Raw genomic sequence first — 69120 nt, 5'->3', positions numbered from 1 at the left:
GCAGAAGGAAGGCTCGGTAGGTACCGGCACCGCCGGGGCCGCGGCTGCGGCACCGCCCGCAGGCTGCCGGCGGGGCGGGCGGGAGGGCGCGGGCCGGGCGCGGAGCGGTGCGGAGCGCCCCGCGCATCCATCCATCCATCCATGGCAGCGCGGGCCCGCCGGCAGCGCCGCTCAGCCCGCGGGCTCGTGCCGCGGCTCTGCCGCCGCCGCCGCTGCTGCTGCTGCTTTACCGCGGGCCGCCTCGGATTGTTCCCGAGGTTTCCTTCACACAGAAAACAAGCGCAACAGGTTTTTCCTTCCCTTTTTCTTCCCTTCCCCCCTCTTTTCCTCCCTCTTACCTCCCCCTTTCCCTTCTCTTTTCCTCGCGTCTTTCCCTTTCTCTCCTCTCTTCCTTCGCTTTTCCTCCCCTTTCTCCTTCCTCTTCCTCCTCCTCCTTCCTTTTTATTTCCTCCCCTATTCTCCTTTCCTTCTCCTGCCTTTTCTTCCCTTTTCCTCTTCTTTCTCTCCTTTTTTCTTCCTCTCTTCCCCTCCCCGCTTTCCTCTCCCCATTTCTGCTTTTCACCAAAACCACAGCAGTATTTGCTGCCTGGCCTGATACGTGTTCCAAGGTTCTGGTGGTTTCATGCAACTCTCTTGTATGTGATTTTTGTTCTTCATTCCAGGCCCCCCCAAGGCAGTCCCTGCTCACAATGTATAGGACAAAAGTCAGTTTGAAAGACCGTCAGCAACTTTACAAACTGATAATTAGTCAGCTGCTCTATGATGGATACATCAACATTGCCAATGGCTTGATAAATGAGATCAAACCACAGTCTGTCTGTGCACCCTCTGAACAACTGCTGCACCTAATTAAGTTAGGTAAGCTGGAACCAAAAGCTGACATAAAAGTCTAGTTTCTAATTCCCCAGTGAATTAAGAGGTTGGTGTCACAGGGAAGACACCTTTGATGCAGAAGTGGTGTCTGGTAATAGCACAACACTTGTACATTTGGGCCTTTGCCTCTGTGGGGTTTTTTGAAGGACGTTCCTGTTTCATTAACAACAATCCAGATCCCTGAGTGTTGCCCAAATCTGTTTGAACTCCTCTAAGGACACTCAGTGTTCTGGGTGAGCATCAACCTTCTCAAAACATCCCAGTGAATGGAGCCACTGAGCCCACAGATCTGAGGGAAATCTCAGCCTCACAGTTCTGCTGACTTTAGAAATAAGTAATTTCTCTCTGGTTCTTCCTGACAGTGTTGGAAAGGGAACGAGTCCTTCCATTGGCAATCTTTGCTGGCTTTTATTTATCAGTTCCCAGGAAACAGCTTCACTATTCTTCCCCTGTAGTTCCCTCTGGAAGTGCTGTAGTGTAAGGAGAGCAGGGACAACCCCTGAGCTGCTGTTGGAACAAGCTGACCAAGTCTTGGAAGAGCTCTGGCCATGACACCATGTGTGTAGCTCAACTGGTTCTGCTGCCTGAACTGGCTGAGTTCTGAGGATAGAGATCTGTGAAGCTTTGTGTCTGTTTGAAATACAAATTTTAGAATTGAAATGAGCAGATGGAAGCAGAAAAAAAATCACTAGGCTGAAAACTCTTGTGTCTGTCCTGTTTCCACTTCCAGTTCTGAACTCTCTGGTCTGTAGTTGCATCCTGGAAATAAAGATACAAGTCTGTGAAGTGGGCTTGAGGACCAGCAGGTTTTTTTTTCCTCACAGTCCTGGGATAGTTTGGTTTCAGTGCAATAAAATAGAAAAAGAACCAATCAATTCTTTGGGTTCTTTGCCTTAAAACTCATGTAGTAGTGTTGGGGCTTGTTGCTCCCCTGTGAAAAGCTGACAGGGGGTCTGTCCCTGGTCAGTGAGTGATCCTCAGTGCATTTATCAGCACTTGCCAGCTCTCACTGGGGTGTCCCAGACCGTGCCCGCTCCAGTGCAGCCCAGCTCCGTGTGACCAAAGCTGCTCATCCCGCAGCTCTCCCCTGGGGCTCTGCGGAGCAGGGGAGCTGAGCCGGGCTCCGTGTGTCCCCAGGCATGGAGAACGACGACAGCGCCGTGCAGTACGCCATCGGCCGCTCCGACACCGTGGCACCGGGCACCGGCATCGACCTGGAGTTCGACGCCGACGTGCAGACCATGTCCCCCGAGGCGTCCGAGTACGAGACCTGCTATGTCACCTCCCACAAGGGGCCCTGCCGCGTGGCCACCTACAGCCGCGACGGGCAGCTGATCGCCACCGGCTCGGCCGACGCCTCCATCAAAATCCTGGACACCGAGAGGATGCTGGCCAAGAGTGCCATGCCCATCGAGGTGAGGGGTGTAAATCACTCTGGGAATTGTGTTTGTGCCGTGCCCATCGAGGTGAGGGGTGTAAATCACTCTGGGAATTGTGTTTGTGCTGTGCCCATCGAGGTGAGGGGTGTAAATCGCTCTGGGAATTGTGTTTGTGCCATGCCCATCGAGGTGAGGGGTGTAAATCGCTCTGGGAATTGTGTTTGTGCCGTGCCCATCGAGGTGAGGGGTGTAAATCGCTCTGGGAATTGTGTTTGTGCTGTGCCCATCGAGGTGAGGGGTGTAAATCACTCTGGGAATTGTGTTTGTGCTGTGCCCATCGAGGTGAGGGGTGTAAATCGCTCTGGGAATTGTGTTTGTGCTGTGCCCATCGAGTTAATGGGTTGTAATTACTCCGGGAATTGTGATAAAGGGGTTGTAATCACTCTTGGCAGTTGTGTTTGTGCCATGCCCATCGAGGTAAGGGGTCTTGTAAGCACTCTGGGAAGTGTTTATGGTAAGGGGTTGTAACCACTATGGGAATTAATCGTGGTAAAGGGTTGTAATCACTCTGGGAATTGTGGTAAGGGGTTGTAATCACTCTGGGAATTGTGTTTGTGCTGGTGGCCATTGAGATAAGGGATTGTAATCACTCTAGGAATTGTGTCCATGCCATTCCCATTGGGATAATGAATTACAGTCACTCTGGGAATCCTGTCCCTGCCATGCTCATTGAGATAAGGGATTGTAATCACTGGGAATTATGTCTGTGCCATGCCCATGGAGGTGATTGTAATCACTCTGGGAATCCTCTCTATGTCATGCTCATTGAGATAATGAGTTGTAATCACTTTGGGAATCCTGTCCATGCCATGCCTCTTGGAATAACTCAGGAATTGTAACCACTCTGGGAGTTCTCTCTCTGGGGCTGGTGGCTGCTTCAGTGGGTCACACTAAATACCTGTCTCAACATATTCCCTACTGCAGCAGCTGCTCCTAAAGTCCCTTGGAAGGAAGAAGAACCAGGTCAAGGACACTGGTGTCACCCCTGCAGCAGGGAGAGAGCTGAGCAAGAGGTGGCTTCTGCTGGGTGCTGATCATGGCTGTGTTGTCTGAACACAGATCATGTTAAATCCAATTGTGGTTTCTTCAGCCCCTCTTTTTTCAGTGGGATTTCAGAACTGTTTCACACATTGATTTGCTTTATCTTGGTCTCCAAGGCAGTTATCAGGTGGCAATGAAAAGGGGAATTATTTTGCACAGAGCACACACCAAACTGTCAGCAAACAGCTGCAGTTTTGGTGCAGCTTTTCTCAGTTCTTCCAGCAGTCAGTGTTTTGTTTTGGGCTATTTATGAAGGTGATGTTTTCTTACACCAGTTCTCTGCTACTGCAGTAGTTTGTCCTTGAGCCAAGTTGTTTCGACCTTCGTAAAGATACAGGGATCTTATTTGTTATATAAAGGGCTTCAAACAACCAAGGGAACAGATTGTGTGCCTGGTTGTGTCAGAAAGGAGCTGCTGTTCAGCCACTCTGGCAAGCCTAAAACCTACTTTTCCAGTCAAAAACCTGCTTCATTTTCTAACAGCAACATGTTGAATGTTTTTTGTAGGTCATGATGAATGAGACAGCACAGCAGAACATGGAGAACCACCCTGTGATCCGCACTCTGTACGACCACGTGGATGAAGTGACGTGTTTGGCTTTCCACCCAACAGAGCAGATCCTGGCATCTGGCTCAAGGGACTACACACTTAAATTGTTTGATTATTCAAAACCTTCTGCCAAAAGAGCCTTCAAATACATTCAGGTGAGATGCTGCTCAGAGCAGCCACAGCTCAGATGTTTGAGTGCTGAGGTGGTGTGAGGTGAGCTGTGTCTCAGGGGTTAGGTAAAACATTTGCAGATATTACAGACATTGTGTCTTAATTCTGTCCATCGTGGACATTTGTATTTGAATTTAGAGCCTGCCAGCTTTTCATTCATTAGAATTACCTTGGAGGTCAATTCTCTTATCTTTGTTTGAGGGGAGCATTTGGGATTAGGTGGTGGTGGGCTTGGGGGGGGTGTGATATCCCAAAATAAGGGAGCACTGCAGGCTGCTCTAGGACAAAAACTACAACACAGCCACGGGCAGCCTGTCCTTCCAATCCCACATTTCCCACTGACCCTTCCTCACCCCACCATGCACTTTCAATCCAACAGGAAGCAGAGATGTTACGCTCCATTTCCTTCCACCCTTCTGGGGATTTCATCCTGGTGGGGACCCAGCACCCAACCCTTCGTCTGTACGACATCAACACCTTCCAGTGCTTCGTGTCCTGCAACCCCCAGGACCAGCACACGGACGCCATCTGCTCCGTCAACTACAACGCCAGCGCCAACATGTACGTGACAGGCAGCAAGGATGGCTGCATCAAACTCTGGGATGGGGTCTCCAACCGCTGCATCACCACCTTTGAGAAGGCTCATGATGGAGCTGAAGTCTGCTCTGCTATTTTTTCTAAAAATTCCAAGTATATCTTGTCCAGTGGGAAAGACTCTGTGGCTAAGCTCTGGGAGATCTCCACTGGTCGGACGCTGGTGAAATACACAGGTATGTGGCAGGTGACCTTCCACACGCCTTTTCCAGGTGCTGAGCCATGGCAGGGCTGGAAATACTGCCAGAAAATAATCATTTCTAAAGGTAGTGGAGAAACTGCTGCTTTGGGGATAAATTGCCCAAGATTTTTGAAAACGTTTCCATTCCAGAAGAGAAGCTGTGATTCTGTGTGTTAGTGTAAACATATTTTAATCTGAGTAGATTTTGGAGAATTTTCTGAGATCATTACTCACTCCATTATTCTGACAAAAGTTATCACTGAATTGGGGAAAAGTAAGAAGAAGCACTGAAGCTACTTCAGGGCAGTTGATTTAACCATTAACTCTGTGGCTCTATAGCCATGGCAATACTCTGAAATGTACCTACAGCAGGTTTGTTCCCCTTTTTTGTGTATTTTTTTCCAAGAATGCAGTTGTGTGCAAGGTAGTCTTTGGAGTGTGCTGACAGTGCCATGCTTGGATCTCAGCAGGATTTAGGGAATAATGAAGGCTGTGGTAGCTTTGCATGTGGCAGCAGCTGTGTGACAGGTTTCAGTGTCAAGCACTGATGTTTAGGAGCACAAAAGGTGCTGGAAGTGGTGTGTGTCAGGTTTTGGGGTTTGCAGGTCCCTCTTTGCAGTGCAGCTCTCCTGCTCCTGGCCAGCAGGGAGCAGCACTTTCCCAGGAAACTGTACAGGATCCCGGGCAGGAGCTGTGCATGCACAGTGCCTTTAGGAAGCACTTCTTATCTGAAAGTGTGGCCAGGGGAGGTCCTACAAGGTGTGCTGTGTGATAATACACTGAGAAATCCTCGAGGATTTTCAGGCTCTGTGGGTTCTCCTCTCTGTTTTTTCTCCTTGCTCACAGCTGAAAGCCTCATGCAAAAATACTCTTGAAGGTAATTGGGTGTGGCACAGTTGGAGTAGGTATTCCTTCTGTCCCCTGAGGAATTTTAGAACATATATATATATGGACAGCAGGAGGAATTCCCCTGTGGAAAGGATGGTCAGGCCCTGGCAGGGAGGTTTGGAGTGCCCATATCTGGAGCTGTCCAGGCACTCAAAGCTCTGAGCTGGTGACAAGGTGGGGATGGGGCACAGCTGGGACTGGAATCTTTCTGGCCCTGTGATATAACTACAAAGCAGAATCCATGCTTGCATCACCTGTCGCTTGTGGAAAATACAACCGTAGAAAGTTGATACTTAGAGAAAATGGCTCTTGGGTGTTGCCAATGCCTCAGGTGCTGTTGTGCTGTTGCAGGGGCAGGTTTGAGCGGGCGCCAGGTGCACAGGACTCAGGCTGTGTTCAACCACACGGAGGATTACGTGCTGCTGCCCGACGAGCGCACCATCAGCCTGTGCTGCTGGGACTCGCGCACGGCCGAGCGCAGGAACCTGCTCTCGCTGGGCCACAACAGCATCGTGCGCTGCATCGTGCACTCGCCCACCAACCCCGGCTTCATGACCTGCAGCGACGACTACAGGGCCAGGTTCTGGTACAGGAGATCCACCACGGACTGAGAGGCTTCCAGCAGGGATCTCCAGCTCCTGCACTCCTGGCTGATCCCCTTTGGATTCTGGCAGACGTGGCAGGGAAAGAACCGACATTGAGACTTTTCGCCCCGCGCTGATTTTTTTTTATTAGTGCGCGCGGTTCAATTTTTGTAAGTCGTTTCTAATTGTACTGGAGGGAGGGAGTGGAGAATCAAATGATCTGGCAGGAGGGGCTAAGCTTGTTCCCGTGCCTGCCTGAATCACACAGCAGAGAATGGGACTGTGCCCTGCTCAGGGGGGGCAGGAGGAGCCGGTTCTGCTCCGTGTTGTGTCTGTGCAATCCCACTGAACTCTGCTAGAGAGCAGATCACACAAAGAGCAGCAGAACTCGGTGTAGATACTTCAATGAAGCCTTAAGCTGCCTTCAGCCACAATTCATTATTTGTAAAGCTCTGGTTTCTATCTTTCAGTCTGGGGTTTTGGTGAATTGGTTTTTGTGTTTCTTGTTCATTGGCCAAGCAGGCCTTGAGTTCTGAGTTGTGCCATAACAATTCACACAGCATTTCAAATGGTTTGGATGAATTCAAGGAATGGTTTTCTAGTTCTAGTGTTAAAACTCAGACTTCATCTCATCCTGTTTTGAATTTATCTCAACAAGTGGGACCTCAAAACGAATTCCTAATAGTTTTAAGGAATATCCACATTGCAACTAAAATGTGACAGTGCTGCTGCAGGTTAAAATGAGAATAATTTTGCCTTAGAGACCTTTAGAATCCTCTCAAAGAAGGAACTTGTGCATCTGAATTTTTGTATGTGTACCTCAGAAATGTCACTTTTTCATTTGACTGAGAAATGTTCATCTATGTCTGCTACACAGCACTTCAATTACATTCTTTTTTAATTAGTCACAAACCCAGTGCCCATTGTTAAGAAACTGTTCTTAAAACTTCTGTGAGTTGGAAAATTCACTACTTATTCTCCCAGAGATCTGCCTGAGCAGAGTCTTAAACTTGTTTTTTGAGGTCTCCTCATGCAGAGCTCTTGGGCATCACAGCTGGGAGATCCTTTGCCTTGTGAGAGGTTTTAAATGGGAGGTTCTTGCTGCTGGATTAACTCCCATTACACTGAGGAATTGTCAAGGGCTGGTGAGGTACAGGTTTTGTCTGTATTTAAATAAAGATTGCCTTTTTAAAAGTTTGATACATAAAGAAGGAATTGTATTTGTTTTCTGTATAACAAAGGAGAAATGGTCAAATATGGGAGACTGGTGCTTGAATTTGTTGTGTTCCACCTGAATCAGGTACAATTACAGACTCAAAATGTAGAATGTGGGATGGTTATTTTTTAAAAGAATGAAATTTCATTTTCTCTTGCAAAATGCTAAAACCATTTTTGAGGCTTAATCCTCTTTGCTCCTCCTCTGCCCCTGAGTTTGTGACTCTTCAGAAGCAGTGGTGGTAAGAGATAGTGGTGCTGGTGCCTTTTTTGTGGAGAACAAGGAGAAATAGAGCTGGGGGGGAAAGGGAAGTTCTGACACAGTCCCTGAGGGTGATGTGGGATGGGTGACAGCAGTGGCCTTTTTATTTTTGGAGTGCCACAATTTTTTAGTTCTGCTAAAGCACCTGTCCATAATTCATGCACTTGTTACTGATGTTTGGAATCTGCCTTTAGAGCCCTGGTTTTGTGATTTATGTGTGAAAGCACTGCTGTGGTTGTGTACAGTGGCTCTCACCTCAACCTTCCATAGTTCTGGGTTTGAACTTGCAGTGCAAGAGCAAAAAAGTTACTTTTTAACACAAAACCATCGTGCCACTGTCACCCTGCTGCCTTTCCATGTCCTGGACATCCTCCTCAGCCACAGGGTTGGTGGGTTTGTGTTGGAGAGAGAAGGGATGGGAAAAACAGAACTCATCTTACTGGGGGAGCAAATGCAGCCCCAGGGTGATTTAAATGTCCAAGGCTGGGCTGGAAGGGGCTGTTCTGGGAGGTGTCCCTGCCCATGGAATGTGGTGCTCAGCCCAAAGCAGCCCCTGACTGCAAACACCTTTTCCTGTGGAGCTCTGGAGGTGCCTTGGGCTGCTGTCAGTTGGAGGCTGCTTGGAAAGCCTGGCTGTGCAATCCTGCCCTGCTGGCACTGTGGCTGTGCTCTTATCGAGGCTGTGCAGCTCCTCCTTGTGCCAGAGCCCTGATCTCACTGCAAAAGAGGAAACAGCAGCACAGCTCAGGGCTCAGTCTCTGCTTAACTATGACAAGTTGGTGACAAACCAAGGCAAATCCCACTTGCACACATCATTTTCTCACTTCAAGTCACCAGAAAGGTTTTGTTTTTTTTTTTTTTTTTGGTTTTTTTTTTGGTTTTTATTCTGCCCTCCTTTTATCTTTTATCTGAGATACTACCTTAGGTGAGAACCTGGTTCTCAAGCTGCAAGTGCTGTTGGGGCAGAGCTGTCAGATGGACTCTGCTCAGGGGGAGTTCCCAGTGCCTGGGCACAGCCCAAGTGTCCCCACCCCGCTGTAATTCTCTGTATTGCTCCAGGTGGGGAATGGCAGCCATGGATGCAAGCCCAAGGAGCAACACAGCTGCACAGGTAGGTCTGGGTTTTTGGGTAGGGAAGGGTTTGATGTTGAATTCAGTGGGATTCTTGGTGGTGTAGCAGTGATGGGAACTCTCCAGTTCTGCCCCACCATGGCCAGAGAGGCATTGAGGGGCTGGAGGGGAAGGGGCTGGAACCCCAGGAGAGACTGAGGGGGCTGGGAATGGGATGGAGAATTCCTGAGGAGCTGGGAATGGGATGGAGAATCCCTGAGGAGCTGGGAAGGGGCTCAGCCTGGAGAAAAGGGGAATTTCTGGCTCTGCACAGCTCCCTGCCAGGAGGGGACACTGGGGGGATTTGGGATCTGGCAGCAGGAACAGGGACAGGAGGAGAGGGAACAGCCCCAGGGGAGGCTGAGGGTGGAACCAGCAGGAATTTCCCCATGGAAAGGGGCTCAGGGATTGGAAGTGCCCAGGGAGGTTTGGATCCCCATCCCTGGAGGTGGCACTCAGAGCTCTGGGTTGGGGACAGGGTGGGATGGGGTCTCAGAGCTCTCCCAGCCCCAGTGGTTCTCTGCCTCTCTGAAGTGCTTGGGTTTCTCACCTCCTTGTCCCCCGTGCTTTTCATGGTGACAAAAACACTGGGAGAAATTCTCATCTCCCAAGAACCTTCTTGGCGAGGATCCTGAATAAAGCAGGATTGAAAACCAACAAACACCCAGAAATAACCAGATTTGTGAAATTCCAAAGATGCAGTGTCAGGGTTCCAGCTCACTGCTATGCTGCAGTGACATTAGAGAGACTTTGGCAGAGACTTTCCTGACAGCCCTGCTCCCCTCTTGCATGACATAACTTCTTTATGTTACATGCAAACCAGAAAACATTTTGAAACACTCTCTGTTCCTATTTTGAAAGACTCGACCCAGTGTATAAAGTTTGTTACTTTTATTTCTGTATGCATATTCCATCTAGATTAGTTTTATACAGATCAGAGACCCTGCTGAAGCTTGCAAGGGTTGGAGAATGCTGAAATCTTGATTCAAAGTCAGAGTCTTGCTGTCCTGCTGTCTGCAAGTCCAATAAGTGTCATGGAATTAAGATTTTAATCATGGATTATGATTTTAGTATTTACTGTAGATAAACTGCCTCCTGGAAATTTCATAGAAAATGTAATGGGGGGAGGGGGGAAAAGCTTAATAGGAGCTCAGTGAGTAATTTTTTTACATTTAAAATTTTCCATCAAGGCTTGTAAAGAGTAGGGGGCTACTTTTCACCCTGAGTCATCAGTAACTGAGGCAGAACATTTTTCATCTCTATACAGAGGAATTTTCAATTTCTAGATGTATTTCCAGTTCTCTTGAGTGCATTGTCAATAAATCAATGCAATAGTAGCAAACTGAATTCCAGTTCTGCTGTGAGCATTTTAGACATGGCCAGAGCCTCCCAGTGAGTAACCAAAACCCAAATTTATTTCTGCAACATCATTTATGAACTGTTTATAAGACCCTCACCACCCTGGCAGCACTGTTTATTCTAATATTTGCATAATATAAAAACAGAGAGGTTTTTTTTTCTGTTCTCTGGTCTCCCTGGACCCTCAGCAGTGTTGCTGTGACAGCAATTGCTCTGCAATTATCCCTGTGCCCCAACTATTGCACCTGCACAGGGCAAACCCCCCTGGAGGTGATTTCAGTCTGGCTTCAGGCAGCAATTGTTGTTGTTTGGCTGTTGTTGCCATCCAGGGGCAGCACAGGAAGTGTTGCAGCCCTTGCTGCAATTTCAGAGCCCGTGGGACAGCCCTGGCTGAGCTGCTGCCAGAGGGGAAATGGGAGAGGCTTTGGATGTGCAGGAAGTGGATCTGGAGTTTCTCTCTCCCAAAATGCCCTTTACACATCTTGCCCACAAATAGGGGTGTGGGGAATGGCAGCGATTCTGCCCCTATGCCCTGCTCAGGTGAGACCTCACCTGCAGAACTGCCCAGCACAGGGAGGAGCTGGAGCTGCTGGAGAGGGTCCAGAGGAGGCTCCAGGGTGATCCCAGGGATGGAGCAGCTCTGCTGGGAGAGCTGGGATTGTTCACCTGGAGAGGAGCAGGTTTGGGGTGACCTTGGTGGCCTCAGCCCGGAGGAGCTGCAGGGAAGATGGAGAGAGAGGATTTATAAGGGATGGAGGGACAGGACACAGGGAATGGCTTCAAACTGCCAGAGAATGGGTTTAGATTGGATTGTAGGAAAAAATCCTTTTTTCCTAAAGGGTGCCCAGAGCAGCTGTGGCTGCTCCTGGATCCCTGGCAGTGCCCAAGGCCAGCCTGGACACTGGGACTGGAGCAGCTGGGACAGTGGGTGATGTCCCTGCCCAGCAGGAATCCCTCTGGGCTTCACTCATGGCAACATTTAACTGTACCTGAAAGTAGTTCTGTGGCCACAAGCTGTGGGTGTGTAACTGATATTTCTTCATCACTTCAAATGCTGGAGCATCTGAAAAACTCCAGGGTAGCAAATGAATGGCTCCTAATCACCTGCCTGAAGTGTCTGCTTCTGATATTAAAAAAAAAAAAAAAAAAAAAAAAAAGAAATAAAGCTACAAAAGGGCTGCTTTTGTGCCAGGAATTCTTTCTCCTCTGGACAGCAGCTCCCAGCCTAGGGTGCAAATTTTGTTGATGAAGCTTTTCAATTCAGCATTTAAGATATTAAAGTCTTTTCTAGCTACAGCATTGTGGCTTTGAGAGCCAGTGTCTAATTTAGTCTTAAAGCTACTGTGGAAAGAGGAAGGAAAGGCTCTTACCAGAGAAAAGCCAGCATGTACAAAGGCAAAAGCAAACCCCAAGATATCCTGAGTCCAAAGTGGTAAAACCTGTGCACCAGCTGATGTGGGCTCAGCAAAGAGCAACCATTAATAATTTTAAATAACATGATACCTTATTAATATTCAAGGATTTTTTAGAATAGTCCAAGAAACAAAACCCCTCAGCTGCAGTCACGTTCAGCTTTCTCTGCCTCTGCAGGGGGGGGTTGTTTTGCAGGGGGTTTATAACCACAAAAGAGTCCTCTTAGTTTTCAGAGAAAGGTGAAAAATCTATCAAACCTCACATCACTTTGAAGTTTAAAAAACTAAAAAAAAAAACAAAACCTAAAAACCAAAAAAACAAGCACAACAAATTTGCTGCTGCAAAAATGTTTCCAAATGCAATCCCCTTCCTGGCCTGGGTTTTCTGCTGAGAGCAGGGAGGGCAGTCCCTGCAGGGGAGTCTGTGTGTCCTGCACATCACCAGCTGCAGCCCAGTGGCTCCCTGGAGAGAATTCTGCTACGTAATCAGCTCCCCCCATCCCCAGAGCTGCTTTCCTGGGGCTCCCAGTGAGCAGGAGGAGGCAGAGGCTGAGCTTTCCCTGCCCAGCCTTGCAGCCAGAGCCTGCAGTGCTGCCTGACAGGGCTGGGGACATCCTCCTCCTCAGGTGATGGGCTAGCAGGGAAACAGGCAGCAAAAATGAAGGTTAATGTAAGTACTGGGCTCTTTTCTTTCTGCTGCAGTTCATTTAATGATTTTTCTGATTTTATTAGTAGTGGGTAGAGGGTGAAATCTGCATCTGGCAGGGTCTCGCTGCAACGTGTGTGTTCAGCTGATTTGCACATCACTAACAGAGCATGTGGTCCTGATTTTTAAAATATAATCCAAATGGATCCTGTCTCAAGAACAGCTGAGGAGGGTGAGGGTTTGTTCTGTGTACATTGAATAATAACAAGTTTATTTAAAAGTATCAGGAATGACCCAGACTGGTCACTTCCACATTCTCTTGGAAAAAACGAGGTTAAGAGTTGAGCTGTGTATTACCTCAAAAAAAGATGGTGCTTTGCATTGATTCCTAGAAAATGGGCAGTGGAAATGTCTCAAGAATTGAGGTCACAGTGTGATGAGGAAAATGCTAAGTAATTTCAGTCTTTGCACTGAGGGTAAGGACTGGCCACATCCTGCAGAGCAGTCTGCAAGGAGAACTGGAGCTCAGAAGAGGGAAGGAGTGCTCATTTTCAGGAAATGCTGTTTTCTCCTGCTCAGGGGAGGGGATCAGGGATGGATCAAAGCCATTTTGCTGTGGTTTGTCAGCAGCTCTGCCCCCAGCCCCAGGCTGGGCTTTGTGCTGAGCTTGGCTGTGCCCAGGGAGCAGCTCAGCAGCCCCAGCTGATCCCTGGCAGCTGGGCAGGGCTGTCCCCATGTGTCCTGTCTGTCACCATGTGTCCTGTTTGTCACCATGTGTCCTGGGCTAATGACAGGCCAGGAGCAGGGTCCAGCTGCTGCCTGGACAAGGGGATTCACACAGTGCTCAGGCCAGGTGGAAAACCAACTTTGCCTGGATAAATATCACAATGACTTACTCAGAAACCATCCATTTCTCAATTTATTCAATGCATTGAATTCATTTGCTCAGAAACATGATCTTTGCAGAGGGTGGCAGCCAGGTTTTGGTAAGTGCAGCCCCAGGAAGCCACAGCTCTGGGGTTTTGCTGGGAGTTGTGCTGCTGCTGATTCCTGTGAATCAGAAACCCCCACCCCACAGCAGGCAGGGACAGCACCCCAGAACCTCCAGCTGCAAGAATTCCTGAACATTTTCATTTTTCAATGATAAATGTGCCATTTGCTCCTGCTGGGATTCCCTGGGAATGTTCTGCCTGATCCACAGGCAGGGAGGGTGAGGACCCTGCTCTGTGCTCAGCAGGATTTTATGTATCTCTAAAGCCACATTTAGAAATAAATGCAGTCAGGTGTAATTAAGATGCTAAATGGTTGAAAAAAGTCAAAAAACCCTAAAGTGATTTGGTGCATAGGGGAGGAAAAAAAAGTTTTGAGGACCCAAAGCTCAGGAATATTCACATTCACACAGGGAGTGTTTGGAGCAGCAGGAAGTGGAAGTTTATTTTCTCTTGAACTTGGGCATGAGAGCACTCATGTAAAAATAAAAATAAGTGAGTGAGGGTGAAATCCTGGCTGCACTTGCTCCATTCTGGTGATTTTAACACTAGGATTTGATTGATTTTATCTGTGGAGAAAAGAGAGTTTGGGGAAATTTAGAGAACTCCAGTTTGTAATTCCCACCTCTGCAGCACTGCCTTGTGTGAAGCTGCAGGATTTGAAAGCTTGATTTTTTTAAGTGGTGGTTCTGTATTTGATCAAAAACTGATTTGACCAAAAACTGATTTGACCATTTAGAATTCAAAACCTGCTGATCAGGTCCTGCTTCCACCCCCACAAAATCAATTCAATCAATAAAAACAAGTCCTGATGTTCATTCCTCCTTGAAGCTCACAAAAAGCTCCTCTATGAGCTTTTCCAAAATGCACAAAACAAAACAAAAAAAAAATGCAGAAAGGCCTTCTGCAAGTCACAGGAAATGCTGCACATGCAGGTAGAAAATAATCTGAGCTTTTAAGGTAAATTCTGCTCTTTCTCTGTGGATATTGATGTGAACTCTCCACAATGAACTGGGAAAAAATTTAAGAGACTCAGCGTGGTCTGGGGTTGAAAAGAGAATTCTCAGGGAAGTCTGTTCCCAGCTAATGGATGATGGAGAATGTTTATTTCTGCAGCTTGGTTGGGAGGTGAAGAGATTAACTGGAAGCTGCTCTGTAAACATGTCAGAGGTGTCACTGATGCATGAGCAGAGCTGTTTAGCAAACATATCCCACTGCTGTATCTCTTCCTCCTCAAATATTTTAAGTCCCACTTTCCTGCAGTAAAAGAGCTCTCACATATATTAATGTGCAACATGAGAAATATTTCTCTCAGCCCACAAAAACTCCCAGGATTAACCTGTCTGTCTATTTACATGATGTCAATAGGGGTTGTTAAGAAGCAAATTGAAGATAATAAATGAAAAAGAGCTTTTTTGTCTGAAATGCTGTGAAATAGTGCAGTACTCATTCACATAAAATAATATAGGATAGCAAATTAAGGTTTCCAAATACAAACAGAATGGGATGGGGGTATAGAAAAATTAATTTGTGAAGCTTGTGTGCAAGATGCCCAAATTATCATGTGGATATTTCTAGCTATGTTTGTATATATTTTATAAGGTTTTTTTTTGTTTCATGGTCCTAGACAATGAAGATCAGGCTTGGGACAGAAGAGACATCAGGAGATTTTAGTAACAGTGGGATGTTCTTTCCTTAGCATAAATATCTATTGTGTACACAGAGCACAGATGTCAGGCTGAGGGTATAAAATTTTACATTATACAACTGTGCACTGATCAGCCTTACTGCTCCTAATTGCAATTTCCCCATTAATAAACATGAGGCAGCAGCTTTCACTCCTATGACTCCCAAGGGCTGCCAAGGCTTTATAGAGGGAGCAGGGCTGGGTAAGGACCTGCAAACAACAAAGATGTGAAAAGTCCAATTTGGGAGGGGAATCACTGTCTCCACATCTGAGTCTCTCTCCACTGAAGGAGCTGCACTTGCAGCTACAGCAGAACTTTGGAAGTGAAGCTGTGCCAGGCACCCTGCACTGTCAATCCCTTCAGGGGGAGACCCCCTTGCCTTGCCCTGGCCTGGCTGTGAGCTTGGGGGTCCCAGTGCCCTGGGGAGGAGCTGCAGGGGACACTTTTTCCTCTTTGCCAGCTCTGTGCTCTGTCACCAGCTCGTTCAAACCCACTCAGTGGGAGCAGAGCCTCAGCACTGCCTCTCAGGGAGATTTTAGGATGTTCTTTGTCTTAGGAAAGATTTTTAAATAGTTGGATGAAGCAGCAAGCAAAGAAAGGAAAATCACTTGGACCTCACCTGTGCTGCTTTGGTGCTTTTCACACGTTGATTATTTAAGGACACAACACACAAAGCAGCAGAGAGCTCCACAAGCCCTGGCTGGGGAGGACACACAGGACAGCCAGAGCTCTGCTGCTGACAGGGAAAATGCAGCTCCCAGAGCCCCCAGCACAGCCCCCTCCCCTGAGCATCCCGAGGGCTCTGGGTCCTGGGAATGCAGAGCTTGTTTACAGGCAGGGGCAGCTCAGGGATCCTCTGCTCAGGGGCTGCCACAGTGATGCCTCACACGTGCTGGGGAGAGCAGACAGGGCTGGTGCAGAGCCTGCACTGCAGATAACCCCAGCCCACAGCCCTGCACACAGAGGGGGGGCAAGCACTCCTGCAGCTGCTGTCTGTGCTGTGTGCACTTTGCTGAAATACTGAAATCCCCAAATCCCAAAATCCTGAAATATTGAAATCCTGAAATACTGAAATCTCCAAATCCCAAAATCCTGAAATCCTGAAATCTTGAAATCCTGAAATCCTGAATTCCTGGAATCCTGAAATTCTGAAATATTGAAATCCTGAATTCCTGACATCATAAAATCCTGAAATATTGAAACTCTGAAATCTTCATATCATGAAATCCCGAAATGCCAAAATACCAAAAGCAGACAGCAAAGATGTGCTCTCCAACTCCACAGTATCCAGTGTTTGTCCTGAAACTCAGAATTTAATTATGCCCTGCTTTAGCTGGAAAACCTTTGCGGTTGTTTTTTTGTTGTTGTTGTTTTTTGTTTTTCTATTTTAATCTCTTCTTTTCAAGAGCTCCACTGACCCTGCTCGTCCAAAGTCTGACAATTTCAGTTCAGCCATGTTCAGTCAGGGTTTTTCCCCATCACTTCTCTAGTCAAAGTCTTCTTTTTTCCATTCCAGCTCTCTGGATGGGATATGAGATGAACAGATCTGTTTTCTAGCTAGGTCAGATAGCCCAGAGTGCCCTATGATTTAATTGATTAATTAATCTCCTGCTTGGCTTGATTTGGGATGGTTCTAGAGGTTCCTGGGTTTATGTTGGTTACAGTGTGAGCTCCAGAAATTCAAAATCTGTGTTCTGCCTCAGCCTGACCTCTGGCCCTGGGATATTTGCCCATCTTTATTGGCCAAACCAAAGAAATGTGTGCTGTGCCTCGAGCAGGGACCCCTCTGATGGAAAGGTTTGTGTCTCTGCTTATAAAATTAGGCTCAGCAGCATCTTCAGTGTGCTGTTTCCACAGGAAAGGGGAAATGTCAATATTTAGATGCTTCTGAAAACCACAGTGTGAGACAAATGTTCCTCTGGGCTGTGTGGGTGCAGTAGGAAGGGCAGCCTTGCTGTGTGAGATCCTGAGCCCAGCCTTCCTGGCCCTTCACCCATTTCCTGCCTGGGGCTGGATAAGGCTCTTCATGCTGGAAAAGGGAGAGTTTTCCTCTGCCCAGCCTCCTCAGGGCTGAAGAAGAGGGTCTGTCCCTCACAAGTGTGTCTGTGCAGCATCCAAACCCCAGGGTGGAGCAGTGCTGATGAGGAACAGGAAAAGTTGGCTGCTCTCACTCTAAGTGTAGAGCCCAGCCCAACAGGGGATTCCTGGGGGTCTGACACCAACACTTGGCATTGTCCCAATCCAAAGTGGACTCCCACGTTCACAGCAAAAGCCAGGCTGGGCCAGGAGGCCAAAGGAGCTGCTGTCCACCCTGGCAGCTGCCCTTGTCCCACAGAGCAGCCATTGTTCATGGGCACCCCCAGCACCCAGCAGCGGGTTTGTGTCACCAGCTGCACTGACAAACTGGGGCTCTGCTGTGCAGCTTCAGGCCAGCTGCTCCTCCACAGCAAATGCTCTGGACAAAAATACAAGGCAGCACGTTTCCTATTTGGGTGCTATCTCTCTGGACATTGCTTGCACTTTCTGATAAGAAATTCATGCTGACACACAGCCGGTGTCACGCTGACTGGGAAGCAGACAGTCCCATTTTAAAGCTGAGAGCAAAATTTATATTGAACTGAGAAAAAGCTAAAAATGACATCCACAGCTTTCTCCATCCTTTGCACAAAGGCCTGGGGTGGCTAAAGGTACCTGCTGTCCCTGGCAGTGTCCAGGGACGGGCTGGACAGGGCTGGAATAGCCTGGGACAGTGGGAGGTGTCCCTGCCATGGCAGGGCTGGGATGAAATGAGCTTTAAGGTCCCTTCCCACCCACAGCATTCCATGATTCTCTGATCTTGTAAGGGGTAAATACAAGATGAAGAATTAATAATATTCCCATATTGTTCTGTTGCATACATTGCTCTTATCCAAGTATGTATTGTTGTAATTTTCATCAGGACCGCCACACATCTTTTGTCATGATTCTTGTTACGATTACATCATTTCTCATGATTCTTATTACGATTAAACAATGATTATCATTTCTCATTATTCTTGTTACAATTACATCGTTTCTCATGATTTTTATTACGATTAAACAATAATTACATTCAATTACCAAACAAACCACCACATTTAACAACCACATTATTTATCCCATGACGACTACACACGTGCAAATCTCAACGTTCATTCCCAGGGCCTAGTTCTCTTTCCTAGGCCTAGCAGACCCAACCATGCTCAGAATTGTGTACAATTCCCATCTTTTAGAACCATTTTAACCCTATACTAGCCCAGGGCTAACAAAGGGGCCAAAAGGGGCGGGTGAACCAAAGCGGGCTGGAGCGGGAGCAGCAGGCCGGGCCGTGAGGAGCGCGGCCTGGTGTGACCCTGAGGTGACAATGGCGCTGTGTCCCCAGCACAGCCTGGCCAAGGCGCTCTACGACAACAAGGCCGAGTGCTCGGAGGAGCTGGCGTTCCGCAGGGGCGACATCCTGACGGTGCTGGAGCAGCAGGTGCCGGGCAGCCGGGGCTGGTGGCGCTGCTCCCTGCACGGCCGCCGCGGCCTGGCGCCCGCCAACCGCCTGCAGCTCCTGCCAGCCGCCGCCATCCAGCAGGTGCCCCCCGCGGCCAGGGCCCCGCCGGCCGACACCTACGAGAGGATGGAGGGCTGGGTGCGCCCGGCGCTGCCCGTCCACCAGGTGCCGGCCATGGCGGCGCAGCTGCTCAGCGACAGGAGCCAGCGCTCCGTGCGCCAGGTGAGGACAAGGGCGGGGTGTCCTGGAGTGAGGCACACAGCGGGGCGTGCTGCTGCTTTGGAGTTCAGGTGTCTGAGGTTGTTTTGTTGTTTCTTATCTAAGGAATTCTTTGATTAACGGTGGTGCGTTCAGTTTGAGATCCAAGGCACACTGCCTTGTCCTTGGGGCAGGATTTATCTTTTATACTATAAATTATGTACCTAATATTTACAATTACTTTCCAATACATGACAATTTTATTACGCTGTCCAATTCTGTCCCAGACCAATCCAGTGATCCATCCTGGCACTAACATGGATGGCATGAAGAAGAAGAAGGAAAAGACACCACGCCCAAAATCCTCCATATTAGCTTCAACCCCACTAATAAAAACATTTCTAAAAATTCACTTTTCTATTTTCTAATAATCTAATTTATACTCTACTTATTTTTTGTGACTTGTAATTCTTCCTGCAATGATGGTAATTTTTCCCAGGGACTTAAATCCAGTCCCCAGGAGTCCTGGCCACCATGCCAAGGCTTCTGAGACCCCTGCCAGGGGGTCTGGGGGCATCCAGGGAAGCCAGGGGAACACCCTGGACTCCCACATAAAAACAGATGTGAGATCACATTTGAACTAACATCTTGATTTTTGTACCATTTTTGTGGAGCGTAATTTAGTTCCACGATTCAGATCTTTATACAAAGAAGGTTTTGGTAAATCTCCACTTGGTTGTGGATGTTCTCCAAGCCCAGAAGGTTTAAAATACCATATTTTAAAATGGAAAATACCAATTTGGTGTGTTAAAACAAGCACTGGGAGTGGGGAAATAAGAAAGCCTGAGATTTCCAGTGGAGTTTGCAGCAGAAGAATGATGGTGTTTAGGAAACTCCCATCAGTTTATAGCATCGTGTGAGAAATGCTGCTCTGGGCAACAGATGAGAGCCTCTATATTCTGCACTCCCTCACCTTTCTGACAGTTTAAACCAGCTGTAAAATAGGGCAGGAAGTAAAGAATACACCATTTGTTTGGGAGAATCTATAAATTGTTTACAAAGTTAAAATAACAAGACACAGAACTTCTCCTCTGATGGGCCACAGCACGCAGCCATCCAGAGTCCTCTGGGTCTTTGCATCCATCTGCACAGGAACATGATCCATCATTTTTTAAAAATCAAGACCAGAACCTTGTGCTTTCTTCAGGAAAAAATGAGTGGGAAATGTTTCCTAATGAAAGGCAAATAGAGCAGGTGGGGACAGAATTCAAGCACAAGGTTTTGTTCTGTGAGCTCTCCAGCCCTGGGTGGCTCTTTATTCTGTGTATAGAAAGCACATTAGAAATTCTAATTGGAAGAGGAAGAAAATCCAGCTATTTAGTATTTTCAGCTGATTTAATGATCGTTTGATTTATGGGGCTCATTCAGCCACCTTTCCTCCTGCTGTGTGGAAGGCCAGTCATGGAAACCTCACTGCTGCTTCCTGCTGGGTGGCAGGTGGGTGCTGGAAAACAACAAATTCAGGGCATCCCTGGTGACCAAAACCTCATTTTCAGCTCTGCAGCTGCAGTGCACAACCATAACTCAAACTGAGCACAGCTACAAGAGACTCCTGCACTTGCTGTCATCTGATTTCTCCTGACCCTAAAGCAGCCATTTGCAAACTGAATCAGAGATTGGCATCAGTTTTCCATGTTGTGCCAGCAAATCAGGTGGAAAATGTCATCTATTCATTATGTGGATGAATGGTCTGGCAGAAGAGCTCCTTGGCTCTCCCTGTCTCATTTCATGAATTTGTCCACCTAAGCCGTGTCTAGTCTAAGAATTCAAAAGAATGAAGAATGAGAAAGAAATGTCCCAGCCTCTGATGATCATCCAGAATTGAGAGTGGGGCTGCCTGTGGCACAGTGTCCCAGCTGTCCCCACACCAGCTGCACCCTGGTGGTCACAAGCTGTCCCAAGGCAGGGGAGCTCAGGGAGCACAGAATGATCCAGACCATCCCCAGAGATCTGTGGCACAGCTGGCAAAGCTCCTGGCATGCTCAGCTGTCCTCTGAGCAGCTGGGAAAAGCCACTGGGAGTCTTTGAGGGAGCTGACTGAAAGCAATGAAACAAAAAGAAATACCTCAGACCTGGGTGTTTTCACCCCACAGAGAAACCTCATTGCTTCTGCTTCACACACATTCTGGTTCTATTGCCACTGACAGGACCTCAAAATGAAACAGAATGTGATATCCAGTGAGTTTCCTTTTTGCTGGATTCTCAGGTTTATCCAGCTGGAAGCAGACCTGGGCTGAGGATGCTTTTCCTGACACCCCTCATCTTTTACCCTTTCACTCAGGGAAGCTGTGCCTGTTTCAAAGGGAGATGCTCATACTCAGCACAGGGTGCCCAGGATTCCCCATCCCTGGAAGAGTTCCAGGCCAGACTGGAGGGGGTTTGGAGCAACCTGAGATAGTGGAAGGTGTCCCTGCCCTTTGCAGGGCTTTAAAGACAGATGGTCTTTCAGACCCCTCCCAAACCAAACCATTTTGTGATTCTGTGATTCTCTGTCACAGAGCACTAAGGGGATTTGTCTCACTCCTCATTCCCTGTTTTCAGATGACAGCTGAACCAGGCAGAGTGGAGCTGCACTCTTCTTCCTCTACCATATTTCCCCAACATTTAGTTGCTGCAAGATTTGCACAATGGAAATCACTCCCTCCAGTTTAAAACCACTGACTGTAATATCTCACCCCACTGTTTCTGGAGGTCAATTGTTTGCAATGGCCCATTTTTCAATTAACTGGGAGCAGCCAGGCTAAAGGCAGGCTGGATGGACAAAATTTCCTATTTTGGTGGTTGATTTTAAAATAGAGAAGTTCTAAACCAGCATTCATATTTTGTGACATTAATTGTCCCACAGATCTGGTCACGGCTGACTGCAAAGATATAATTCCCATACTGGACTTCCCTGTCTATGGAGCTGGACAGGACATCAAGGTTTAATTCTTCCAAATGAGTCAGTCTTTCATAACTACAGAATAATGCTCAGCCTGCAATTTTAGCTGCTCTTAGACTAAATTGCTTGGCCCAATGACTGTGGGCTTGAAGAAGTCGAAATTTCCACACTTCCTTTTTTAAGTGGTTCTGCTTTTGGGCAGATAAAAGGTTTAAGTGATAACTGCAGCTGGATTTTCTCCAAATATTTTTTGGTTAGTAAGGCAGATTGTCTTTGATACCTATGGGCCAGTTCAGATCTTACCCAAAATATACCAAAAATGCTGGAAAAAGAGAATTATTTGGGAATAACCATCCTATTGCTTGGAAGGTCAGTTCCTGTGTCCCCTCCAGTGAAGAGCTGAAGCTTTTTATCACTTAAGAGTGATTACTCTAAGAGTGGATTATTCAGTTAAATTACTTTTCAAAGCTGTCCTGAGCTTCCTGCCAATCCAGTTTTATCCTTATTATTATTTTTTCTCCTCTCCAAGCACCTGTTTACCCTCCCAAGAGCCTGCCGGGCTTCAACCCCAAACATCAGGGGGGAGGTGTATGATGTCCCCTCCATGCAGCACTGCAGGTCCCTGCTCTCCCAGGTGAGTCCTGCCCCACTCCCACAGGTGAGTCCTGCCCCATTCCCACAGGTGAGTCTTGCCCCATTCCCCCAGGTGAGTCCTGCCCCATTCCCACAGGTGAGTCCTGCCCCATTCCCACAGGTGAGTCCTGTCCCATTCCCCCAGGTGAGTCCTGCCCCACTCCCACAGGTGAGTCCTGCCCCATTCCCACAGGTGAGTCCTGTCCCATTCCCACAGGTGAGTCCTGTCCCACTCCCCCAGGTGAGTCCTGTCCCATTCCCACAGGTGAGTCCTGTCCCATTCCCCCAGGTGAGTCCTGCCCCACTCCCACAGGTGAGTCCTGCCCCACTCCCACAGGTGAGTCCTGTCCCATTCCCACAGGTGAGTCCTGCCCCACTCCCCCAGGTGAGTCCTGCCCCACTCCCCCAGGTGAGTCCTGCCCCATTCCCACAGGTGAGTCCTGTCCCATTCCCACAGGTAAGTCCTGTCCCACTCCCCCAGGTGAGTCCTGCCCCACTCCCCCAGGTGAGTCCTGCCCCATTCCCCCAGGTGAGTCCTGTCCCATTCCCCCAGGTGAGTCCTGCCCCATTCCCACAGGTGAGTCCTGCCCCACTCCCCCAGGTAAGTCCTGTCCCTGCTCCCTCCCTGCAGCTGGCACCCTGAAGCACCTCAGAGTAAATCTGCAGGTCAATTCTACTGTCACCCTGTTTGCTTTTTGTAAAATTAGGAAGAAAATAACTTATTTTTAGCTCAAAATCTCAGTTCTCCCGAGTTTCTTAGAAATTTACAGCATGTGTCTAAATCTGGTGTTGTTTCTAATAAACACTTCCATTTTCTCCATCACTAAAGGATTTGCCAGTGGATTCTGAGGCACAGAAGTTGACACTACTGAATTCTCTGTACCAGTGTCAACCTCTCTGCCCCAGAATCCATGAGGAAATGTGGTGGTATCATTTGGTCAGGGTGATTTGGGGATGTTTAGACAATAGTCACATGTTCAGCAAGAAACTGTCACCCCCAGCACTCTCCTCCTGGGAAAAGCACACCCTGGATTTGGTCACACTGTGACGTGTCCTGTTGCACAATCCTGCCCTTGGTGCTGCCCCACTCCCCTGGGGTCAGTGAATGTCACATTTCCTCCAGCTCTGAGGGTGTCACCAGGGTGGGACAGCCACCAGCCCCAGCCCTGTGCTGTCACCTCCCACACAAAGGTGTGGGTGGCACTGGAGCAGCCCAGGGCTGCTGCCCCCTGCCACTGCCCAGTCCATTGTCACCCACAGATTCCCTGGAGTCACCCCCTTTGTGTGAGGGGGGATCCCTGCTCAGACCCAAAGCTATTTTTTATCAAAGTCTTTGATTCCACCCAAGGCTGCAGTGACTCTAAAAAGGATCCACATAAACCTTTTTATTTTCCCTTTGAGCAGAGTGGTGCCACTCCCCCCAGCACACGGAAGGGCTCCATGCTGGGCAGATGCACTGAGAGCTTCCAGGCAGAGCAGAAGCAGCTTTACAACATCCCATCCAAGCCAGAAAAGGCAGGAGCTGACAGCCAGGACTCCCCAGCAGGCAATGTAAGTAAGGCTTGGTGGGCACAGAATAATCTGTCACTCCTGGGATGACTGGCTTGGAGCAGGAACAGGTTTCCCATCTCTTCCCCACTGTTTCTTACACAATAAATGGTCCTGAATTTCCCTTTTCCAGCTTAGAGTCCAGCTGTACACATATTTATCTGTATCAAGCAAAATTTAAATTCACTGAAGGTGTTTGGGCAGAGTCAGTGGTGTCTGTTGGTGATTCATTGCTTGTCAGGGTGTGCATCTAAGTGGGGAAAAAAATCAAGTGTCTACAGATTTCACTGGCTGGGGACTCTGCTGTAGGATCTAATCACCTGCTCTAAATATTTTACCTTTTATACAGCAGCTTGTGCATGTTAGAAAATAAAAACCACAGGCAGCCTTTCTGTGGTGCCATTCCATCAACATCAGTGGAGTTGTACACATTTATGTGCTCTAAAAATTCAGTTCTGTTTCTCATTCTTGTTTAAAAAGATGGTTTATGTACCCTCTGTGCTCTGTTGCAGTTATATGATGTCCCTCCCAAAAGAGAACTCGATGACTCCAAAAATAAATCTCAGAAGAAGTGCTGGGGCCATTACAACACTTTGCCAAACCCTCGGAAATCCGAATGGATCTACGATATCCCAGTACCCCCTGAAAATTCCGGATTCAAAGCAAACCCTGCAGGCCAGAGTGTGGAGCAGCAGGTGCTGTATGACATTCCCCCAGCCAGGTTCAAGGCTGCAGCCACAAGCACTGAGGCCAAGGCTGGAAATGCTCAGCTGTACGACGTGCCACCAGCACAGCGGAAACCGGCGCTTCCAGAAACGCCCCTCTACGACATCCCATCCTCACGGGACGTGCTCCTCCTGCCACACAACAGCAGCTCCGAGCCCCCCAGCCTCCTGCCTGCCCAGGCTGGTGGTCACATCTCTGAGGAGAACGTTTATGACATTCCCAAAGGTTTGCCCAGTGCTGGGCACTCCAAGAAGGAGATGGAAGACAGTGATGGCTCTGGAGAGCAAGCACACGGTGCTTCTCCACAGCTCTCGATGGATGCCAGGTCAGACAACAACACTTTATGTGTCTCCAGTGTGGACAGCACAAGCAGCACTCTCTCCTCATCCTCCAGCTCTTCTGCTGAGTTGTTTTCTACGCTGTCACCATCACCAGAGCCTGTCCAAGAAATCAAACTGGAGCTGGAGGCAGCCATCGAGACCCTGACCCGGCTGCAGCACGGCGTGTCCAGCTCCATCGCCAGCTTAATGATCTTTGTCAGCAGCAAGTGGAGATTGCAGGAGCACCTGGAAAAGAGCCTGGAGGAGATCCACAGAGCAGTGGACCACATAAAGGTGTCCATGGGAGAGTTCCTGGCCTTTGCTCAAGCCCTGAAGGGAAATGCCTCCAACCTCACGGATAACAACCTGCAGGCCAGACTTAAAAAGCAGCTGGAAATCCTCGTGAACTCCTACCAAATATTGACAGAAACCAGGGAAGCTCTCAACAGCTGCAGCTGGTCCCTGGAGGCTTTGGTGCTGAAGAAGCCCCAGAACAACCCTGATGACCTGGATCGCTTCGTTATGGTGGCCAGGACAATTCCAGATGACATCAAGAGGTTTGTGTCCATCATCATCGCCAACGGGAAGCTGCTCTTCAGGAAGAATGAGAAGGAGCAAGAAAAGCAGCAACCAGAAATGAGCCTGGAATGCAAAATGGCAAAACAAATCCCAGTGCCAAGAAGATTAGAAATTGAGTCACTCCAGAGAAATGCTCCTGAGAAATCCAGCCAAAGCAGGGTCCCTGTGGAGAAACCAGAAGAAAATTCCAGTGAGGATTGTGATTATGTCCAGTTACAGGTCAGTGACAGGGGGGTTCACTCTCTATGTTCTTCACCCTGTATAGATATTAGATTATTATTTATCAGCTATTTTACCTTTGCACAAGTGCCACATTCAGTTTGCAGTACATCCCATTTTCCAGACTTTCTGTCGATCCAGGATTTTGTGACAGTGCTGGATGGCACATGTACAATGAGCAGTAATTCTAATCAATAGAGAAAATAAAACATTTTTATCATTCTTGCCAATTTAAATTCATTTGAGAAGCAGCAATTCCATACTTCCCTTTTCCTCAGTTCTCTTCCTGCCACTACATTGTGTCTGGCACGACAAGAGATGTTCCTTCCTACTTGAGGTATCATGGAAATCCTGTTTGCATAGAAATTAAACTCTGTGTATTATAACATTTGCATGTTAAAAAAAATCTGGATGATTGTTAGAATCTCCTTAGAATTACTGAAATATCTACTATCTCCCTTAGTTTCCCAAAGAAATGCTGATTATAATTAACATTTCTTCTGTTGAAATTTTTTTTTTATGTTGGTTTCAGTCTCAGATCTTGCAGGATTAGGTACTTCATTTTTAGGAGGAAAAAACCTACAGCTTCTTCTAATAAATTCTCCATTTCTATTTGTAACATGAAGGCTACAGAACAAGTAGTTGTTTCCCCATGAAATACGAGAAAACCACATTAATATTTAAATGCTTTATGTAGTTGTTTCAACTTTGCTTTCATTTTAATTCGTAACAGGCACAGAAAGTCATTTCAGGTAAAGAAATAGCAAAGAGTACAGAGTCAAACCCAAAGGTGTTTCTGACTTTGAAAACATTATTTATAAGGGCTTTCAGTCTCTGATTTCTGTGCTTGCTAAAACTCAGAGTAATTTGCATTCAGACACACGTCTCTATACATGGAGACCTATTTGCTTCTCAGAGATCATTTTCCCAGAATTACTGCTGAAAACCTGTGAAGAACACTTACTTCCCTCAAAGAAATTCAGTTGCAAGTCATACAGTTTATTTTATTGCCTTTCAGCATCATTTGGTATAAGGCTGTGAGAATCAGCATTTCAAAATATCTTGTCGTGCGCTGGAACAAAATTGACTCTTGTGCATTTTAATCATTCATAACCCTGATTAAGTCCATTAAAGACCAATGTTTTGTATTATTTGGAAGCTTCAAGGCCAGACTGTGTAAAGAATTGTTGTTTGGCTGCAGCATTTCGTGTGCTATCCATTATTAAAACTGTATTTAGGGGGGAAAAGGCAATCAGGAGAATTTCCAACACTTTATGGAAAGACAAATTACCGTAAAGGCTCCAGGGTGGGGCGATCTGAAGACCACAAGAATTTAGGGCAGAACAACCAAAGAAACAGCGTGGCACCAGGCTGAATCTACATTTTTATTTTAACCCTTTCCTCCAGGTTTTGCCATGTGCAAAAAAGACTGAAAATGCCATCAAGCAGGAGGCTGCCAGGAAAACCCCCCTGCCCGAGCACTGCCGGCTGTGCTTCGCCGCCCTGCTCAAAGCCATCGGCGTCTTCACCGCCAGCCTCAGCAGCCAGCAGCCCCCCGAGATCTTCATCTCCCACAGCAAACTCATCATCATGGTGGGGCAGAAGCTGGTGGATTCTCTGTGCCAGGAAACCCAGGAGAGGGAGGCCAGGAGCGACATCCTGCACAGCAGCAGCCGCTTCTGCAGCCTCCTCAAGAAGCTGGCGCTGGCCACCAAGAGCGCCGCGCTCAAATACCCCAACGCAGAGGCCAGCAGGGAGCTGAGGGAGCAGGCAGAGGAGCTGGCCAAGTACAGCCAGCACTTCAGAGCCTCCATGGACTGAGCAGACACCGGGTCACACTCGGAATCCACAGCAGGAGCTCCCTGGGTGAGCTGGTAGCAGGTGAAGAACTCCACACTCAGAATTCCACCAGGAACTCCCTGGGTGAACTGTTAGCAGGTGAACAACACCACACTCAGAATTCCCACCAGGAATTCCCTGAACAACCCCACACTCAGAATTCCCACCAGGAACTCCCTGAATATTGGTGCAGGTGAACAACCCACACTTAGAATTCCCACCAGGAGATCACTGGGTGAGCTGGTAGCACGTGAACAACCACACACTCAGAATTTCACCAGGAACTCCCTGGATGTTGGTGCAGGTGAACATCCCCCTTCTCAGAATTCCCACCAGGAATTCCCTGAACAACCCCACACTCAGAATTCCCACCAGGAGATCCCTGGGTGAACTGGTAGCACGTGAACAACACCACACTCAGAATTCCCACCAGGAATTCCCTGAACAACCCCATACTCAGAATTCCACCAGGAATTCCCTGGATATTGGTGCAGGGGAACCTCCCCCTCCTCAGAATTCCCACCATGAGCTCCCTGGATGAGCTGGTAGCAGGTGAACAACCCCACACTCAGAATTCCCACCAGGAATTCCCTGAACAACCCCACACTCAGAATTCCACCAGGAATTTCCCTGAACAACCCCACACTCAGAATTCCACCAGGAATTTCCCTGAACAACCCCACACTCAGAATTCCACCAGGAATTCCCTGAACAACCCCACACTCAGAATTCCACCAGGAATTCCCTGGCTGCTGGTAGCACCCAGCAGGTGAAGATCCCCCACAGCAGCTGATGCAGAAGAATTAAATCTTCACTTTCTCCACTGTTCACACCCTGCCTGGAAATGTCATCATCACAGCAGCTGGGTGGGAATGTTTGCTGTGTATGGGAGCAAAAGTTGTTGATTATTGGACTGATTTCTTATTTTTTTGTTCTCTATGTATGTCTGATAAATGTGTTTTCCATTTTAATTGTGTTTTCTATTTGCGTAAAGTCTCTCCTTATATGTGGCTACACAATGTTCTGTAACTTATGATATCCCAATATAATTTCCTGAGGATTTTACGCAAAATTTGTAATTACAGGGATGTGTTTTGTTAAAAACAAACAAACAAACAAACAAACAAACACCAAACACCTGCAAAGCTAATTTCTGGTTGTCACAGCTCTCAGAGCATTGCTCCAGCTAGGAAAAAAAACCCCAAAAATCATATCTTTCCTTTTATCTAGGTCCATGTTCTTTTCTTATTTTAAGCACTCTGCTTTATACAAACTCCAAAGCTTCTCTGATTAACACAATCATCAATTATCACACCCGTGACACTGCTGAAGGCGGGAGGCCCCGGGAGCGCCTCCTTGGGCAGTAAATCCTCCCAAAATTGGTGTTCTGAGGGATTTCCTCACAAAAACACGGGATAAACCTGCGGGGAAGGGGTGGGAAGGGCGCTGGAACCCCCCCGCGCTGAGTTGGTACATTCCCCGCGCCCCCGGTACCGGCGCGATGGGATCGCCCGCCCCGCCCCGCCCCGATACCGCGGCCACGCCCCCAGCCGCCCGTTGCTAAGCAACAGTGATGGCGGTTACTGATCGTTGCTAAGCACTGGCGTCATCGCTGTACGCCGGAAGTGGCGTGTGCAGCCGGAAGTGCGCGGAAGAAGAACCCGGAAGCGCCATGGGATGCGATGGCGGCACCATCCCCAAGCGGCACGAGCTGGTCAAGGGGCCCCGCAAAGTGGAGAAGGTGCGGAGGGGATCCCTGAGGGGGCTGCGGGGAGAGGGGGGACCCGAACATCCCCCGTGTTGCGTCCGGTTCTGGGTCCTCGTGGCCAGAGAGCCCTGGAGGGACTGGAGCGAGTCCAGGGCAGGGAACGGAGCTGGGAACGGGATGGAGAATTCCTGGGGGAAATGGGAATGGGATGGAGAATTCCTGAGGGAAATGGGAATGGGATGGAGAATCCCTGAGAGAAATGGGAATGAGATGGAGAATTCCTGAGAGAAATGGGAATGAGATGGAGAATTCCTGAGAGAAATGGGAATGGGATGGAGAATTCCTGGGGGAAATGGGAATGGGATGGAGAATTCCTGGGGGAAATGGGAATGGGATGGAGAATCCCTGAGGAGCTGGGAATGGGATGGAGAATTCCTGGGGGAAATGGGATGGAGAATTCCTGAGGAGCTGGGAATGGGATGGAGAATCCCTGAGGAGCTGGGAAGGGGCTCAGCCTGGAGAAAAGGGGATCAGGGGGAATTTCTGGCTCTGCACAGCTCCCTGCCAGGAGGGGACACTGGGGGGATTTGGGATCTGGGAGCAGGAACAGGGACAGGAGGAGAGGGAACAGCCCCAGGGGAGGCTGAGGGTGGAACCAGCAGGAATTTCCCCATGGAAAGGGGCTCAGGGATTGGAGAATTTGGAGAACTGATGATTAATTTTCCCAAAACCTTTTGCTGAAGTTATTTCATCAATTAACTTGCAAGTGCACAAAGCAAGTTCGGTAAGAAACCTGATGATTTGATGAATGCTTCAGGTATCACCTATTTTTATGCTTAAATATACAAATATTTTGAAATAATGAGTGCTTTTCTTTCCCTCCAGGTTGACAAAGTTGCAGAATTGGTGGCCAGGTGGTTCTACTGTGCCCTGAGCCAGGAGAAGCTGCGTCGACCCATCGTGGCCTGTGAGCTGGGCAGGTGGGAATGTCCCCAAAAACACCTCAGGCCTTCCAATAAATCATAAATCATAAATATAAAAGGTGATGGCAGCCCAATATAATCCCTGGAGTTTTTATCTTACAGGTTGTACAACAAAGATGCCATCATTGAATATTTGTTGGACAAATCCCCTGATAAAACCCCCATGGAATCTGCATCCCATATCAAGAGCATTAAGGTAAGCAGGTTGTGTTTGATGTGACAAGTTGAAACAAAATGTTAAATTCATTAATAAAATGTTAAATGAGTCATGCTGTAAAATCTCCATTTGCCTGTGCTCCCACTATGGATTAAAGTGATGAAATAACAAAACACCATGGAAAAAAAAAATTATGAAGGATTGTTATCAAAGCTCAAAAATCACAAGGGGAAAAGCTTCAGGTTTGTGTTTTTCTTTTGCAGAATGTGACAGAGCTGCAGCTGGTGGATAACCCAGCCTGGGCTGGGGACAAGGAGAGCATCAAGGGGGACAAGTATGATGACCTGCAGTGTGCACACTTCATCTGCCCCGTGGTGGGGCTGGAGATGAATGGCAGGCACAGGTGGGTTCAGAGCAGGAAATCTGGGTGGGAAATGCAGCTCTGTGCTCAGCCAGGGCTGCCTGGGGAATTGCTGGCTGTCTTTGCTTGGATTTTCAGAGTTAAGAGACTTCTGGGTGTCTTTTCATGGTATGTTCAAGAGGAAGGATAAGAGTTTACCTTTTCCTGAATAAGTGTGGATGTATAATGAGGGAGTAGAGGGCAGTGTTGGCAGGGAAAAGGTGACCAAATGTTTGGGGACTGAACACAGGAGATGGGATGTGACCTCCCTTTGAGTCACATCAAGCTGTTGGAATCATGGAGTGGTTAAATCTGCTCCAGTGCCACCCCTGCCATGGCAGGGACACCTCCCACTGTCCCAATGTCCAACCTGGCCTTGGCTGCTCTGGGAATTCCATCCCAGCCCCTCCCCACCCTACAGGGAGCAATTCCTGCCCAATATCCCACCCAGCCCTGCCCTCTGGCCCTTTGAAGCCATTCCCTGTGTCCTGTCTGTTGTCCAGACCCTCTCTCCATCTTCCCTGCAGGGTCACACTGAGCTCTCCCCAAAGCTTCTCCTCTCCAGGGGAACAACCCCAGCTCTCCCAACCTTCCCTCACATTCTGTCTCTGCCTCTGTTAGGATCAGACAGGAGATGGATTCTCTGTTCCATAATATCTGTATTTTATTGCTCTAGGACAGGGAATTTCCTCCCAGCCTGGTTTGGGCTGAGCAGCAAGTTCTTTGAGGAAGAATTCACATCTTCATGGTTGCAAAGAATTTCTTCCTCCAGAGAGGGATTAGCCAGAAGATACTCAAGATAAAAACCCACAATACCTATTGTGCTTTAGTGTACCCAATATTTTTCATTCAATTCTTACATTGTGCAAACTAATAATAAATTAATTACCTCCTTAACTATGCTGATAGTTTAATTAGATGCAAAAAACTTGTATAGAAGGTGGGCTGTGACCTGCAGCACTGCACAGATCCCTCTTATTTTTCTTAAAATTATTATGTGTTGTCTTTTCTTTGAAGGTTTTGCTTCCTGAGAAACTGTGGCTGTGTGTTCTCTGAACGTGCTCTCAAAGAAATCAAAGCAGAAGTTTGTCACAAGGTGAGTTTTCCCAGCTGTGGAAGCAGTTGGGCCATGAGTGTTTTTATCCAATTGCATTCACTGCTCTAAAAAGGGAGTTTTTAATCTGAATGTGCAAATTGAAGTGGAACTTGTAAAACTTCTGTTCTATGATGGCCTCAAGTATTTCTTCATGGCCTTTCTTAATTAAAAAATTATTCTAAATAATTACAAAAATGAGAGTTTTTTTGTTCTCACAGTTTTCTTTTTCAGTAACTACTCTAGAATTGCCATTTTTTTCACAATATTTGGTCCTAATTTCAGTTTTTAAAATGGTGATTGGTTTGATTTTGGGGGTCTTGTTTAACTGGTAATTTTTTCTTCCTGAGTGCACATGTATTTTATCAGTATCTGTTCTCTGATTGAACTGGTTTTAATATCAAGTTTTGTTTTGACTCCTGTATTTTTAAAGGACATTGGGTGTTGCTTTTTAATATTTTTGGGCAGGGCCAACTTTGTAGAATTCTCTTGTAGAAAATACTGACTTTGTTTCACATATCTGATCTCATTGTACAGGGTTTTTTTTCTAGCTAAGGACAACAATAAAATGAGCAAATACCCTAAATGATAAAATTAACAAAAATCAGCAAGATTTGTGGTGAGAATTGCCACACTTGGGCAGTTTTTAAATTTTTGTGACCATCATGATATTGGATAAAATATGGATTATATTTATATCAAACAAGACCTGGGAAGGGAAAACTTTTGTCTTGGTAAATTTGGTTCTTGTAAAGTTTAATCTCCTATTGCTCCTTTCAATGCTCATTTTGTCCTAATGGCTTTGTTTCCTCTTGGCAGATACTCATTTATTTTTCATGAGGGTTTATTTGCATCTAAATTTTTGTTGATGGATGGGTGTAACCAGAGCATAAAATGCAGGAATGAGATGTTTTGTCCATGGTTTGGCCAGTCTGATAATCTGTGGGAAGAGCAGAGAATTTTTTAGTGCTGGTTTAAGTTGGAGAACAGGCTTGGTAGATGAAGTGCTGGGAGCAAATTTTGTAGTTTCTACTTAGATTTAAAGAGATGGAAAAGAGCTTTTGTCTGAAATGGAGTAAATTAAAAGTGCAAATACACCTTATAAAACATTTTTGCACAGAAGTGGATTTGGTTTGAGCCATATTTTTGAGCTTTTGATCAGTAAAAAGGGAAAATTTAAACTCTGAACACTGTCACATGCTAAAATGTGACTTAGTCACATTTCAGTCAGCAGACAGAGAAAGAACTTTGTCTCCAGAATTCTGGAGCAGCAGCTCTGCAGATTGGGATTTCTGCTGCTTCCTATTCCATTTCTGATGGAATCTGTCAGCTTAAAACTTTCACTTTGAAGCAAGTTTTAATTCTCCAACAGCTTAAAATTAAAAGAACAAGCAAGACTGTGTCTGCTCCCTGTTTGTGCATCTGATGGAATGTTGGAGATTGAAGTCTGGTGATCTGTGGAGGTCTGTGCATTTTGGTGTGCCCAAATATTTTGGAGTTTTTGTTCCAACTGGCTTCAGGTTCTTGCCTGGGCAGTTTTGGTGTCTCCTTTTTGACAGAAATGATGTTTTAATTTGGAAGCTGACTGTCTAAGAAGTTCCTCTGGATGTACAATATGCTGGAAGTGCTGTGCAGGCAGGATAGAGGTTATGGAATTGGGGCTGGAAGTCCTTCTGGGAGTCACTTTGAAAGTTAAGGACAAGATTACATTTAAAATCTACTTTCTTGGATCACTTCAAAGTTTATTTTGGACTTGTTTTCAGAGTCAGCTAAACACAGACTTGAAATAGTGCCTTGACCACTAAGCTCTGTGCTATATCAAACACTTAACCCCATGTTTGATTTAGATATGAAGCTTTTTGAAACAGAATTTATGCCTGTGGCTGTCAGATCCAGAGCTGTGTCACCAGAGTCACTTTGGCACTTTCTGCTCTCAGGGCACCAAAATTAACAAATATTTGCTCAGGTCTGAAAGTTGTGATTGATCCACTCTTAACATAATAAGACAGGATTCATGAAGGCTTTTCATGTGTTTCAAGGAGGTGATATAATCATGGTAATCACAATAATGAGTTGAATACAATTTCTTATTACTTAATGATGATTTTCCTAAGATTTTGTTTCAAATATAAAATCCTTTAAGCATAGAAGGTCAGGTTGCAAAGATATTCCTAGGTTGACATGGATCAAGTCATCCCAAAATTGTATTTTCAGAGTCCTTTCTGTGCAGGTTTTTTGCCTGGTTTAATTTCCATGATATATAATAGTGCCTGGCTATTGAATTTTTCATTTTAATTCAATTTGGAAGTGATGCATAACAATTGTTCTGTGTGGTGAAAGCTGGAGACTGGATTTGCAGTGACTGCAATAAGGAACTGTTTGTTTTAAAAGACATCATGGAGTGGATAAATCCTGGCAGTGCTTACAGTGCACTGGACAGAAATTAATTATGAATATTGCTATGATTAATACATGCCAGAGACCCATTAGCTTCACTAATGGTTTTGAGAGAGACTCTCAACAAGCTCAGCATGAACATGTGCCCAGCTTTTATTTTCCTTTTCTTTTTTAGCTTTATTTCCCTCCCTTAAAAAAAAAAAAAAAAAAAAAAGTATCTGCAGCAATATTTAGCCACAGGATAAGTGCTGGATTATCCATGAAACTGAGCACACGCCTTTGGGTCCAGTTTGTAAATAAATAGGGACCAGATGGCTTTTCTTTAGGTTAAAGTTCATTTGCAAAAAATGATGTTTCCATTAAACTTGTGTGGGAAAATGAGGAGTGAAGTTTCAGCAACCTGGGAATAAGTTTGTAACAAGAAACTTTCATGTCCTGTTGTTGGATCATTTGATTTTTTTGGGAATGGGCTCAATCTGTCACCAGTTTTCTTGTAAAAACTCAGGGATGTTTTGGGTGCATTATTGAAGATTACATTGAAATTGATAATTTTATTTTTATTTATTTTTTATTTATAATTTGCAGTTTTTAATTAAATGGCTTGTCCAGGTGTTACAGCACTTGCTGCAGCCTGTTTGATTCTCTCAGTCAGGTACACTGGGATGGAAAAATGTTTGAAAAATGGCTTTTTGCTCAGTTTTCCTATAATCCCTGGCCTCCAACTTTCTCTGTCTCCTTGTCCTGAACTCCTGCAGAGACTCAAAACAGAGACTTGGAGACAAACATATATTGCAGGAACCTTCCTGTTATTAGGAGCAAAGCCTGGGAAGGGCAGCAGTGATGTTGCCATGCTACAAAATGAAATTAGGGATGCAGCTGGCCATGGGCAATAAAAACAAACCCACACCCCCCAGTGGCATGGACTGTGTCACAAACTGGGTGTCACTGATGTGCAAACTCTGAACTTTTAGCATCAACTTCATCATTCAAAGCATTTCATGAGACATTCAGTGCTCACGACTTTCCTTTGTTATTTCTCCATATTTTATCCTGGTTCAGTCACTGCTTCCATCCTATTATTTTCATGCCAGTTAGTCATGCTGACATACTGACTTTGGATGGGTGATGAGCTTCCCCTCTTGTCTTCAGCAGAGATTCAGACATTCTTTGAGAATTAACCCATTGCTGCCAGAATAAATAAATGACTCGGCGAGCGCAGCACCGCGCTTTCCCTCCCTGCACAGACCGACCCCTGGGGCTGTCAATACCCTTTTTCCCTGGCAGGATGCTGCAGATTGCTGGAGGAGAGGGCAGTGCTCATGCTCCCAGCTGCATGTTGAAGTGGCTGTGCTGCTGCAGGTGCCAGTGCTGCAGGACAGGCACCTGTGCCTGCTGCAGCAGCTTGAGGCGCAGCCGCCGCTCCAGGCACTGCAGCGCCAGCGGCTCCCTGCCCGCCTCGAACTTGTTGGCAAACAGATGGGGGGACTCAATGATCCACTGCAGATCCCCCAGGCCGTAAATGCAGATGTCTCTGACATAATGACCTGCAGAGATAAAGGGGAGAGGTGTGGCAGCACAGCTGGAGCATCAATGGAAACTTGGTTTGTTATTTTTTTTTAAAAAGCGCTTTTCAAGTTTTGATTTCTGCCTAGAAATCGAGCTGGGAGATAATCTTACAATATTATAAACACAAGGGTTTGTTATCTCCAGCTGCTTCCCTGCCACGTTGCTCTGCTTAATAAAATTTTATAGCTGGGCATCAGATGTTGTGATCTCCCTGCTCAATCACACCTGGGCTCAGCCTGAGATTTGAATTGTTTCTGCATGTTTCCCATGTGGTCAGCACTGTTCTTTGTTATTGATGTTCAAACTGAAGGATTTAACCCAGTGTTGATGGAAGTATCTGACAAACATCCTTGTAGGTAAAGCCCCTCCACTGAGAACTGATCAGTCAAATTAGTGTAATTGGTAATTAGGGGCTGAAAGAAGGGTTGTCAGCATATGGATACTATGCTCATCTCAAAATACATTAAATATGTAACTAATATATTAATATAACCTATATCTCAAAATCTCTTTAATTGGATGTCGTGCAGTAATTTATAGGGTGCCTTGTTTTATTTAATTCTTCCAAAATAAATTATATATGACCACTGAGGCACATTTCATAGCTGGTTTAAATAATATATAATAACCAATTAATGCTCATCAGCAAGTCAAATTTAAGTTCATGACCAAAATTCACTTTACCTTTGCAGCCTTTGTGTGAGAGTCCTTCTTGATCTTTCCATTTAATGGCTCTTAGGTCTCCTTGCCAGCCTGCATTGGGTGTAGCCCCTGGAGCATCTTTAAAAACAAAAGGCTCTGATGAGATTCTTTTCTACTTACTGCAGGGAAGATTTTCACTGCTGGACACTTTCTGACTGCACTTTAAGTATTTATTTGCAAATACTTATGTCATAAGAACAGATACCATTCTCAGTATTTTAATTCCTTGAGAGCAAAAGCTTTCATGCAGCAAAAATGCATTAATTTTATGCAGAATTTTTTTAACTCCTGCTCTGCACTGAAGCAGCTATTTCCTACAAGCTAAGTTTGTTTCTCAGCCATCAGATGTGACTTTTTTAGAAGGGCAGCAGCAAAGCTGAAGAAATGATTTCTGCAATTCAGGGCTGGAGCTCAAAGCCTCTCCCTGCCTGAGCCCTGCCCTGCTGTGTTTATTTATGGCACAAATTCCAAACTCTTACCAGGTAAACGATTGAGGGTGACCCAGTAATGCTCATCAGGGCTGTAGGTGTCCCTGGACCACTCCAGCAGAGCTTTGGCCCGGGCATCCCTCAGTGTGAACTCCACAAAACCCTTGGTGAGGATGTAATAGGCACTGCCAAAATAAATGGTCAGGTTGTGTGGAGGCTGAGCCTTCCTGCTCTTGGCTGGGTACACGTAGGGCACCCTGGAGTGGGTGAACTCCCTGTAGCTCACCTCTGTCCTGTGCTTCACATGGAGGGGCTGCACTATCCCAGGAGTGATGTTTTTACCATTCCACTTACTTTTGATGTATTGTATGATTTCTTTATTTGTTTTCAGGGGAAAATCTTGACCACACAGGTTAATAACATAATTCCATTGAACTTTGGAGTTGACCAGGTCTCTCATGCAATTAATATCAGCTTGTAATCTTGAAAACCCTGCATAAACAACATGTTCTCTTTTTGAGGAAATGAAAATATTTTCGAAGCAGTTAACGATGTTCTGTACAGCAGTTTTATAATCTCTGGGTGACTTCTCATCAATGTGGATGCAATAAATATTCTGAGGCATATAAATAGCTCTGAGCAGCCTCACAAACATTTCCAGCTCCTTGTGAATTGTAATAATGTAGGCCAAGGAGAAATTTCCTTCTTCCTCTGACAGTGGTCTGGTGATAAAATGCAGAGTTTCCAGGACTGTGGAGCAGCTGCAGGAAGTCTGAATGCAGCTGAGTGCTTTGGGCTGGTAGGATTTCTGACATAAGTTTCCAATTTTGAAGGCTGCAGGTTTCCCCACAAAAAGAGCTGAGCAAAGTTCATCGGGGTAAAAACCACACTCTGCTTTTTTGACATGGAATTTTTGGTCGTTTGACTCATCATAAAGTGGAACCTTTAGGTAGATGAAGGTGTAGATGAACATACAGACAGCAACACACATTAAAAATCTTGCTTTCTTTGCATGAAGTGGGTTCATCTTTCACTTCCAGATCCTGTCTTCTTATCATAGTCCAATTAAACATTCAGATAATCTGAAAGGAAAAGTGAAGTAGACAGAGAGAACCTTTCTGCTTATGTTATTTTTTTAAATAGATGCCATATAAATGTTGGGATTACTACCAGGAGGAACTATGTGTGCCCATACTGAGTGCACTCAGCCCCTGGGAATGCAGAGGCAGGAATTTTGCATTTCCAGGACAAAGTGATCTCAAAATGATGCAGAAGAACCCAAAAAGGCTTTGAATTCTCCCCTGTTTGCCCAGGGGGGCTCAGCCCCTCAGGTGGGAGTCCCTGTGCTCTGGGGTGATGGGTGAGCTCTGAGTGCTGAGGAACAGCTGCTGAGATTTCCTCAAGGCTGGGAAACTTGAAGTTCTGCCAGAGGATCAGAATTCAGTAAATTAAATCAACAGAAAATTTATTAAATAAACAGAAAGAAGAGACTAAAACACAATCCACAAAATTCACTGGGTTTTATCCTTATAAAGTCAGCTAATGTTTCTGACTCTGGGATTTTTTTTTTTTTTTTCCTCTAACATCTTTGTGCTTTGGAAAACTCAACAAGGGGACAACACTCATTTCTTATTTTTGGTATTTGTGCATACCCTGAGATAAAGACACAACTGCCAGCACTGGCATTCTGAAATAACCAATTTACAGCACTATTAGCACAGGAGATTTTCCACTGTGGTTTTTTTCCTTGCCTTTATCTTGGTGAACAGTCAGAATGAGAGTGCAGCAGTCCTGAATCCCACAGCAATTACATGAAGTCTTTATGCTTGAAGCAGTTGGTATCAAAATTCCTAGAGAAAAATACCAAGGAGAAGATCCATCAATGCCATTAAGCTGAATAGTTAAATTTTTAAATGTATTTTATTTTAAATGTAATTAATGGTCTCTTCTTTATTCAATGATTTTTAAACAAAATTTGCATTTCACCTTGAAATATTCTACGCATTGCAGCTGTCAAAATCATGAAGTATTTGGCTTTACACAGAAACAGAGAAAAATAAGATTTTTATAAAGAGATTTTCATTAGAGGAATGCTGCTGTGGTTAGAAGGCTCGAGGCTTTCATTAGAAAGAAGTTATAATACTTCTTTTTAATAAAAAGTCAGTATCTCCCTTCAAAGCTTGAAAATAAAGAGGGCATTGTAGTTAAAGCAGCAACGAGACATAAAATTCAAAAAGCATTAAGAACACAAATTGGAGGGCAGGGATCCTCCATATTCCCACATTTTTAAGATGCTGTTAAGCTGCTGGGAAAGAATGTATTTATCTTTTGGTCCTTACTGGTATGCACTGGAGTTCATGCTGGAATGGTGCCTCGTTTCCACTGAGCATTCCAGAAAGGAGAGCTGTGTCTTAGGTGCAGGGCTCCTCCATTTTCCTGGGATGTTCTTTCAGCAGCTCAAAGAAAAACATGAGGAGATCAGCTCCCAGGAGAATATATATTTTTTTTTTTGCCTTGGAGCTCCTCAGGGATCCATTTACTGGGTAAACAGCCTGGATGGGAGTGTTCCATCCATCTGAACAGAAACTGCAGTGAAGCAAGTCCGTGTCAGCCTTTGGATGCTGTGCAGAAAGCAGAGCAGGGATGCCACTGCAAGGTGAAAAATAGGATTTTTGCATTAAAAATGAAATCCATCCTAGGCCAGAGCCCAGAGGGGGTTTTGTGAGGACCATAATGTGCATACCCAGGGGTTGGAATTGGGGAAAACTAATTTTTATGGAGCTGCACTCACACAGACTCTTCATTCTGAGGGAATAACTGGCAGGAGGAGCATTGGGATTCCTCTGAATTAGTGAATGTCACAAGATCTCTGGGATGTCACAGGGAATGTTCATTCTGAATAGAAGAATTACACTAAAAACAGCAGGCAGCTGTAAAAATATTTAGGATTTTATAGCTGATTAAACATAAAACATCTTAACACTCAGATCATGGGTTCAGTCCCTGTACAGATCATTTACTTGGGAGTTGAACTCAGTGATCATTGTGGGTCCCTTCAGAATATTCTCTGAATCCATCCAGAATGAGGATGCCTGGCAGCTTGCTTTTTTATCCTAAATACACTTTAGACATGTTGCAAATTGTAGTTCTAAGGAACCAAACTTTAAGCTGCTTGTTTCCTATACCTGAATTTTTATTACCCTTCCAGTAATAGCTTCTGGGGCTGTTTCAGGCTGTTAAGTGTTTGCAGTGGATTTTTTCCTACTGGACTGTGTGACATCTAGAAACTGTATTTTTATGGCAGCATAAAAGCACACAAACAGCCCATAATCAGCTAAGGGCAGCAATTCCTCTCCAGTGTTAACATGTTTATGGGGAACAGCTGAAGGATGGAGCCTGGCCTGCAAGAACAGAATTTCACATCTTTCACCTCCAGAGGATTTCATGGAACAAAAGCAAAAAGTGACTTTTTGATAGTGTTTGACCAGGTTTAGAGCTGGAATTTCAGCTGTCAGTGCCACTGGATATGAAATGTGTTTTTAGCAGGATCCTCTCAGCCCTTTGTGCTGGCAAGGATTATTTTCCCAAATTTCCTCCTGCCCTTGAGGAGCAAGGATCCCATTGGGAATGTCCACAGTCCATAATAACCCTGTCTGGGACCATCATGTCCTTGAGTCTTATTATGTAAGAGTGCCATGACAGGTATTTTTTGTTAGCAGAATGTCTCTGAAACTCAGCATTTCTTACATTATGCACAGGTTTTCTAAATCTGGAGGATGAAGTTGCATGAATTTTTAAAACTCCTGCAAGTAGTGTGTGACATTCTTGGGGGAAAAAAAAAATGTGGGGATTTTCAAGCAGCTCTGTGGATGTTTTTAAGGATATTACATGACAGAAAATTGTGTTAAGACTAAAATATTCCATTTCAATCAAGAAAGTAAACTAGAGAAAAGGGGGATGATGATGATGATGCCTGAAAAAACTGGTTGAGACCCCATTAGCACATTCTGGGCTTTGCTTTTTGTAGTAACAACTCGTTCTGCTTTTTGCTGCTTTTCCCTGCCACTGCATTTAGGACTGCATCACTGCACCCCTGAACATTCTGTTTTCTCTGGGCTCTTTCTCTTTGCCTAATATTAAAGTTTAAGTAAAATTTGCTTTGTATAACCTCATAATTTAGTGGTACAAACGGCTTGGGAATGCTTCATCTTCTAATAAAATGCTGAAAAAAATTAAATACTTATTTCTACTTTTTTATAGCTGATATATTTTTTTTAAAGGTATTCATGTGGGCATTAATGTACACATTTTATAAACAGGGAAAGACTAATTAAATGCTTAAAAAATGTTTAAATAAGCTCTTTTAAGTGATTTTTTTTCATTGCTTTGTTTTTATTTAAATGGGAATACGGAGTCATTGAGTAAAGACATTTTTCCATCAAACCCAGTTATTTAAATAATTCTTACTTAAAAACACTGCGTTGGAGCTTTCTGATACACATGCAGGAAATTTATGAAGTTTTGGCGTTCATCTTTCCTATTTTTCCTGTGATTTTTTCCCTTGTGTATTTGACCTCATAACAATTTAAAACAAATACAGCCAAAGGTATTTAAGTTTAAAAAGTTGCATAAATCCTGCGATTTAATAGTAACGACCTCCATCATTCTGTGCGTCTCACAAGGGTAAAGAGGGGAAAAACAATATTAACCTTACAGCAGATTTGAGTGTTTGCTAAGCAAAATTAAAAATTAAAAATCGGTGTTTTACCTAAAGAAAAAGGGAATGTTTACCTGGTGCAAATGGAGATAAAGGCGGGCTGTCATTGTCCTTCAGCAGCGGCGCGTCCCCGTCCCGGGTGAACCATTGCGGGCGCAGAATTCCCGCAGAATTCCCGCAGAATTCCCGCTCCTTCAGCCCGCAAAGGGCTGGGAAAACCCGCAGGAATATTGCGGAGGAGATGGGGATTGCTGTGCCCTCAACCCTGCTCTGTGCTGGGGACAACCTGCCTCCTCCTCCTCCTCCTCCTCCTCCTCCCCCTGCCCTTAACTATTCGCCTGCCGAAACTTTCCAGTTGGAGAATTCCAGCAGGGAATTATTGCTGCTGCCGGGTATTTCCAGTGGCTGGAGGCTGAAAGGAGAATAAATGCAAGATCTCCGTGAAACACAGTGCTTGGCATAAGCACTTTAGCAAAAGTTAAAAATCAAGGTGTAAAATAGCGACAGAATTACATGTGAGCACCTCTTAAAAATGTAACCAGTTCTGTAAAACATGGGTCAAGCCCTGAGTGGGTCAAGGAGATATTGAAGGAAGGGTTTGAATGGAATTTCTGCAAAATAAGGTCTAGCCCTGGTGGGGTTGGGAGATAAGAGACTTAGGAGTGACTGATGTGTCTGAACATTTCTGTAAGCAAAAGTCCAGCCCTGATAGGCCAGGAAAAAAAGAGGAACTGATACAAAAAACAGATTGTGTGGTAATGGATGGGAAACAGGAGGACATCATAATAAAGCACAGCTATATATTCCATAAATAGAATATAATCTATATATTCTTGTCTATACATATTCTATATTCTATTCTATAAATAGAATGTAAGTCGTGTAGCAGAAAAGTCAGATGTGTGTGATGAATTTGTGTGGTGGAACAGTGTGCCGTGTTTGTAACCCTGATATAAAGAAAATTATGTAAGACCCCAGCTCTTTAAACTGTAACTTTCAGATAAGCAAACAAACAAGGGCAGATGCCAGAATTGTAAAATTATGCAAGTCTTACAAAATGAGCCACAGGCAGAAATGCAGAGGGAGGTTTTAACCCCTGCATGTTCTCTGCTGCCATAAAGGTATTTTGCTTTGCAGTACCTGCTGTGCAGCAGATTGCTTTGAATCTTCCTGCACACACACTGTGTTTGCTGTTACAGCCTCTCAAAGGTTATTTGGGGATTTCATAAGTGGAAAGTTGAATTTAAACTGGGATTGGGAGGAAACATTCTGATGAAATACCACGTTGGTCAAAAATAAACAGAGAAAACCTTGAAACTGAGGCACAGCTGCAGGTAGGACAGGTACAAAGTTATCACTGATTTTAAGAGAAACTCTGTAAATTGAGGCTTTTTTTTTTTTTTTTAGGCTGTTTTTGGAATAGATGCTGCAGGTCCTGAGTGAAAGTTCATGTTCTGTGAATCACTAGGTGGGGAATTTCCACTGCTCCCAAGTTGTCCTTTACTCTCTGACCCTTTGCATGTCTGGGTTGGGTGACAATGTGAAAAAAACATGTTCAGCTCCTGAACTTTTAATGGCTAAACCTCTGGGAAATTCTCTCTCTTAAAACTAGTTTTACTTAACTGTGCCAAGCAAAAATGATCTTTAATACATGAGCTTGTGTGGCTGGGAGATGAAAAGTGAGATGGTCCATGGATGTTCAATCCTCTTCCTAAATGTCCTTTTTTAGAGAGGGACACTCAGATTGTGGCCACCCATGTCCCATATCCTGGTGGGAATTGTGCAGGAGAACTGCATGAATTCACTGTTAAAATTTGGGAAAGAGCCATTAGGTTTCTCTGAAGACATGAAACTGTAACAGTCTTTAAGTTTCTCTTAAAACATTAAATTGTAACACTGGTGTAAACATTTAGATATGAAAACATGTTTGCCTGTTGTTTATTTGTGTTACATTAAGACTGGAATAGTCCTGCACAGAAGAAACAGTGTGTCAATGTAGTTTAGAGGAAAAAATAATGTACAACTCTTGTCTTCGGCAGCTGAAACTGTATAAACTCTAGAATTTAGGATGTTATCTGAAATTAAGAATTCATTACTGCTTTAAAAATCCTGTATTTTATACTTTAAGATGGACAAGAACTATTTCATTTAGGAATATTCTTTATTCAAGGTGCTTTATTCAAGCAAGTACCTTCAACTATATTTAAAGGCCCAAGATAAAAAAGTACAGCAGAGGAGACCCTGTGATATCATAAAATAAACATCTGCCCCAAGACCTTAATTGATCTGAAGGAACAAACATCTGAATTTGCAAAAATGAAACTTCTTTCTGCTTTTTGTCTCATTAAGATGTTTTGAAGGGTATGGTCTCTGACATAATCCAATGTTGTCATGGCAAAAAAATTTCTGTTTCAGGGAATGGAAAGAACACTTGTCTTCATTTCCTTGTTTCTTGTAAATACTTTTCAGTTTTGAACAATTCCACCTCTGTTTTCCAGATGGGAACCTGGATTTGCTTGCTCCTTTAAAATGCAACATTGAATGAAATTAGAATCTACTGACAAAATATGTTTGAGAAATGCTGTATTAGGAAACACCCTAGAAAAGAAATTGTGGGGCTTCTAGAAATGAATTTGTGGGGCTTGTTTAGATTAAAGAATCAAACTGCCAGCTCCAGCCTCAGAATGAAGACTGAAATTCTTGATTTTGGAGCCTTCTCACTCCCAAGTGTGAGATCACAGCAGGCTGGGATTTCTCATGGAGTAGAAATGGAAAATGTGGGTTACTCCCCCATTTCTTGTGTGTGACTTTTCCCCTCCTGCCCTGTGCCTCTCTAACCCCAGCTTCTCCTCTCAGGCTCCCTCCACTCAGGTTCAGGTTCATTTCTGAAGCTGTGCTCAGCACTTGAGCAAAGTCCTGCCCATATGTCCTTTCATTTGTTTAATTCCTACTGCAAATACAGGAATAACCTTTCCAAACCTTTGTTTAGAAAAAGGAGAGTAATGGCAGAGGCAGGATTATAAATTAATCTTGCAGATTAATAGAAAGCTTCTGCATTTAAAAAAATAACCCCCCCCCCCCCCCCCAAAAAAAAAAACCCCAAAACCAACCAAACAACCAGAAAAAACTCCAAACAAACAAACAAACAAGCAAATTGACATCTTAGACAAGAAAACATCATGGTCAATGTGCTGGTACATCAAATGATTACAAATGTGCACAGGGAAACATCTGTGCCTTCAAGCATGAAACAAATGTGGAAGTACAGAGAGCACATTACAGCCATTATCCAGATTAATTTCTGAAAGTAGTTGGAAACTTGGGAGTGTTTGATAAATCAGATAAGGGAATGGTCTCTGTGATACAATCCAGTGAGGCAGCAAGGCAAGGGTAATGAATTATTCTGATTTTATGAGCCCTTTTTCTCCCTGCAGTAAAATAAAAAAACAAAAATTAAAATAAAAATAATAATAAATAAAGCACCTTTTCCTATCTACCAGCTGAAGGTTAAAATTTGCTGTCTGTTCCACATGTAGAGGAAAAACACCTTTATTGCTTTCCCTGCTCAGTGTGAGGAAACTGCTCCTATCTGTTGTTTCTTATCTCAATAAATTGAAAGACAAATTCTAGAGCAGAATGGCATCAAGGTCTTAATCAAATGCATTCATAATTCAAAATCAGAAAATATTTTTAGGTTATAGGTGTGGGGTTCAGAAAATTGAGTAGATTCTAATTTGGGGATAGTTTTAAATACATTTGTGCCAATAAAACAAGGAACCCATGAACAAAAAATACACAAATTAAAAAAAAAAATAATTAATTCAAAGTGTTGTTTGTAGGAGACAGAAAAATAAATATGCAATTTTGTCCTTTCTTTTCTTACATGAAGTGTGGTGTTCCCTTTCAAGAGGAAGATGTGATTGTCCTTAATGGCAGTAAGGAAGATGTGGAAATTCTGAAGAAGAGGATGGAGGAAAGAAGACTTAAAAGTAAATTAGAAAAGGTGAGATGTTTATGTATTATTTGTTATAAAGTTTGAAGGATCTGACAGTGAATCTGCTCTTAGATTTGCTTAGATTTTTATAAAAATGGAGGAATTTACTCTGTGAGTTGTGTTATATTTAACTTTGAAAAGCAATGGGGTTTTTTCTGTGTATTTGGCCAATAACATCTTGAAGTTGTACATCCTAAACTTTCTCCTGACCAGTATCAAGTGCCTCACACACTCAAAATGGGTAAACTGAACTCTTGCAGCAATATTTGAGAGTTTTCTTGAATATAATTCATTCTAGTAATGAGCTACATCATCCCTGTATTTCTTGTGGCAGTTCCTGAAGATAGCATCAATTTTTTGATCTTACAAAATGTCTTTTATTGGCCTCTGTCAGAACCAGGATATTGGGATCTGTGCATTCCTGGGCTGGTGCTGGAAGTGTGGAAATTCCAGTTTTGTGGTTCTCACATTCCTCAGCACTTCCTGCACCCCTAATTCCCTCCATGCTGCATTTTTCTCTCTGGCCAGGTAAAAGGCAGTGCAAATCAAATCCTGGCAGCTGTTCTGTGCTGCTGAGCTGCCCAGTGACATTTCTGCATGTGGGAATTTTGTCAGCACTGCTGTTCTTCCCTGAACCCCCTGGACATGCCAAAATAACAAAAACCTTCAGTGCTGACTCAGGCTTAGCTGGGTCTCAGAAACACAAACCTGATGCTTTCAGAGACTTGAGATGGAGGTTTCATCCCATGATTTTGCCATGCAAATCTTTGCCTGGTTTGTTTTTAAAACAAATGTTTGTTTGCTTGCCAGGGAGCATATGATTGCTTCTCATCACAGGGGCTTTATTTATCTGTGCCAGTGCAGCAGCACTGGGCCTGGGCAATACATCAAAAGGATGGTTTTCCATAAAAATCCTGATGTTTCCTGTTTTTCATAGCTCTGCATCTCATGTCTGATAGCTTCTGACATAAGGGTGATAATCTCATGGTATCTGTTCAGAGTTTTTTTCCTTTTTTTCCCCTCAGTACTTGGTAGTTAAAAGTTCTAGGAAAAATAAATAAATTTTTAATTTGTTGCTAGACTGCTGCAGATCTCAGCAGATGAGTGAGTGGTTGGTTGCACTGGGTTTTTTTTTAGAAACAGAGCCCTGACAAAGCACCTGCAGCTTTGGGTCAAATCATTTGGAATAATCTGGAAGGTGATGCTGCCCAGCAAAGTGTGCAGAGCTGCTGTGGCTCCTGGGGTGACAAAAGGACACAGTGCCCTGGTCCTGGGGCTGTGTGCCCTGGGGGAACATGCAAATGGCATTTGTTTGGTTAGTGAGCAGCACAGGGCAGGATTTGCAAATCTCTCAGCCTCAAGTGGTGACCTTGGTGCCCCAGCTGGAACCAAGCTCTGCTGTCTGAGCCTGGCAGCTGCTGCACAATTCCCACTTTCCTGGCACTGCTATCCACATTTCCTCCTCACTTCCTTCCTTCTGGATCTGCTCAGTGGATCTGCTGTGCTTGGGGCAGGAAACACAAACTCCTTTCCTTTATCCCCATGGGACAAAACATCAGGAAAAGCAGCTGGGACCAGAATAAAAAATGATTGAAGCTCATCTGTCCGTGTGCCCATACTGAAATCTATATTCTGCATAGTGAATTTGTGCATCCACAGAGTTACAGACATCTGGGAAGTGACTTTCCTTTGGCAATCCACCTGCAAGGAAGGTGGAAATTCCCTGTTCTGAGGTGTTGCAGGTGCCTGAAGGCAGGTTGGACAGGACCTGGAAGGTTTGCAGTGGGATGGGGCCCTTGGGAACCTCTGAGCTGCTTCCCACCCAAAGCATTCCATGGATCTGGTACAGCCTGGTCCTCTGCCACCCCCTCCTGGGCTCAGCTTTGCAGCAATTCTTGCTGTGCCTTGTTTTCCCTGGAGTTTTCATCCTCTGCTTCACAGCAGGGCTTCTCCTGAGCTTTAGAACAGAATTAAATATATTTATTTTCTTTTTTGTCCAGCTGTCTTAAAACATGTTCACAATTCAGAATGTATCCAGTGACAATAATGCTAATGGCTGCTCTAATACATCTTTCTTTTTATGTAATCAAAGCCAGTAATGGAATTCTTCTTGTTTTTTTTTTTTTTTATCTTCTGTTTTTTAATCTGCTGCAGAGATACCTTTAAAATTTAGATTAACTATTTGCATCCTTTCTTCCCAAACAATCCTGCAGCAGAGGGTCCAGTTATTGACAGGTACCCAGGAGAGATTTTTTAATGGACTAAACAAGATGTAGTGGATACAAGACTCCAGATTCTTCTGACATTTTTATTGAAAAAGATCTTTATTGATTACAATTAATTGTAAATTACTTATTAATGCTGTGCAATTTACTGTTGTATTGTGTGAGTTCAGTTGATGATAATAACACACCCACCTTTCAAACTGTGCACACCAAAATATTAAATCCAGACAAATCCAGTTTTGTCCTGCACAGTTTTATTTAATGTAACTGCAGGGTTCTCAAGATCATTATTTTCTACATATAGAAATAATACAGAAAATGTGGAAGGAAGCGTTCTGCTAGGTAATAAATAAAAATATACTGAGTTCAATTGTGTGTCTATCAAATAATTGGGAGTTTAATCTCCTTTCAGTCCATTTCAGATTTCTGCTTTTCTGTTTTGTTTCAGAAATCAAAGAAAAGCAAGGCAGCAGCAGCAGCTTCTCAGCAGGATCCCTCTGCAGGTAACACAGCTCCAGATCCTGGGTCACCTCTGAGTCTTGAAGCTGTCAGAATTTCATTTTTCTGTATTTATTTATTTCTTTACCTATTTATTTATTTATTTAGATTCCCCAGGTCCTTCAAAAGCTAAAAATGGGAAGGATTCTGTCAATTCCAGCTCTGGGGAAAACAGGCAGATTATCTTCACCAAAAGTTCAGGTTGGTGCTTCATCCTAATGTGAAAAATGGGACTAGATTTGCTTGTTCATATCATTCTAATATTGCTTTCAGTTGGGAACCTGATTTAATGAGATTAGGGATTTTTATTTATACAGTCATGGATTTTCCTGGCCATGAGATAGTGGAGGAGAATTTGCAGTTTCCTGATGTAGAGTTGATCAAAAACTATGTTATGGCACTTTATTTGGATGAATTTTGTTAAAAATCCCTGATTATTTAACTTTTCATCCTGTGTTTTACCTGCTAATTTGCTTGGGAACACTGAAACAGAACTTTAGAATGGTACCTTCTCTTTATTTAATATTTTTTCTGCTATTTAATGTCCCCATGCTGATATTTTCAAACAGAATGGGAACATTTTTAAGGTCACTCTGAGGTTTCTGTGGGAACAATTAAATCTTGTACATTAAAAAAATCAGAATAATTTGAAGAATCTGAGAATGATGACCTGTAGATGAACTGGGAGAAGCTGAAATTCCATCAGCAATGCCTGACCTGCCCTCTGCTGTCTGCTTCTATAAAGGAAAAACTTTGAAATATATTTCATCCCACATTATGAGAATTGCTCCTGGATGTTGAACAACCTCATAATTCTAATAATATTAATGATTTTTTTTATTTTCTGAGGGTGTAAAAGAAAAAAAAAAGTGCATTTTGGAACTGTTTCTGCTAGGCACACACAATTCTGTGAGGATTTGGGACAGAATACACAATTCTTGGGAGTCCCTGTGCCTGAGTTTCACTCAGGATTTTGAGTTTGTGTTCATTTCTCTGCACCAGAGAAATTGGCTTTTTCACCATCCTGCAACATGGGAGATGAAATAGCAAAAAAAGAAAAAAAAAAAATATATATATATATTTATGTAGCAGTAGATATAATCACTGATACAAATGGTATCAGAAACAAAGATGGGCATTTCCCCACTGCACAAATAAAATTATTGTTGTTGGTCATGACTTTGGAAAGAATAAAGGGAACAGAATTCCCTGGGGAAAGGTGTGGCACAAATTCAGCTTTTGGCCTTTGAGAGCTGATTCCCAGACAATGTGCAGCCTGCTGGGGGCTCTGCTGTTGCTAAAGAGCTCAGAGCCATTTTTCACTTGCAGGAATAAATGTTGTCAGTGCTGAATTGCAGTGTAAGATTTACAGAATTCCTCTCTCAAGATTTCCAAATGTATTTTGAGTGTGATTTCTAAAAGCTGTTGAGTCCAGTTATGGGAGATATTTATGAGAGAGCTGAAAAAAAGAATATATTTCAATTTCCAAGCCCTGTTTTTCATCTTTATTTAAATACCTTTATCCATTGTGAGCTGTCATGCTTCATTCTGTTCCTTTTTTCCCCTCAGAGAATGGAAATCCATCAGTCCCAGGAAAAGCCAATAAAGTTTCTTCCAGCAGCACCAAGAGATCCATTGCAGACAGCGAGGACAAGTCTGAGGCTTACAAATCTATTTTTACAACTCACAGCTCAGCAAAACGTTCCAAGGAGGAGTGTTCCAACTGGGTTACTCACACAGCTTACTATTTCTGAAACTCTTTATTTCTGAAACTATTCATTCTCAAATGGTGGGATTTTTTTGCATAAAAATTCTCTTTTTCTCCTCCCAGTTGAATGTTGTCCTCAGTCAGATCCTCAGGAGGAGGAGGAGGGAGGGAGAAGTTCCTGATTTGTTGATTTGTGCCACCACTGTAATTACTTTTCAGTCTATTGCTACAGAATTCAAACCTTCTGTGACTTTCTGACAGCAAAAAAAGAAATAATGCCTTTTTTTTACCCAAGCTAACTGGGCTCTCAGTAGAGCCATATATTTCTAAAAGGTTCTGCAGGTATTTCCAAACAATTTACCTTCTGACAGAGTAGATGAGAGCACAGTCATGAAAATGTTTGTGCAGCATTCTTGTCCATATTGTAGCCTGTTTTTAACAGCAGAATATTCCCTTTTTAATGTTTGAATCCCATAATACCCACATGGAATGACCAGAGGGAAGGCTGGAAGTTTTTTCCCTTTCCTCTCTCCCTCTTTTAAAATTGAAATCTGCTTTTCTAATCTTGGCTACAAAAGATTAGAAAAACTAACCAGAATAGAAATGCAGAAAGCAGGAGGCTTCTGAAACCACTTTATGGTGTTACCTTGTTACCTTTGTGTGTGAAAATGATTAATTATCCTTGTAATTTCTTTGTAAAAGAAGTGTCCCCATTTATAATTGGCAGTAGTTACCTGGAGATTCAAATGCTGTGTTGATATTTGCATAGGTGGTCACTGTGATTCAAACAGCTTGAATGAAACTGCTGGGATTTTATTATTATTTTGATAGGTATAATTAAAAATTGGCTTGCTGTAGAATTTATATGGTGGTAAGAATTTCTGTTCTGCAGAGGTGTGAGCACATCAAACAGTTTGAGGTTTGCTGGAGCTTCCAGGAAACATCCAGGCACATTTTGTATGCATGGCAAGGGATCAGCTTTGTTCTCCTTCTTCTGTACTCTTTTCATTATGATCCTTTATTATTTGTTGCTTACAGATAATGAAATTTCTGCACTAAAGGTGTCCCATAGTAGGGCTTTTAATCCTGTTTTACAATACATATTAAAATCCTGTTGGTGTTTTATAGGACTGCACTTTTCTTCTACCTACAGCAGTTATAAATCCTAAAGGGAATTAATTTAATGCTTTTGATGTAGTTTTTACTTTGCTAGAAAATACATATAGAAACACAATATTCATTTTTACTTCTCTTTGTTAGTGATAAATCAGGCAGAGTCCAAGCTGTTGATCCCAGGTTTTCCTGCCCTCTGGGCCATGATAGTGACTCTTTGTTATTTCTGATCTGCTCACCTATTGAAACAAATTCCTGGCTAATAAATTGATTAATGCATAGATTCTTCCTATAGCTCTGGGTTCATCAGCTCATGCTCTGATTCCAATTCCCACCTGGTAAAACTTAAAACATTTCTGGTTTATGGAAGTGTTTTCAGTGGGGCTTTTCCTTCCTTTGCAGAACTCCAGCTGGGAAGGAAAGTGAAATATTGTTGGCATGTGAAATATGGCTGGAATATGAAATATTTCTGGCCTGTGATGCAGTTCTTGCCCCAGCTGGTGGCAAACAGGACCCAAAGTGCCACTTGTGCTGTTGGCAGCCCAGGATGGGCAGCAGGCACTGGAATGTTGACTTGGCAATTTTTAATGGATTCAGAGGAATAGTTTGCTGGAGGATGTTTGCTTTGTTGTGGTTTTGCTTTTTGTTGGAGAGGGCAATTTAATTTTCTTTTAATGTAGGTGAATTTGAATGCTGGTGAAAGTTGAAAACTGCAGAAGCTGAAATCTGTATTTTTTGAGATGCCACATGAGTCTCTTGCAGCACTGCAGCCATGGGGCTGTTCTGGGGAATTCATGGGACAGTTTCATGCTGTTCAGGCCTCAGCCTCTCTTCTGAAAAGCTCAAAAAAGGATCCACTTAGTGCCAGGTGTATAATTGGGGGTGGTTTTGGGGTGGAACCTGAGGACTGGACTGCAATGCAGCAAATCCTTCACACACTGGTGGTGCAGCTGGCCCAGGTGTGCACAAGTGGAAGGGGCTGGCAGTTCTCTGGAATGTTCTGTGTCCTGAGTCACCCATGGGATGGGTTCAGTCCTTTCCTCATTGGTGCCTCTGAATCCCAAAACCTGAGGGAGTTCCCACACCCATCATCAGTGCTCAGAGCTGCAGCTGCATTTGTCCTCCAGCTGCCACACCATGAGATCATCACATGCCACTCAAATTGGCCAGAAATGCTGAAAGTTCCCTTCAAAACATGCTGCTTGTTAGATTAAAATATTTCTTACTGATGTCCTATTCTTAGCTAAACTGAGCAGAGTTGTCTGTGAGTGTCCTGCCTTGCTGGGAGCCCAGACCTCAGTTGCAGTCAGGAGATTTTGCTTCAGATTCAGACCCTGCCAAATAGTTTCTGGGTTGCATTTAAAAATAAAAAGGCTGTTTAGACATTACAATCCACAGAGGGTCTGAAATCAGCGTGTCCTAAGCTGAATACAAATCACAGACAAAAAGGGTTTTGTTGGGAGGGTCACAAATGGAACTGATTACTGCTAGACAGTGTGGATTTCCTTCTGGAGGATGGAGCTGCTAGAATTCCTTCCTGACAGCTAGAAATTATAATTGAGTTGGGTTTTTTTTTTTTTTCTGTGCTTCAAACTTAACCAAGCTTCAAAATGAGTAAGAGGGATGGAATCCAAATCCATCTGCCTACAAACCAGGGTTTGAATCTCAATATCCAGCCAAGTGCCCAGATCCTGGGGAGGTGCTGCCAGAGTCAGAGCTGTGGCTTTGTCAGGCACTGAACTTCATGTGGATTCAAGTATCTCTTACAGGTCAGTGACAGAATTCAATTTACAGACTGACCACAGATCTCATTTGGGCAAGAACTGGTTTCATTGTGGCTTTGAGTAAAATGAAATTCTCTTTTGGAAATGTTTCCCTGCCAGCTCTTTGTGACACATCCAGCAGAGCCCAACCTTTGTGTGGTATCTGTGAGAGGTTTTCTCTGAAGTCAGGAGCTCTTTGCTGAAGAACAGCCCCTTCCCCTTGCAGTGTTCATTTCTGACTGCACTGCTACTTTTTCCATCCAGTTTTTCCCTTGTTTCCTCTCATTTACCTCCTTTCTCTGCTGCCTTCAGAAGTTTCCTCGATGATGGAGAAGGGCAGGGAACAGGGAGGGTGATGCTCTGGTTTTTCAGCCCCTTTTGCTCTTTTGATCTGTATTTATCCTGCAGCCAAGATGGGGTAAATTCTCTCCTTCTTCCAGGTCATGTCCTAAATGTGACAAGAGCTGGAGCCAGGATAGGCTTGGAGTTCCATCAGCAGGAATTTCCCCTGGGAAAGGGTGGAACTGCCCAGGGAGGTTTGGATCCCATCCCTGGAGGTGTCCAAGGCACTCAGTGCTCTGGGGACAAGGATCAGTCTGGGGATCAATCACAGCTTGGACTTGATGATCCTGGAGCTTTTTTCCAACCTTAATAATTCCATAATTCTAGGAAATCCTGCCCTGACTCTAAATTCTATGTTGTTATCCTGAAATAGAAACAATTTGACAGTGTGAGTTTTCCTAACAGTCATGGATATCACATTTTTGTTCTATGAGTTTCCTCTTTTTTTTTTCTTTTTTTTTTCTATTTTTTAATTAAAAGCAATTTTTTTTAATTAAAACCAATTCCAAGGAATGCCTTGGTCTCAGTGATAAGTGAGGTTTGCCCTGCCTTTCTGTGCTGGCCAGGATGGGTGTAGCTTTCTGCAACTTGCCTACAAAGCTAAAGAAATGCAAAGCAGCTTATTGCTCAATTCTGCTGACTTTAGCAACTAGGGAGGACAAATTAAAAAAAGAAAAAGGAGAATATCTAGTCTCAACCTGGGCATTTAATGGGTCCCAAAATGTGCTGAACTCTTTAGTCTAAATGGGCTCTTTAGTGTGGTGTCAAATAAGTTAAAAAGCGAGGGAGCTTTACAAAGCTGCCTTCATTGTTTAAACTTGTTTCACTCATGTTAAGGCTAATGTACATTTATTCAGACTGACAAAGTGCTGAATTTACACAACAGGGATAGTAATAATTAGGTCAGATACTTTTCAAATGGCAGAGGGGGGTGGGAATACTTGACTCTTTCATGCTTATGAATGGCAATGATTATTAGCGCTGGCCAGGCCAACCACAATAGCTGCAAATGCTCCTCTCACCCCTGGGATTGCCCTGCACGGCCGCTGCCACCTCCCAGCTCCGGCCAGGACGTGCAGCTCTGAGAAATTCCATTCCTAGTGCAGGACATGGATTTGCACTCAGCCCTGGGCTCCCCGTCCCTGCTGCGCTTCACTGCGATCAATAAATCATATCGACAGCATTGAAAACTCGGCCATTAAAACTGCATTGTCCGCTCAGCTGGATGGAGTTCAGCTCTGATCTTTCGCTTTAGACTACCCAGTTCTTAAATATTTATGGTGTTGCCCTTAACCATTCACACCCCGGTCCCGGGGGAGGTGAGGTGTCCGCACCTCGCACCTTTCTCAGGTATTTGTTGCTGGTGGCTCCTAGGACAAAACCCCGGATTAGTCAGTCCGTGGAGCTCATCCAGCACAGCAGGATTTGTTTCTCCAAGAGCTTTTTTTTCCCCCTTGTCTTTCCTAATATTTGAACAAGCGCTGTTGTTGAATTCAGCGCCGCCCAATCTCGCATTTGAATTGCTGTCAGCAGCGGCCGGGCTGGGCTGCTCGCATCTCTTAAACTGCAGCCATTTACTCCCCCATTGAGATTTAAGCTACTCCAAACTCATTTGGTTTGCATGTTCCCACTCCTTAAGGAATCATTAAACCCTTCCCAGCGCCTGCTCCCACTGGATGCAGCGGGGAGGCTCCAGCCGGCGCTCCAGTGGGCAAAATCCGCAAAAAAAAAGAGCTGGAATTTTACTGAATAGGCGAAGTTTGTGTGTCCCACACGCCTTTTCTCCCAGCTCTCTGTAAATGAGCGAGGTGCGCTCCTGGGGATGCAGCCCGGGAATGCGGGATCCGCAGCGGAGCATCCCCAAAATGCGGAAAAATGCCGAGATCCCGAAGGGAGTGGCTGGGCCGGGACACGGGGCTGGACCGAGTGAACTTCTTAAAGACTTTTGGGTTTTATTTTGTTCTATTTAAGGAATTTGGAGCCGAGCGCCCGCGGGCTGAGGCCGGGCTGCGCTTCCAGCGCGCGGCCACGAGGGGGCGGCAGCGGCTCGGGCACGGCAGCGGCGGGAGCGCCGCGCGCTGGGGACAGAGAGGGGACAGGGGGACAGAGAGGGGACAGAGAGGGGACAGGGGGACAGAGAGGGGACAGGGGGACAGAGAGGGGACACGGGAACAGGGGGCCAGAGAGGGGACAGAGAGGGGACAGGGGGACAGAGACAGAGAGGGGACAGAGAGGGGACAGGGGGACAGAGAGGGGACAGGGGGACAGAGAGAGAGAGGACAGGGGGACAGGGGGACAGGGAGGGGACAGAGAGACAGAGAGGGGACAGGGGGACAGAGAGGGGACAGGGGGACAGGGCGATAGAGAGAGGACAGGGAGGGGACAGAGAGGGGGCAGGGGGACAGAGACAGAGAGGGGACAGGGGGACAGAGGGGACAGGGGGACAGAGGGGACAGGGGGGCAGAGAGGGGACAGGGGGACAGAGATGGGACAGGGGGACAGAGAGGGGACAGAGGGGACAGGGGGACAGAGGGGACAGGGGGACAGAGAGGGGACAGGGGGACAGAGATGGGACAGGGGGACAGAGAGGGGACAGGGGGACAGAGATGGGACAGGGGGACAGAGAGGGGACAGGGGGACAGAGACACAGAGGGACAGAGAGGGGTCAGAGGGACAGAGAGACAGAGAGGGGATATGAGAGGGGATGGGGGACAGGGAACAGGAGAGGGGACAGAGAGGGTAGGAGGAGACAGGAGAGGGACAGAGGGGATTGAGGGGACAGAAGAGGAACAACGGGACAGGAGAGGGGACAGGGAGGACAAGAAAGGGGATAGGAGGGGACAGAGGGAATGGGGGAACAGAGGGGATGGGGGACAGGATGGGACGAGGGAGACCCTCCCCAAGCCCGACCCTCCCCAAGGAGCCCCCGGCCCCGCCGGGCTGCCCAAACCCCGCCTGCCCCAGCCCGGCAAATCCCGAGTGTCCCGAGCCGGGCTGGGCTCTCCCTCCCTTTTTCCACCCCCGGGACCGCCCGGGGATGCCGCAGCATCCGCGGCTCCAGCGCTGCCACGGAGCCTTGCTCTGAGAAATCTGGGAGTTCAGGAGAAATCCATGGTGCCTGCCGTCCTTTCCCGGTTTTATTCATGCATACGGTGTTTGTGTGCGCTCAGCATCGGGGGTTTATCATCACTGTGAGTGTTATCAGTGATTAAGAGATGGGGGAGAGGCAGCGCCCGGCTTTTCGTGGGACAACAGCAGGATTGACCTGACTGCCTCGTACACTGATTTCTCAAAGCGAGCTGGTCAGAAAATGAAAGGTTTGTTACACAGAAATTTCCAGGTTTTCAGAGCTTGTTTCCATCCCAAATCAGAATGAAAGCACACACTACTCCCCCAAGAACTGTTCTGTAAGATGCTGATTTGGGACAGTTGTTCCAGCCATGTTCAAATATTTTCTTAATAAAACCAAGCTACTCAGAGAATTAGCATTGCATATATCCTAAATTTGAAATGAAATAAAATATTTTGCTCTGTCATCTCCTAAAAACAGTGCAAATAACTGCGTGTTTAGGATTTCAAATAATTTGAAACATTTTCTCCTCGCAGTGTTTAGTACTTCACATTTCATTTGGAGAGATCCCAGAGCCAAGATGGAATTTCAGAAACAAAAGAGGGAAAGAAAAACTTGTCTTCTCTTTTAGGGTCCTGCAGTACTGGAAATGCAAAAGCTGCAGAGTAAATATTTAACGAGTGCATGAGAATCCAAAAAAAGTGTAAAGCAAATGCCATGCAGCAGTCTCCTTGCCTTGTTCAACTAGAGCAGCATTAAGACATTAAAAAATAGATTTACAGATTTCATAATGCGATTGCAACATTCACACAGGTTGGGATTTTTAATTTAACTTTGAACTGGATCATGCAGATTGCAGGGAGACCAGAACGGACTTTATTCTAATGGGAGAATTTGCCTTATGCAGGATTAAAATATCAAAGGCAGGTGGGCGTGGCCTCCTCCTCGGTGGGCGGGGCTGCTCATTAGGGTCTCTAGATAGTCTACATATAGAAGAAAAAAAAAATATAGTATATAAATAGTATAATAGTATATATAAATATATATTAAAATATGTAAGTATATATATGTAAGTATATATATATAGTATGTATAAATAGAAGAAAAAACACTATATGTCTGGTGCAGCACTAGAAAATTTTAGACTTCCAGGGAGTAAATTTTTTTATTTAAACGTTTTAAAGACTTTTAAAAATTGTTTTAATTTACTCCCAGGGAGCCTGAAAGTTTCTACTGCTGCTTTTTTAAAGCAAGAAAGGAAAAGAAAGTTAGAAAGAGAAAGAAACAGAGAGAGAGAGAGAGAAAGGCAACAGAGATAGAGGGAAATAAGGATATAGTGAGAGACTTAGAGAACCAGAGAGACACAGAGAGTTAGAAATAGAAAAGCAAAGTCAGAAACAGACTGAAAGGTAAAGCAAGAAAGAGAGTGAAGAAAATTAATAAATCACACCAAATAAAGACAGGAGCAGGAGGGGGAGAAGGAGTGGGGTGTCTTTGTTAGATTCAACTTTATTGAATGAATTTTTTATTTACACTTCATCAAAACACAGCCAAACAAAGTATACAAAGGCAAGTACAGGTATAAATTGAATTACAAATACAATCCATGTACACACTGTACAATGCAATATAGAGAAATGCAGCAGCAGATTCAGAACAGTACCACTGACTGCAAGCCAAATTCATATTAACACAATTTATCCATCCTCCTGTTTCAGAACTGCTGCAGTTTGTGTTATTTACACAGGAAACCCAAAGGACAATGGGCAGGACACCCCTCTGAGCCCCCTGCACCTGCCAAGGGCTCATTTTGTGTCTGCCAGACTTTGCTTTGTACCCCAAGACATCAGATGGCATCACTCCATCTGCCACCCCCAAGGGAGGATGTCCATTGGCCCAGGAGCAGCCTGAAAATGTGAAAATGTGAAAATCCACCTCCTTGACCAGAGGTTCTCCTCAACAGCTGAATTCCCAGTGTCACACTGGGTGAGGTTTGAGAACACTCTGCTTCCACTCAGCCCTGTGGTTGAATTCTGTGCTCTGCTGAGCTGCTGCCACCATCACAGGGATCATCCCTGTTCCCACTCAGAAAATGGTCCATATGGAAACCACCCAGTGATGGGATGAACAAAAGCAATTAGGAAAACTACATAATTTTGTCTGAGAACTCTGGTGCCTTGTGGCAAGCATCACACAACCCCCAGCATGAAAGGTCCCTTCAGACACAGAGTTGAGCAAGAGGCTTGATTATTGATTTCAAAACATCCCAGAGCTGTGTGGCCACAACAACCTGGGCCAAATCTGGAGCAGTCAGGGCAAATCCAAGCAGGGCAGACTTGCTGCTCACAGGACTGGAGATCCCCTGGTGCAGATATGCAACAGCTGCAGCAGGTTTCCTGCAGGGGCTTGTCTTTGTGTGTGTGCAGGCTGCTGCTGGCTGCAAGGAGCAGGGAGCCTTCTGCATCTGGAAGGAGAATTCCTGCTGCTTTGGAGCTCCTGGAGGAGAGCTGGCCAGGGAACTGGGCTGTTCCATCTCCAGAAATGGAAAGTGAGGTTGGTTGTGAGCTTATAGTGCTGCTGCCTGGCTGAGAGTTGTCCTGAGGATAAAGATGCTCAAATTGAGCTCTTGCTCTAAGACTTGGTTTTTTTTGAAATCTCTACTTCCCAGCAGCTCAGGGCTTCATGGGCCTTTCCCAAACAACCTGTGCATGATAGCAAAGAAAAAGAAACATTTTCTCCCTCCCATGCACTGGGAAGAGGCTGGGGATCCTCAGAGTGGAACATGCTGGGAACTGGCCTCTGTTAGCAGCTGGTCAGAAACACCCAACCCAGCAAATCCCAGCGTGGCCATCCCAAGGGCACAGACACTGCCCACAATGGTCATTTTTAACCCCAAAATGTTGGATTTGAGGATGCAGCAAAACTGCCAAGAAGGAGGTTATGCCACATAAAACACCCAGAGTGTCACTCTGAAAGCCACTGTGGTTTTTATATTATCTTTTTACATGATTTCTTTGCCTTGCTTTTTCTAAAGCAGAAATCACCTGCCTGAGGGGTCTGGGCTGTCTCAGAGGCTGAGATCCCTCCACAGTGTTGGGTAAAATTCATGGTGGCATTTGCAGCTGTATTTGCCGATTTTAACTTCTTCTTGTCAGGTTATCCTATATTTAATAAGAGGGTTTTTGTCTTCTTTTTTTTTTTTTTTTTTTTTTTTTTTGAGATGAAGTTTCAGATTTATCTGAAGCCAAGGAACAAGTGGGTGTGAAATGGGTTCATTCCTCCCCATCAGAGCTGGGTTCAAGACTTAGAGATTATTGAAACTGTTTTCACTCATTCAGCTTGGAGCATTCCCATAGGATTCTTTACCTCTGAGCATGTTTCCTTTCATCAGCAGGGATTGCAGCAGTCTGCAATGACTTTTTCTCCTTTGGTGCAAAAGTTAAATATTAATTTATAGCTTGATTGCATTGAGATTTCAGAACTGTGCTGTAAAAATCGACGTTGCTGTGATTTTACCTGCCCAGAGATTACAGGCAAATAACACTTGATAAACATCCCATACTAAGATGATATGTTGAGCTCCAGAGTATTTTTATTAAGCTGCTCTGAAATTATTCCCAAAGGATGCAAACCTCGGCTTAGCTACAACTGTTACCCACAGTCTTTAAAGAACATTCTGAAACCTTTTTGCTAAACAATCTGCTCAGCTGTTACCAAGTTTTACCCAATATTCAAATCACACTTACTCCTTTTCAACCCTTGCCAAGCTGAGGTTATTAAGAAAGAGATACAAATTAAAAGGATTAAAAATGCAACTCTAATTAAACACATATGAGCAGTTAAAAGTCGGCTCTGCCCTGGTTATCTGTGCACGCACAAATATCACACACAACTTAAAACAGCCAAAGTCCCCATTAAGAGCTTGCTGAAGGCACCACTGGGGTAATAACACACTGTGCCCTCTCTGGAGCTTCCTCTGCAGAGGTCTGGAAATATTCTTTAAAATGGGATGAGCCATTGCCCTCCCCACTTGAAAAGAAGAGGAAGCTGAGGGTGAGAGGAAGGAGAGGAAAATTCTCCCTTTGCATCCTCCATGAACTTGAACTGTGTGACCTCATCCCTGGAGAAGAGCTCTGGTTGTCCCCAAAATCTGAGGCAGTGGCACGGGGTGGGGGTGGCTTGTCTTTCCAAGCAGAGCTGGGGTTTCTTTCCAGAGGAATGTGCAACACAAACACATCAAGCCACGTTGGTTTTCTATGACAAAAGTGAGTTGGTATCTCTTAAATAAGTATCCAAACAAGCCCTTGAAGACACATAATCACCGAGCAGCATCTGTGATCACAGCTCAGCGTTTTAAAGGATTAGGGGGGGATTAGGGCGTTTGTAAATTCCTCACCAACCTTTTGTACAGGCAGGATGGAATATTTTTTAAAGAATTCACAGACTGTCTGTTAAAAGCCTTTATTCCCCTGATTTGTGCAGGGTGTGGATCTTTTTTAGCATAACATGGCTCATCAATCTAGGCTGCGTATAAATCCTGTTTTGTGTGATTCCTAATAAGTTTCGAGGGTTTTCTGCTCCTCATGAAGAATGGGAAAACCTCCTTGCACTGGGGAATAACAGGTCCTTTCATGGTGCCACTGGTGCTGCTGGTTTAACCCCTACCCAAGGGAAGGATATCACCTGGGGGAAAATGTGAGTGGGATTTGATCCCCAAGAAGTGTTCCAGAAAAGCCTCTCATGTTCTGGCACTTCTGGGGCCAACACATCATGATTGGCTTGAACATTCACAGGAAATAATCAGGGTTCAGCAGACAGGCTAGCAGGAATTTCCTGCTTTTTCTGGGAATGGGAGAAGCAGCTGGACAGGGAAGGAGAGGAGCACCTGCCTTGTACCTGCATCCAGGTGAGAGGAGTGACATCATTTGGGGACAGTGAGTATCAGACAGGGATGTTCAGAGCATCCCTTGAGCCAAAGCAATAGGAAATACTAAAAAAAAAAAATCTGTTTGCTTGACTGGGTTCATTTTTCCATGTTCTTTTTGGCTGCTGTCCTCTTCTCCCCAAAGCTGGATGGAATTCCTGCTGCCCATCTCTGCCTGCAGCTCCCAGCAAGGTGCAGCAATCCTTGCCTGACTGCAGCTATGCCAAGGACAGGGCAGCAAAAACAGGCTGCAAACTGTGGGCTGAGCTTTCAGCTTATTTTTGTTTAAAAAAAGTCTGAATGTTCAAAGCTCTGCAGCTGATATTTCCTCTACCATTTTCTCACTTTTTCTTCAGCCAAAAGCTAATCTTGCCCATGAAATCTGCTTTTTGTGTGTGATCATTCACTCCTGCTTGTCTGGAGACACCTCAGAGCTGTGATCCTGGGGGTCTTCAGGAGCTGGTGAATATTTCTGGAATGTCCATAGGTGAGCAAAATCTGCCTTTGACAATTCTGCACCTCCTCATCCAATTTTCCAATTTATTTTTTACTGTTTTTACCATAAGGAGTTAAAAAGATGATGATGATGATGATGATGATGATAGATAGATAGATAGATAGATAGATAGATAGATAGATAGATAGATAGATAGATAGATAGATAGATAGATAGATAGATATTTAACAAATATCTATCCCTGGAAGTGTCCATTGGAGCTTGTTTGGTGGGAGATGGAATAAAATAAGCTTTAAGGTCCCTTCCAACCAAACCACTCTGTGATTCCACAATTTAGAGGAGTGAGAGGCTCCCCTCAGTGTCAGCCTTCTGACCCTTTGCTGTTATCTGAGCTAGGGACTCAGGTTAAAAATTGGATTTTTGGTAAAAATCCAAGCACCAACATCCTCCCCTCCAGGAAAAGAGGGGGAGATCCCATCCCATTATTCCATCCCATTATCCCATCCATGTCTGACAGGTTCTCTGCTCCCTCCTGGCTCTCTTTGCTGTTTTTAGGGCAGTGTGTGTTCGTGGGGAATTAGGGATGTTAATTTTTGTTGCTGCCTGTCCCGCTGGCCCCGGGGCCGGGCTGGAGAGGTCCAGGAGTGTCTCTAACCAGAGGTGCTGCTCTGCAGAAACACAACCACGGGGTTTTGTGGGGTCAGCCCCGAGGAAAAGCAGCAATTCACAGCAGTTTAATTAACCTGAGAAGCCACCTGGCTGAAATGCAGTCACCTGCCAGGGAGAGCAGAGCCAGAACCCGCCCGAAATGGGAGAAATGTCCCAGTTTGGAACCAGAGTAGGTGTAAATCTTCCCTTCAGAAGTGGGGAGGGATCGGCACACACAGGCCCAGCAGCAGCCCGCATTATTGCTAATTGCAGCTTCACCTTTTAGCTAGATATTAAAAAAGAGCTAAGCCTTGAATATTTAATGTCCTGTTTCTTCATGAGCACAGAGATTCATTGGGAAATGGGAGTAACAGGAGGAGAAGGGCAGAAAACACTGGGCAGGGTTGGGGAGCACTTAAAAAAATCAGAGTTTTGCTCTTTTTGGACTGTTTCTCTCCTCCCCCCGTGCTTCAGTAATTCCTGGGTGACTGACAGCGACCTTCCAGGTCAGGAGACTCCAGTTAAGAGCCGGGAAATGCCCTTTGCATTGGTCATGATTGCCTAATTAGCAGCTTTTAATATTTCACAATCGATGACAATGACACGAGGGGTGGGAGCTGCCAGCACTTGGCAGCTTTTTCCTGGGAATGCAGAGCTGAGGATATTCCAGAGCCAGAGGGGAGCCTCCAGTCCCAGCTGTGCCAGGAGGAAGGTTTTTCCCAAATACCACACCTGGGAATGGCCTCTCTCTGCTGGCAAAGAGAGTGATGGGAGAGGGAAATGTATTTGAGTGTCCTGGTGGCTGACCTGGAAAAGAAAAGCAGAAACTGCCAAGGAGGAAGGAGGCTTTGAAGGCTCAGCTCCCTGCTGGGCATCTGGTCCCCGTGGGAGTCCTCTGCAGGCCCATTCTTTATTTTAATATTTGATTTCTTTATTTTAGTACTTTAATTCACTGATCCAGCAGGAAATTCACACAGCAGAAGCAGTGCATGGAGTGATCCAATAAGGGCCTGGAGCTGGGTGCTGCTGCTGAGAGAGCTCAAAAAAAGAAGGAAAAGTCCCCCAGTCCCTTTTTGGCACTGCTGAGCTGTTGGTGCTCCACAAAAGGGCAGCCTGAGGGCACAAGCAGTGCCAGTGAACCCGGGCACTGCTGCCCCATCCAGCAGCCCAGGGGGGCAGGGACAGGTTAATTTATCCCTGCTGAGATGGGGACACGGTGTGACACCAGCACAGGGCTCTGCCCTGCTCCAGCACACACCCCAGCAGCTGAGCCCCCAAAAACCACCCTAACATTGAACCAGTTTGCTCCAAGGTGGGCATGGAATTGCTCATCTGGCTCCTGATGCCTCCAGACAGGATCTGGCATCTCCTGGCAGCACAGTCTGATGCAGGGAGTTGCTCTGGAGCATCCAAATTCTGTCAGTGTCACTGAAGTGAGTTTCCTCTGCAGCCCTGGGTGTTTGGTGGGGCTCAGAGCTGCCCCTGGCTCGAATGCAGAGCACACATCTGCTCCTGGGGAAGCTGTCCTGGGGGGACCAGAGCCTGGCCACAGCTCCCTTCCCTCCAGCATCCTTGCAGGGAAGCATCACGAGCTGTGGAAATGTTCTCCTGTGCTCAGTCACCGAATTAAAGGTGTCAAGCCAAACAGGAATACACCTGAAATAGTATTTACTACTATAAATGGTGCAGAAATGAATATGGATGGAATTCTGCTGGAGCATTTTAAATGTACTTTGCTGGTTCCAGTTGTTCTCTGCTGATCCTTGGGCTGCAGCCAATGTCTCTGTTTACTTTGGAGAACCAGAGTCCTTCTATTTGTGCTAATAGTCCACCTGTGATAAGAGTGAAAAATAGTAGAGATAAGAAAAGCCTGTCACTGCAGCATTGCTGAGGGTGGGAAGAGCAGAGCAAAGCAACTGAAGGTTCTCTCTGTTGGGAATGAACTTTTAAAGGGTCACAGATGATGATCAGTGAGGATCACAAACTCCTGCTCCATTCATCACTGGGATCCCAAACACTTGGAGAAATCCCTGGGTATTCCTGGGCCGTGTTTGTTTTTTCTCAGACCAGTTTCCCAGCTAATGCTTTTCAGAGACAGGCCTGAAATTAAGATTTCCATATTTATGTGCCTATTAACATAGATACATTAAAAAAACTTAATGAGCTTATGTAACAAATTGCTGCATGACATTGTAAACGACTAGGGAGAGGATCTGTACTTAGGGAGATAAGGATGGCATTTGCAATGGCACCAGCTGGGGGAAATTACAAGGAGCAGCAATTGCATGGTGCAGGTAGACTGAGACTGTCCTGAGACTGGAGCCTGCAGGTGCTGTCCCGCCAGCCAGGTGTGTGTGGGGAGCCTGGCAGAACCTTCTGGCTCAGCTCACACTCAGCCACAGCCTCCACCCAGGGATTTTCCATATCCCAGGGACCAGCTGAGGCCGTGCTGGCAGCCAGCATCCCCCCTGTGCCTTCCTGTGCTGAGCAAGACCCTTTGGGCACGTCTGCAGGGAGCAGAGCTCCCTGTGCTGCTCCAGCTGTGTGTGTCAGCGGGTTTGGGAGCCTCCAGCCACTGCTCTGTGCCTGCTGCACAGGGAATTGCTGTCCCAGCCACGGCCAGGGCTCCCAGCTCCCAGCTGGGCAGCTTGGGGCAGGGTGAGCTGCAGGTTTTGTAGCTTGTAGATATGTTTTACATCTCCCTGCTTCCTGCTTCCCCTCTCTGAACAAGGAAATAGCTCAGCCCAAAACTTTCAGGGCAGCAAGGCAGGGTGCTGCCTGTGTGTATGGGTAGAGCAGAGCTGCTGGAGGGAAGCAGAGCAGGGCAGATTTTCAGTCTGGGGCTGCTGGAGATGTAAATCCTCCTCCCCTGCTTGTGTGCAAACAGGGTCCTCACCACAGACCATGGGCACAGCATGATCTCCTGAGAACCTGAAGGAAGTTTTTAGGGAAGGAAGGTTCAGGATTTAAAAAGGAGAATGCTCAAACCCTTCCCCTCCCCAACTGGTGCAGTTTTATACAATCAGCAGTGTGGGGCTCTTCCACTCAGCACCCCAGGAAACCACCACTGGGGAAAAGCTGTGGCAGCAGAAGTGTGAACTCATCCCTCCCTCCGTGCTCTGGGAAGCCTCCCTGTGACCATCCACACCCCTCTGTAATTAAGCAGGGCCAGCTTTGGGCTCCAGAGGCACTGTGGGCTCTGAGAGGTTTGGCAGCTGTGCTGGAATGAGCCACAGGCACAGGGGGCAGCTGGTGTCCCCATCCCCACATCCCTGGGCATGGACAGAGAGCCTGGGCATTCCTGGGGCACTGGGGGCTTTGGAGGACCCTCACACATGGTTCTATTCCCCTGTCCCACCTTGGTGCCTTTATTGATGTCTGGGTCAAAGCAGGTGATCCCTGTCCTCACCAGGAACACCACAGTGATTCGGGAACAATGAGCAGCCTCAACTCCCTGTCCCCACCAGGGAATTGAGTGGTGATTTGGGAATTGGGAACATCCTCCACCCCTGTCTCCATCACAGAACACCTCGATGATTTGGGAACTGGGAACAACCTGGAATTTCTGTTCCCTCCAGGGAACACCTCAGTGATTTGGGAACAGGGAACAACCTCGACCCCCTGTCCCCATCACAGAACACTTCAGAGATTTGGGAACAGGGAACATCCTCAATTCCCTGTCCCTCCAGGGAGCACCAGTGGCTCGGGATCAGGAATATCCCGGCGCTGGTGCCCGCTCGGTGTGCGGTGCAGGCTGTGATCACTCCCAGCACAGCACATTCACAGCCCTGGAAGCAGCTCGGATTCCCTTGGCAGAGCCATTCGGGATAAGCCCCGCTGACAGAAAAGCGCTTTAGCCGGTGTGTTCTGTGTTTGCACAAGAGCAGCGCCTGATCGCTCTGCTCTGCTGGCAAAGCTCCGCTGGGGCTGCTCCGCTCCGGGCAGCGCATCCATCCCAGCGAGGGGCTGCAGCCCCCGGGCAGCGAGCCGAGAGCTGGGCTGGGCTGGGCTCAGCTGGGCTCAGCCTCTCTGGCCACCCGGGCTAGGCTGGGCTCAGCCTCCCTGAGCACCCGGGCTGGGCTCGGCTCATCCTCTTTGGCCACTCGGGCTGGGCTCGGCTCATCCTCTTTGGCCACCCGGGCTAGGCTCGGCTCAGCCTCCCCGGCCAGCCGGGCTAGGCTGGGCTCAGCCTCTCTGGCCACCTCGCCGTGCCCTGGGCTAGCCCGTCATTTGCATGGGCGCAGCCTGACCTGCTTTGAGCCCGTGTCTGCCGCTGCATTTGCATCTGGTGAGCTGAGCTGGTTTTGTTTCGCTGCTCTGATTGTTTTCCATTCTAATGCAGCCCGGCACAGGGAAGTGGTGACCTCGTTCCTCCCCGCTCGGCAGCAGGGCTGGCTCTCATCATCCATCCTGCTCTTGGAAAAATCGCCTTCCCCGTCCCCCAAATTCCCTCTCGGACCCCGACAGACCCTTCCTTGTCCCGCGGGTCTCCAAAGCAAAGTTCGCCGTGTCCCAGAGGGAGGAGCAGCTCCTCTCACAGCCTGCAAGGCTCCCTTGAGCCACGCTCCCAGCCTTGCTAATCCCGGCTCTCTGGACACCCAGCTCACCCAACAGTCCAAATCGGGTCTGGATCAGCTGTGCACCCAGGGCTGCCTTTCTGCTGAGTCAGACTCGGGGTTAGGCTCAGCTTTGGAGCTCCTGTGAATTGGTTTTGGGGGCAGGATGACGGACCAGGTCAGGCTGCAAAGACATTTTACCCAGCATAAAACTGCTGCAAGTTACTGTCAGCTTCATTTTCAGTACATCTGCATTGGTAGAGTGAATTTATACTGACTTAGTTCTTTCCAGTGTTGGATTTTTGTAGGAGGAGGGAGAGATTAAAAGCTGCTTGTACTGTTTTGCCTAGTGGTGTCTGGATTTAGGGGCTCCTAAATCCCAGAAATGCAGAAACCTGAAATGCTGCCTGAATTCATATTTGGACAGAAACACCCTGAGTCATATTGCCCCTGCTTTGTTGGTGAACAGCAAGGAATGTGGGTTTTTAATAGAAGAAAAATCACCTGGACATCCCAAACCTGAGTCCCTCTGCAACTCCACCTGAAATTACCTGAACGTGGATAAGAGGCTTCAAAGTAGTGTGAATTCTTTCACACTGGAGAATCTCCTCCGAGCCTCTGCAGCAATAGTGCTACAGGAAGTTTCACAAATAATTTCACACCGACAAAATAAATCTGTTAAAAAACCACTCAGCCCTTGCATGTGTCTGCTAGAGCAACCAAAATCAAGTCCTTGAGAGAGCTTTTAGAGAGAGTTGAGATTTTGTCCAGCTGAGTTTGATGGAGAATCCAGGAAAAACTGGCTATTTAGAGGGATTAGGAGTTTTCGAGAAACTGGACCGTGGAAGTAAGAGAGTAACTGAATATGTTTTCTTTACTTACTTAAATTGCCTGCAGGGAAAATCCTCAGCTTCAACTCACATGACCCATTGTCCTGACATCAAGGTCAGTTTACTGATTTCATCACCCCTGAAGAGTGAAAGGTAACTAGAAATAAGCCAACTGACTGCTGCTTTGTAAAATCCTTCCCTCCTGCACAGGTGCTGTCTGCATCTCTGCTTTATTTTGAGCACAAAATCATCTTGGAAGGTGTTTAGACAATTTCCCTCTAATGTCTGTATGTATCTATGGATGTAAATGGAGAAGTGAGTGTTTTAAAAAAGACACTTAACACACTTGACTGATACCCTGACAGTGCACAGGCTGCAGAACCCCTCAAATTTAGGGGTGGAAAACATCCTTTGTACTTGGTGCCCATCTCTGTCTCATCTCTGTCCCCAAACATCAGCATTGTGCCCCAACTGTTGTTTGCATTAAACATCATCACCAACCTTTATTTTTTATATTATTAATAATGTCTATTGACCCAAGAGCTTGTTTCTATTTTTACTTACAGGAAATATCCTAAGTAAAAATGTGAATCCTGATTTCACTTTTAGCATTGTGGTGTTTTGACTGTTTGGGGGTTTTGATCTTTTATTTTGAGCCTGTTCCCTGCAAGAGGGAGCTGGATTTGATTACACACAGTCCAGCAATGGCAGCATTTGGAGCAAGCTGGCTAACAGCTCCTGATGGACATGAAAAGGAGGGAATTTAAAAAACTGTGCATCTCTCCAAAATGGAATATCATCAGGCAAAATGTCAGAGCCCTGGGGAGGCACCTCAGAGTTGTTGGGCAGAGATGGGTGTTGGGAACCACAGCTCCCACTTTTCTCCTGGTTCCACCAGATTAGAATCCAGCTCTGGCCACTGCTGGGATTGTTATCCTTGTTTTATGAATGAGCAGACCAAGGTAAATGCAGCTGCTGTCACATTTGTGGTCACCCCCTGCCTCAGGGACAGGCACAGGCTGGCAATCTGGATGCTCCTGTGCCCTGTCCCATGCTGTGGCTGCAGGCAGGCTCGTGTGAACTCTCTCCCTCCCAAGTATCTGTCTCCTGCCACAAACCACCCAGCCTGACAGAACTTCTGTGTACAAAAGCCAGAGAAACTCCTCTGCAGGAGCCCCAGGCAGCTGCACATCACTGCTGAACCTCTGCCACATGCCATGGAGCATCTCACCCAGGGCCCAAAAGCACCTGGTGCCAAAGCCTGTCACTTCTGCCCAGGAATTGCTACACACCCTCTGTGCTGCAGGCTCACGGCACGC

At 45.5% G+C, this 69120-nt stretch overlaps 4 protein-coding genes across 8 annotated transcripts in view; 3 read left to right on the top strand and 1 right to left on the bottom strand.

Moving 5' to 3' along the window:
* CSTF1 (cleavage stimulation factor subunit 1) overlaps positions 1-7722 on the top strand; it is a 9331-nt gene extending 1609 nt beyond the window's left edge. The window contains exons 2-7 of one of the 2 annotated variants that reach the window (XM_079321418.1): positions 1-16; positions 663-858; positions 2011-2288; positions 3861-4058; positions 4454-4844; positions 6089-7722. The exon at positions 1-16 is cut by the window's left edge and continues 146 nt beyond it. In XM_079321418.1, the coding sequence (XP_079177544.1) occupies positions 1-16; positions 663-858; positions 2011-2288; positions 3861-4058; positions 4454-4844; positions 6089-6348 (1339 nt within the window). In that variant the 3' untranslated portion in view covers positions 6349-7722. The remainder of the gene's footprint in view (positions 17-662; positions 859-2010; positions 2289-3860; positions 4059-4453; positions 4845-6088) is intronic. The other variant, XM_079321419.1, reaches the window with a different exon arrangement.
* A 982-nt stretch (positions 7723-8704) lies between these two features.
* Positions 8705-27504, top strand: CASS4 (Cas scaffold protein family member 4; the record flags this gene model as incomplete). Its single annotated transcript, XM_079321416.1, has 6 exons — positions 8705-8909; positions 18403-18741; positions 22188-22292; positions 23696-23842; positions 24352-25683; positions 27091-27504. Exons 1-6 carry the CDS (start codon positions 8865-8867, stop codon positions 27502-27504), a joined length of 2382 nt encoding a protein of 793 aa, XP_079177542.1. The 5' UTR covers positions 8705-8864.
* A 1618-nt stretch (positions 27505-29122) lies between these two features.
* Positions 29123-50962, top strand: RTF2 (replication termination factor 2). Its single transcript, XM_079321441.1, has 9 exons — positions 29123-29263; positions 30116-30210; positions 30316-30409; positions 30634-30773; positions 31788-31866; positions 45563-45676; positions 48341-48395; positions 48499-48591; positions 49960-50962. The coding sequence occupies exons 1-9, from the start codon at positions 29195-29197 to the stop codon at positions 50142-50144; spliced, it is 924 nt and encodes a 307-aa protein (XP_079177567.1). The 5' UTR covers positions 29123-29194; the 3' UTR covers positions 50145-50962.
* LOC306809694 (beta-1,3-galactosyl-O-glycosyl-glycoprotein beta-1,6-N-acetylglucosaminyltransferase 7-like) lies at positions 33525-39661 on the bottom strand. Of its 4 annotated transcripts, none has more exons than XM_079321438.1 (5): positions 39296-39661; positions 38609-38806; positions 37008-38038; positions 36511-36606; positions 35573-35804 (listed from the first exon to the last, which is right to left on the bottom strand). In XM_079321438.1, exons 3-5 carry the CDS (start codon positions 37981-37983, stop codon positions 35578-35580), a joined length of 1299 nt encoding a protein of 432 aa, XP_079177564.1. In that variant the 5' UTR covers positions 37984-38038; positions 38609-38806; positions 39296-39661; the 3' UTR covers positions 35573-35577. The 4 variants fall into 4 exon arrangements, with proteins under 4 accessions (XP_079177565.1, XP_079177564.1, XP_079177562.1 ...); XM_079321436.1 differs by having other exon boundaries at positions 38708-38806; XM_079321437.1 differs by having other exon boundaries at positions 38708-38806; positions 39306-39661.
* Positions 50963-69120: the final 18158 nt, after the last annotated feature.

This window comes from Erithacus rubecula, assembly GCF_903797595.1.
Source record: "Erithacus rubecula genome assembly, chromosome: 18".
Lineage (NCBI taxonomy): Eukaryota > Metazoa > Chordata > Aves > Passeriformes > Muscicapidae > Erithacus > Erithacus rubecula.
This window is presented reverse-complemented; position numbering and strand designations above follow the sequence as displayed.

Coding starts and splice junctions, on each gene's coding strand:
- RTF2 (XM_079321441.1), top strand. CDS start 29,195: ATGGGATGCGATGGCGGCACCATCCCCAAGCGGCACGAGCTGGTCAAG. Junction 30,211..30,315: donor GTGGCCTGTGAGCTGGGCAG/GTGGGAATGTCC, acceptor TTTATCTTACAG/GTTGTACAACAAAGATGCCA. Junction 48,592..49,959: donor TATCTTCACCAAAAGTTCAG/GTTGGTGCTTCA, acceptor TTTTCCCCTCAG/AGAATGGAAATCCATCAGTC.
- LOC306809694 (XM_079321439.1), bottom strand. CDS start 37,983: ATGAACCCACTTCATGCAAAGAAAGCAAGATTTTTAATGTGTGTTGCT. Junction 36,607..37,007: donor CACCCTCAATCGTTTACCTG/GTAAGAGTTTGG, acceptor TTGTTTTTAAAG/ATGCTCCAGGGGCTACACCC. Junction 35,805..36,510: donor CTCACACAAAGGCTGCAAAG/GTAAAGTGAATT, acceptor TTATCTCTGCAG/GTCATTATGTCAGAGACATC.